A 69938-nucleotide genomic window follows, 5' to 3' on the forward strand; every position below is an offset into this window, starting at 1 on the left:
TCTACTTTCAAGTAACACTATACTGCCTCATGAGCATTGCAAGTTCTTTGTAATAACCAAGTACAGTTGATCCTTGAACAACATGGGTTTGAATTTCGTGGATCCACATACATGTAGAATTCACAAGATGTAAAATCCAAGTACTATGAAGGGACAACTTTTCATGTAGAGGGTTCTACAGGGCTGACTGTGGGACCTGAGTATGCCGGGATTTTGGTATATGTGCAGGGTCCTCAAATCAACTTCTGGTATATATCAAGGGGTGACCATATTGCTAATTCCTCCTTCTCATCCTTTGTATTATTGCTGTCATTCGTTTGACTTATACATAAGGTATAAACATTGAAGACATTGTTGCTATTATTATTTTGAATGAACATTTATCTGTTAAATCTTATTTCTTCTCTAATGTTTTTCCTTTCTTTATATAGATCTGAGTTTCTGACCGATATCATTTTCTTTCTCTGTGAAGAACTTCTTCTAACATTTCTTGCAAGGCAGGACTACTGGCAACAAATTCTATTAATTTTTGTTTTTCTTGAGAAAGTCTTTATTTATTTATTTATTTTTCACTTTTGAAGGATAATTTAGCAAGATATAGAATTGGGTGCTGGTGTTCCCTCACCAAGCAGTAAATATTTCCACTCCAGTCTTTTCTTGCTTACATGGTTTCTGCGAGAAAGTGAGATGTAACCCTTGTCTTTGCTCCACTATAGATAAGCTGTTTTTCCCCCATGGCATTTTTCAAGATGTTTTGTTCTCTGTCTTTCATTTTCCACAGTTTGAATATAATATACACAGGTGTCTTTTTATGCCTGACATTAATTTTTGGAAATTCTCAGTCATTACTGTCTCTGATAGTTTTTTTTGTTCCTTTCTCTATTTCTTCTTCTAGCATTCCCTTTACATAAGTTACATCTTTTCTAGTTGCCCCCACAGTTCTTGCATATTCTGTTCTTTTTTTCTCAGTCTTTTTTTCTTTTTGCTTTTCAGTTTTGAAAGAATTGAAAAAACAGTACTATTGACATATCTTTAAGCTCAGGTTCTAACGTCAGCTCTGTCTAGTCTACTAATGAGCCCACCAAAGGTGTTCATCGTTTCTGTTATAGTGTTTTTATCTCTAGCATTTTTTTTATTCTTAGGATTTCTGTCTTTCTGCTTTCATTACCCATCTGTTCTTGCATGTTGTCTACTTTGTTCATTTGTGCTCTTAGCATGTTAATCATGGTTGTTTTACATTCCTGATCTAATAATTCCAACATCTGTGTCTGAGGGTGGGTCTGGTACTTTCTCTGTCTTTTCAAACTGTGTTTTTTGCCTTTAAGTATGCTTTATAATTTTTAAAGTTGAAAATGGATGGGAGAAACTGATAAATAAGCTATTAATAATGTAGTGATGAGGTATGAGGTGAGAGGAGGTATTCTGTAGACCGACGCTTAGGAGTAGGTCTCAGTCTTTTAGTGAGCCGGTGCCTCTTGACTGTGAATTTCACAAGTGCTTTTTTCACCTCTTTAAGAAGAGACAGCATAGCTACAGGGAGCTGGAGTTGGGTATTTCCTTTCCCCAGGTAGACTAGGCTCTGAAAAAACCTCAGCAGGTTAGGCTGTGGTTAGTTTTTCCTGAGGGCAGACTGCCTTAAGAACAGAGTGCTTTGGCTGTTTCAGAATGGTTCTTTGTCTGCTCCCCCTACTGGAAGTATGAGATTTTTCTAACATTTTCTCTGTGAGGACCTGGTAGAGCCCCTGGAGGTAAAACTAAAAAAGTGTGCTCCTCTAAGACTGGGCTCCCCTGGAATTTTCAACACTCAAACTTACTCACACAGAGCCTCCGGCAATTTATCAATTACAGCGGAGGGTTTTCTACCCAAATTCTGGTTCCTGTGGAGATTTCTGCTCTGGTAAGTTGGGATTCTCTGTAATTGCCTCTTTAACTCTCCAGGTGGGGGGCAGTGGTTTGCCCTGTAACCTCAGTTCTCTGACAGATGAAGAAGAGTTGCTTCTTTTCGTTTGTTCAGTTTTTTACTTGTCAGAATGTAGTGATGACTTTCAACCTCCTGATGTGCCATACCCCAAACTAAAAGTCCCTCTGATCTCTCTTGCTCTTTAAGTTAGAGCTGAGGTTTTCTACCCTTTGTTTCCCCTCTTTGGTGATACCTGCTCCACTGAGCTCCCACGGATCACCATCAAAAGATCAATGGTCATTGTCACACAGACGTGCAAACGTCCTTCTCATGCTCCCATCTTGTTACAGATATATGAGTCTGCCATAATTCTGAGACGAAAATGACATATGCTCCCCTAAAATCTGAAGCTCAATCTGGGTCCAGCTGCGGAGGAGGAGTCATGTCTTCAGTTGGCAACAGTCCTGCCCATCATAGCTACTCTCAGGAGTTCCCGTCTGAAAAATAAGTTGTCCTTATCTTCTCTTGCAGTGTCCCTGAATGGCGTGTGACATATCCTCTGATGCAGTCTGCATGTCTGCACTGCTTTTCTCTGCTCTCTTTGCCTTCTTTTGTTCCACTGAATAAAGCAGATTGAGAATATGAACATTTTCGGTCAGATTGCATTGCTGACCATGTGCTGGTTTAGAAACATTCTCATCCCACAAACATTCCTCATCTTCAGGGAACTGCCCCTTTCTACACCGACAACTCACCATGCTCCACACCCTACTCTGTCAGTCAACATTGCATGATTCTGTAGGACACTCTGGCTGAACGATCACCAATGTTGTACAAACCCCAAAAGCTATTAGGACAATTTCCCAGTGTGCCAGGCAAAGTCTGTTCTCCCACCCAGCTGAAAAGCTCCAGGACAGCAGGCTGCTGACAGGGTGCCTCACCAGCCTTGAGTGAAGCCCAGACCCTTACCCAGCTCTGAGAGGCCAACTAGATGCCAGCTTGCTTGAGACTTGGAGCAGGCATTGCCATCCCAGTCACTTGTGAACAGGGTTGTTCAGAAAAAAAAGCATACTGTTAAATTTACATTTCAGATTAACAACAAAAAAAAAACATAGAGTAGGCATGTTCCACATGTCGCGCGGAACATACTTACACTAAGAAACTATTTATCGTTTATCTGAAATTCAGTCTGAACTGCACATCCTATATTTGTGTTTGCTAAATCTGGCAACCCTGTCTATAATGTCATTCTGCCTTTATCTGGAACCACAGACAAGAGCACAGGTCATTGGACTACTGCTTTGAATTTCTCCTGTAAGGTGCAGACAGCAGACAAGGACCAAGCTTAAGATCTTTCCTCCAAATCATCCCCCTTAACTAACCCATAGGCTGCTTAGAAGCTTTGCTCCATTTCTAAATACTTTTGAATTTTTGAGATATATTTTCTTACTGATTTCTAATTTAATATGCCATGATCATAGAACGTAGTCAATATGTTTTCAATATTTTGAAGTCATTTGGGACTGTTTTACGGCTTAGCATATCACTTATCTTTGTGAATGTCCTAAGTACACTTGAGAAGAATGTGGTTGTGGGTAGTGTTTTGTAGTACTTTGTATATTCTGAATACAATTTTGTATATATAAATGACATCTAGATATATACGAAATTTTCAAGGGCTGTGGCTTATTGTTTTGTTCTCTTCATGTTGTTTTATGAGCAAAATTTATCAATTTTTTAAGGTAAGCTTTTTTTTTAAATCCTGTTTAAGAAATCTTTGCCTACCCTCAGGCCATAAAGGTATCTTCTGTTTTCTTCTGAATAAATTATTGTTTTACTGTTCACTTATAGGACTATAATATAACTGAAATTGATTTTTGTCTGGGTATGAAGTAGAAATCACAATACATTTTCCCGTATAGGCAGCCAACTAACCCTGCACCATTTATTGAAAAGACTACCCTTTCTCTATCGCACTGTAATAGTACCTTTGTTGTAAATCAATTGAGTCAATATGTAGTTTGCGTCTAGATTTTATATACTATCTCATAGGTCCATTTGCCAATCATTTCCCCAGTACCACACTTTCTTAATTACTATAACTTTATAATAAGTTTCAGCATCTGGAACTGTAAGTCTTCCAAATTGGTTCATCTTTTTTTAAAAATTAAAATAATTTTAATTTAATTTTAAGGTCTGGGATACATGTGCAGAATCTGCAGGTTTGTTATATAGGTAAACATGTGCCATGGTGGTTTGCTGCATCTATCAACCCATCACCTAGGTTTTAAGCCCGCATGCATTAGCTGTTTATCCTGATGCTCTTCCTCCCTCCCAGCCCCTTTGACAGGCCCCAACCTGTGTTGTTTCCCTCCCTCTCTCCATGTTTTCTCACTGTTCAGCTCCCACTTTTAAGTGGGAAGATGTGGTATGCGCTTTTCTGTTCCTGCATTAGTTTGCTGAGGATAATAGCTTCCAGCTCCATCCATGTCCCTTCAAAGGACATGATTTCATTCCTTTTTATGGCTGCATAGTATTCTGTGGTGAATACATATCACTTTTTCTTTTACCAGTCTGTCATTGATGGGCATTTAGGTTGGTTTCGTGTCTTTGCTATTGGGAATAGAGCTGCAGTAAACATACATGTGCATGTATCTTTATAAGAGAATACTTTATATTCCTTTAGGTATATACCCAGTAATGAGATTCCTGGGTCAAGTGACATTTCTGGTTCTAGGTCGTTGAACACTCATCACATTGTCTTCCACAATGGTTAAACTAATTTACATTACCACCAACAGTGTAAAAGCTGTTCTATTTTTAAGGTTGTTTCAACTATTTTAGCTCCTTTTCATTTCCTGTCTTAGTTCGTTTTTTGCTGCTATCATGGAGTAGCTGTGACTGGGTAGTTTAAAAAAACAAAAATTCATTTCTCACAATTCTGGAGGCTGGAAAGTTTAGGATCAAGACACTAATAGGTCTGGTTGTCTGATGAGGGCTACATCCTCTGGAGGGAAGGAATGCTATCTCCTCACATGGCAGATGAGCAGAAAAGCAACCTAACTGAACCATATGTGAAGCCTCTAACCTCTTGAAGGTACCATTTCTTAATACCATTATACTGGCAACATCCAATTTTAGAGGTATCACATTCAAATCACAGCATTTCAATACAAATTTTAGAATAGATTTATCAACTTCCACAGAACATCTACTAAAATTTGATTGAAATTGCATTAAACCCATAGTTCAATTGGGAGATATTGATATATTTACAATATTAAGTTTTCTAATCCATGAAGATATTATATACCTTTGTTTATTAGGTCTTCTTTAATATTTTCAACAGGATCATTTTAGTTTTTTGTCTTATACAAAATAAAGATTGTCTTCAATGTTTGGTTAAGTTTATTTCTAGGTATTAGATTTTTTTTATGCTAGTAAAAATATCTTTCAAATTCCATTTCCTAATTGTTGTTTTCTAGTTACAAAAATATAATTGATTTTTGTATATTGATTTTCTGGTGACCTTGATAAATTCACTTATTAATTCTAGTAGTTTGCAGATTATTTTGATTTTCTATATACACAATTATGTCATATATGATCACTTGCAGTTTGCTTTCCTTCTGATCTTTAAGATGCTTATTTCTTTGTCTTACCTTATTGCAATGGCTAAGATCTCCAGTATAAAGTTGAATAATTGTGGTGATAATAGTTATCCTTATCCCCTTCTTGCTCAATGGAAAAGTTTCATTTACTATTAAGTATAATATTTTTTGTTTTTTTTTTGGTGGCCATTTAATTTATGTCCCTTTATTCTATTAATTTTGTGTATTACATGATTTTTAAAATGTTAAACCATCTTGACTGCACTGATGTTTGACTGCTAACAACTTCTAAGCAAGCCCCTTTCCTCCCTCTCCTATTATGCTCGTATCTTGAAAAACTGATAAGAAAACCCAGGTGTTCCTTCCTTTGGCACTGACAGCAACTTCCAACTTCAAACCACATTCAGGCCCCACCCCAACAACCATAAAAAAATGGATGCCATAAAAACCCTGCTCACCCAGACTACTTTTGGGACGGCTTGGAAGTCTTGCCTTGCTTTCCTCAGAGCGCCTTATTATCTGAGTTAAATACCTATTCATCCCCTCTTGGAGTGTGTGTGTGTGTATGTGTGTGTGTGTGTGTGTGCGCACACGTGTCTGTGTGTTTGTGACGTCATCAGTCTCAATAGCTACACAAAATTGTGGGTGGTTGTCCATCTTGCCTCTGGAAGGCGGTCATGATGATTGGCACTGTGATCCTGCTAGATGTCTGAGTGATGACTGCTCCCACCTTTCCTTTCTTGCTTTGGCTTGTAGTCTGGCTCTGCTGTCTGACTCTGGGCTGCTGCTTCTGACTAGTGGGCTCTTTGAGTTGTGCTGCTGCCTGCTGGCAAACTTGGACTTTGAGGTGTGTTGCTTTGCACTGCATTTGCTGAGTTCTGCTAAGCTTCTGTTATGGATTTAACTGACCCAAGTCAGATGTGTCAAAAATTGGCATTTAGGGAAAAGAAGTAAGGGGTTGGAACCCTCTTTGAGGATGCCCTGGGTCATATTCCTCAGCCCAGACCTATCTTTATGTCCCATATTGAATTGTGTTTCTTGATTCCAGCATAAACTGGGACTGATGCTAAGCTCAGGGCTCTTACCCCATGACTATTGGTTGTGTGTGTCAAGCAGGTGCTGGCCCTCATTCTGTGGAGTTCTCAGGGGAAAGACTAATATGTGGTCCCTTCAGGTGGTCACTCATGTGGAAGAAGAGCAGTTACTATGTGGCATGCTGAAGCCATGCTCCTAAAAACAGATGGCTTACTAGAGCCCTGTAAGATGCCTTGGCTGCTATTGCTGCTGTTGCTGCTGCTACCTATGGCTTTTTTACCAGAAAAGATCCTCATCTTCCATGTTACAGGGAAAAATGCATATGGCACAGCCTAAGGGTTAATTCAACTATTTCCATGGGGGAGGCTTCAAACCCTGACAATACAGATTTGAGGCTCTTTGGAGGAATGAATGGATAAATATGAGCAAAGACTCTCCTGCCAAATTATATTCAGAAACCACAAAAGAGAGAGAAAGAGAGACAGAGAGACAAAGACAGGGGGAGAGAGAGAGAGAGAGAGAGAGAGAGAGAGAGAGAGAGAGAGAGAAAGAGAGAGAGAGAAAGAGAGAGAGAGAAAGAGAGAGAGAGAGCGAGAGAGAGAGAGAAACCTGGAAACAGAGAGAAAAAACAAAAAATTAAAACACAGGTTCATAATTTGATGCAATAGAAATCCAAAACTCACTGAAGTAATTTATACACCTAAAAGATAAAAAGGTGTGCAGATTGCCTTGGTGTCTCCATCACATAAGTTCTGAATGTACTTTCACATCTGCTGAAATACAATAATTGTCAATTCTTCATGCTCTTAATCCGTACTGAAGCTCGAATTATACTTATACCTGAGGATCCTATTAAATTTAAACAAGGTACCCCTGTAATATCAGGGAAGTTATTAAACACACAATACAGAACAAACAGGTATGCCTCACTTTAATTAGCAAAACTACTGACTTGCTTAAATTTCCCATGATCATAGCATCCTCTAAAGTCTCCCACAGTGGGCATGGACAGTTTGACCTATAAGTCATAAATTAAAATTTAATCAAGTCCTTGTCATTTATAAATTGGTTTGACAAAATGGGACACCATAGGTCTCCCCAACCCCTAGTTAAAATAGTTAATATGCCCTAATGTAAATTAAAACAGGACCTGTTTTAACGAATCCCGTTAAATAGGATCTATTTAGAGAAGACTTGGTTATATCCGTTGTTTTTTTTTTTTTCCATCGACAACCTAATTTGGCCTATTTTTAAACTTGGGAAAAATGAATGATGCCTCATAGTGGATTACCACAACCAACAATGTCATGGTCACACCTACTAAGGCTCCATTCCCACTATTATGGAAATTATTGACTTATTCAATCAGTAGCTGGTAGATATTTTCTTCTTACAGATTTGGCTAATAGTATTCTGTTGAGTGCCCATTGCAACAGCCTCTCAGTCACAACTTACTTCCCCTCAAGGGAGCACGACACAGCTTTCCCAGATACTCAGGCAGTACCTCAGCATCCCTGCCATAGCATGCATTTTTTGCAGTTAAGTTCTTAACTGCATCTGACTTTCTCCTCCAGGAGCACAGATATAATTAACATTGATGAATCCTCCTCCAAAGAGATGCATTTGATACACTCATTCAGGGCATACAGATACCAAGGAGCTCAGGAAAAAAAGGATGTGCCATTGTCCCACAGGTCATGGAAAGTCCTGCCACCTCCATTAAATTTCAGAAATTATTTGGTAAACCAAGAGCTACTCCATCCCTGACACTGTCAAAAAACCAGCTATTGAGCATCTTAGCACCCACAATATTAAAATAGGCCCAACATCTTTTAGGTCTTTTGTGGTTCTGAAGACAACATATTCTTCATTTGCAAATGTTACTTAAGCCCATATATGCTGCTACTTGCAAATATCCCACCTTGCGTAGGTCCCTCTTCAACAAAAGGCTCTAAAATCTGTCTAAATTGCAGTACAATGCGCACTCCCATCATTAATGCCTCCAGAGACTCCATTGTAGAGACGCTACAATCTCTGTGCTCCTTGGAGCCCTGACAGTCACTTTCCCTTAAATGTTATCTCATGCTCCCTGTGGATCAACAAAAGAACCAATCACCTCTGGGTAGATTGAACCTCATGGTATCTGTAGGCTGATTGTGAACCTAGAAAAAACAATTCTGCATACCAGCTTATATTATAAAAGCATTTTATTGAACAGACTCTGGAGATAGTTAGAACCAGAACAGAATTTGGGATTGGGGTGGGGATTCTGTTTTGATGATTTAGATTTGGGAAAACTTTGGGTTCTCACATCATCAGGGACCATGCTGCAGGAAACCTAAAGGCTGATTTGAAGCAGAATATAGAATCTTGGCACGGGAGACCAGGGGCTGGGAATTGATCTCTCCTGGAAACCAAAGAATGTGGTTCTGTAATCGGCTTGGTCTAGACTACTCTCCAGAAAAAGGAAAAACATGGTTGGAGCAACAGCCTGGAAGAGGCAGTCTCCATGGGCCGGGTTGCTGCCCTGGGGAGGCAGTGACTTGCAGCAGGCTCTTAGCTCTTGAAGCTCTTCCGGGAGGAGGAGGTGGTGGAGACAAATTTGACGCTGGAGCCGCTACCCCCGCCACTGCCAAAGCCTGCCCCCATGCCTCGGCCGCTGCTTGCACTGAAGCCAGAGCCCCCCATGCTGAGCCCACTGCCTAGGCCAACACCCCCACTGCTGCTGGAGTAGTAGCTTGTACTGCCACCTCCAAGACCACCTCCAAGACCACCGCCCAGACCTCCACCGAGGCCGCCGCCAAGACCTCCACCAAGGCCACTGCCGCCGCCATATCCGGAGGAGACACTGCTTGTGACAACAGCTGCAGGGAAAGGAGAGAGGACTCGGTGAGACCATCTGCCAGGGTGATCCAGCATGGCCCACTTATTTGATCCTGCTGGTGTTGGAGCACTGTCCAGGGCCCCCTTTACAGAGTAGCCAGCAAGGCACAGAAGAACTGTCATTTAGTTAAGGTCCCTAAAAAAGTGGGTGAGCTCAAGAGGCAAGGTGCTAGGTACTTTGGGAATCCAGGTACTGCGGGGAGCTGGGTACTACTGGGAGCTAAGTACTGAGGGAGCTAGGTACTGAGGGGAGCTAGGTACTAAAGGGAGCTAGGTACTGAGGGAGCTAGGTACTGAGGTGAGCTAGGTACTGGGGGAAGCTAGGTACTAGGGGCAAGGCAAGGGACAGGGTCCAGATGTGTAGGATGCATGGTTTATCCTTGAAGAGATAAGGCATGAGCCACATTGCTTCCTGTTCCAATCTACCCTTCCCCTCCACCACCCACACCTTGCTGAGTGTATTATTATAAATAACCATATGCTGGGATGGGAAAGGTTTGGATATAGAAACAGCAGAATTCTGAGTAGGGCGTTAAATATATCCCGTATTGTTGTTATTGTTAATGTCTGTTCAAAGCTACTTACAGATGTTGACTGGTCCAACTCCTTCTCCACTAAGCCTGAAAGGGGAAAAATTGAATTCAGGGTTAACAGCTCCCAAAAAGACAGCATTAGTCTATGTAGCTAACTCCCATCCTCATGATTAGAGTTCAATCCGTAAGCCAGGCGTCTGTACGCCCAAAGGCTGCTTAAGTTAAAGGAAGGGAGAACTCTCCAGAGGGACTTTCCAATGAAGAGGGATTGATCTAGAAACAAGCTGTCAGGAAAAATTATAATTCACATTCTCCTCCACCCATTTTAAGGAAAGCACAAGAGATTGTGGGAAATATGACTACGTCAAAAGCAGTTTTTGCCTCGTAGAAGTTATATTCTGTGAGAGAACTTGGCGCAGACAGAAATTCCTCAAACAGAAAGTAGGCAATGGGCAGTGTTGAGGTCGAAGCAAACAAGAGTCTGACAACCCAAAGGGAGGTGAGTTTAACTCAGCTGGAGTAAACGTGAAAGGCCTCTTGAAGGAAGAGGTACTAGAGGACAGGGGTGGATGGAGATGGGCATGACGTGGATATTGAGGCTGAGAGAAGAACAGGGGCAAAAGCGGAAAAGGCACAAGGGTCAAGACATGTTTGCTGAGTTGCTCAGGTGCTTGAAGGACAGGCAGCACCCAGGTAGGGGAAAAGAGACCAGAAGAGTGAGTTGAGGTCAGCTATATGGCCATGAGTCAGACTGAAATAGTATTGATGATGTGTCGTCATCACGCGCAAGTCACCGATCACATGTATATGCGTTGCACACCCCACAGTGGAGCAACTTCGCTTTGTCAACTGAGGGCCATCTTGAGTTGATGCTGCCTGCTCACCTGCACTCCTCGCCCTCCAGCAGCTTGCGGTAGGTGGCGATCTCCACGTCCAGGGCCAGCTTGGTGTTCATGAGCTCCTGGTACTCGCGTAGCAGCCGGGCCATGTCCTGCTTGGCCTTCTGCAGGGCGTCCTCCAGCTCGGCCAGCTTGTTCCTGGCATCCTTGAGCGCCATCTCCCCACGCTGCTCAGCGTCCGCAATGGCGTTCTGCAGGTTGGCGCACTACAGATGGAAAGGAGGAGGGTGGGGGTGCTTGGGTAGCTGAGCTGGGCCTGAGGTGTCTCCTTCTGAGATTCTGGGTCAGGCAAACTAAACTATCGTGAACCCCAGAAAGAAACCAGAATGTTGGTCCTGGTCATCGTTGGTGGCGGGACATTGAAACACTGGTACTGGATCTAGCTGCGTGTGATCAGCGAAAGTATAACAAAATAAACAAAACAAAATAGGTGTCCCTTTCGGAGCTCAGGCCCCTTCCTTGCTCTCTTTCAACCTCAGCCTACCTGTTTCTTGACGTTGTCGATCTCAGCTCTCAGCCTCTGGATCATCCGGTTCATCTCAGAGATCTCATGTTTGGTGTTGCGGAGGTCATCGCCGTGCCGGCCAGCTGTCTGCTGCAGCTCCTCGTACTGATGCCACCAGAAAAAGAGAAGAGCTTCTGTTCATGTGAGAGTGGGAAGAACTTTCCCAAGTTCACAGGCAGTGAGGACTAAGAGGTAGCAAGTAGTCTGGGGTTAGTTCAGGCTCTCCCAAGGTGGAGCTAGTCTAGTGCCTGTGCTCTCCTGGAGACACTGGTGTGAGATTCAGAGTGAGATTCTTTTTCAGGTCCTTGGGTTTAGATGGAAAATGTCTACAGGGCCGTACCTATAAAGCATGCCAATGGGCCCCAGCAGGTTCCAGGAGCCACATCCTTAGTGTCATCATGGCCTAGAATCCCAGACATGGGTCTGTCCCCTCACCCAGGAGACAGTCACCAGAGCACCCACCTTGGTCTGGTACCAGGACTCAGCTTCGGTCCGGCTGCGGTTGGCAATCTCTTCATACTGGGCCTTGACCTCAGCGATGATGCTATCCAGGTCCAGGTTGCGGTTGTTGTCCATGGAGAGGACCACGGAGGTGTCAGAGACGTGCGTCTGCATCTGGGACAGCTCCTGCAGGGAGATTTGCAGTTGGTCATCTGGTTCTGTGTTATTTAATGTTCCGTTCCATTCAAATCTTCCACTCATTGGGATATGACAACTTGAGGGAAAAAACCCACCCATGTGAAAAATTTAGATACATTTCTTACCGCATCGAAGAACATCTTCATGAAGTTGATCTCATCCATCAGTGCGTCAACCTTGGCCTCCAGCTCCACCTTGTTCATGTAGGCAGCATCTACATCCTGGGGAAACGGAGATGGTTGGCACTGCACATGCTGTCACCCTGCTTAAGTGAGCTCCATGCTTAGAGAGCATAGCTACAAGCTGCCAGTTCTCTCCTACCCACACGCACCTTCTTCAGCATCACAAACTCATTCTCCGCAGTGGTACGCTTGTTGATTTCATCCTCATACCTGGTGGTGAAAAAGACGGGAAGTGTTTGTCAGAGGATGAGCAACAGGTAAGGGATCTTTATTACTCAGTCAACTGGGAGCCTGCTTTTGCAGTGGGAAGGGGCTTCTCACTTCTCACAGGCAGAGAGGGAGGGGTCACTAGTAGCATGGGCCTCTGGCCAAGGTCCTTCCCCATTAAAATGCTGCTTTCTCTGTAACTGCCTACCATCTAACACTTCTATTATTGCTGTAATTCAGTTGCTTTGAGCAGATTCCTGCAGAAAAGCTGTGCTGTTTCTCTCCAACTCCATTATCTAGTCAATTTCCTTAGTGTTCTTTATTGAGCTTTCAGAGCCTTTTTTAAAAAAGAAAAAAAAAAAAAAAAAAAAGAAAAGAAAAAGAAAAAAAGAAACAAAATTAAATCTAGCAGCCTCGTTGCTGGTTCATAAGACTAAGGAAATTATCTGAGCCACCAAGCTGGGTTGTGTCACCAGTTCCTGCTTTGAGACAAATCCATCCAAAGGCCCATGTATGAGCGAGGAAAGCCCCAGAGACCAAGCCCTTCCATGAGGGTAGATCTCACCAGGTAGTGCCAAGGGCACAGAGCATGTTGCTCTGGCTGGTGGCTAAGTTCCTTGCAGAGGGCCTGAGCCTGGGGCTGGAACTTTCTAAACATGAGCCTGGCTTGTGTATTTGTTTGCTTTTTTTTTAGTACTGTAGGTGTCCATGGAAGGTATATCTTCCCAGCCCCCGAGGAAGGCATGGTAGAAGACTGGTTATGAAGCCCGTCTAGTGCCAAGAGGACACCCCCTCCCCTGCGTCCAGTCCCCACCCCAACTCACTTGTTCTTGAAGTCCTCCACCAGGTCCTGCATGCCTCTCAGCTCCGAGTCCAGGCGGCCGCGTTCGCCGACGACGCTGTCCAGCTGCCTCCTGAGGTTGTTGATGTACTGTTCGAACAACGGCTCCAGGTTCTGCCTCACGGTCTTGGTGCCCTGCTCCTGCAGCAGGGTCCACTTGGTGTCCAGAACCTTGTTCTGCTGCTCCAGGAACCGTACCTGGAGGGGAGCAGAGTTTGAAGACAGAGAAACTTGAAATTCATGTTCTATGATCAGTTCACTAAGGTGCCTCCCACCTCATTCTGTCCCCCTAAACCTTTCCTGTGCACGGTGCCTGGCCCTGGGCCCCCGGAGGGGAGGTGCAGACTGAGGCACCCAATCTCACTTTTCCAGGGGAGACAGGACACCTATCCAGGGCACAGGGAGCACTAGGATGCTGCTTGGAGCGTGTCCCAGCTCAGTGGTGGCTGCAAAGGCACTCAGGCTGCCACCCATGCACTTGCCTACCTTCCGTGCAGTCCACCCCGTTATAAATGGCACGGAATTCATCTCTGTCCCACAGTTGTCAAGAGGCCCTTGTGAGCTAACCTTTGAATGGGAAGAAATAACCCTCCCTTCTAAGCTGCCAGTCTAACTCAGAAAATGTCCACAAGTCCAGGGCACAGAAACAAATAGAAACACAGAACTGTACAACTATAAAAGTATTTGCACAAAGCCAAAAGATCTTCCCTCTTCCTCTCTCTTTGGCATTTATTTCAGACTGACAGTGATTTTTAACAAAGGCTCACGGCTCACCTTGTCGATGAAGGAGGCGAACTTGTTGTTGAGGGTCTTGATCTGCTCGCGCTCCTCAGTCCTCACCCGCTGGATGGTGGGGTCGATTTGCAGGTTGAGGGGAGTCAGGAGACTCTGGTTGACGGTGACCTCTTGGATACCTCCAGGAGGGCAGACAGGAAAGCCAGGGCCACCGAAGCCACCTCCAAAGCCAGCTCCACCACCAAGCCCAAAGCCACCACCAGCTCCACCGCCGAAACCAAATCCACCACCGGCACCGCCTCCAAAGCCATAGCCGCCTCCAGCACCGGCACCAAATCGGTTCCTGAAGCTGCCACCGCTAGTGCTGATGGATATCCTCTTGGAGCCCCCCAGATTGTAGAGGCTCCGACTGCCATAGCCACCCGCTCCACCAGCACCCCCAAGGCTGACCCTACCAAAGCCACCACCACTGCCACCTCCGGACCGGGACACAGAGGTGAAACTGGTGCGGGAGACAGACGGGGTGATGGCAGAGGCGGTGCTGAAGCTACGACTGCCCCCACTCCGGAAGGACACACTTGACTGGCGAGACATGGTGGCTTGTTCCTGGTGGAGCAGGAGAACCCGGCACTGGTGAGTTGTGAGCTGCTAGAGAGAACAGAGCTCAGCAGGACGCAGAAGGTGGCTCTGTTACCCAAGAACCGAGATGCCCCCTTTTTATCCCCTTAAGAACTGGGCTGGGCGAGAGAGCTGTCGAGCTGTGAATGATTAAGTGGGCTGGGCATGCCTAGGGGGCAGCTGTGAGCTCACTCATCACACCTGCACAGTGGTGTGGGGTGCACACGCTTTCTTCCTGGCAGGCTGTGCTCAGTTAGAAATAACCTTGCCTTGCAGCACTGATCTCTTGGCAGCAAGTTGGCAAAGCTGCCAGCAAGTTTCTCTTCACCATACAGTCTGGGGGCTGTGAGCAGTCCAAGAGGGATGCCAGGAAGTGAAGGGGCATTGGCATGGCTGCCGTCCTGGGGATTCTTACAGTACCGGGGGTATTGATAACCATCCAGTACGTACACACTGAGCATCTGCCCTTCCAGCTTGGGGACGCTGTCCATCAGTGGGCGACAAACGATTCTCCACAGTGATCTGCTCTTACACTTTTCTAGGCATCAGGTTGCTGCAGGGTTTTCCCCTCTGGGAAAGGCAATCTGTAGCCTTATATCTTGGTTATGTGCTAGAGGGAAAATAAAGTTCCATCCTTTTCTGCGCAATTTCTTTCTTAGGGAAAGCACAGCTATCCCAGGGCCCGCTGGGCAGATCTGCCTGCAAGGTTCAGGCCCCAGAATGTGGGAAGCCCTCAGCACTCCTATAAAACACTTTGACCTCGTTAGGGCCAGGTTTATCATTCCATAGCTCCTCCTAACTCAGCATTTTCTCTGCCTTTTGACCTTTTCCTTGCTCTTTGACCTGGGAAAGACTATGAGGGGGCCTTAGCAAACCCAGGGATCCCATGCAATCCCTTAAAAAAGCCCTGAGACTCATGGGCTGCTGCATCTCTCTTCAGGGGGAGCTGCTCTGCCGGCTCCCCAGCCCCCCAGGTGTGTTCCAGCAAGCTCTATTCCACTAGGGAAGAAATGAGTCATCGTATGTGTTGATACAGGCTGAAGGCCGCCACAAACACATACCTGCAGGAGCTTCTAATCTCATCAGGAACATGTTGAGAGTCGGATGCCTGTTATAACGGCGAACCACCCTGTTCCGAGCAGCGGGACTTGCTCTGCTTTCTCTATGCTACAGCCCAAAGTCTCCTTCGGGGCCAAGGCAATGGAAAACGGGATTCAAAGTCTATAGATTGTCCTGCCAGAAAGGCTAGCTTGAGCAGGCCTGTGGGCCCAGGCAGCTGGCATGACAATCCGTCGGTTGTTTTAGGGAGGGCCCTGTGAGCTCCCCTCTGCAAAACTTGTCTGTGGGGTTGTGGCGCCAGGTGGAGGAAAGGGGGTTTCTCATGAAGTTTTAGCAGACCTCTGTTCTAAACCACACCCACTCTTTTTGGCAGCAGATCTGAGTGGGGCCACCTCTCTGCTGTCCCCCAGGTAGAAGCAGAGCTTTCAGCCAGGACAATGCTTGGGCCATTCAGAGCTGTGGGGACCCCAGTGGGCCAGAGCTGGAGGTAGGGATGCAGTGGGGATGGGTTCAAAGTTTCAGGGAGGAGGGGCTGTGTTCTCGAGAGTAGAAGAACAGGACCCAGCCCAGGCTCAGGAAACCCTTGCCAGGGCCTGTGGTTGGCCACAAGGAAGCCAAGGCTGTGGGAAAATGATTCCCTAGTGCTGAGGATCAGCAGAAACAGTGACTTCTCACCAGAGGGCTACGAAGAGAAAGCAGCTGATAGGTCAACCCCAGCAGGCAGACCCATGGCAGGAGCTGGTCTTACAGGTCTTGAGCAAAGAGGTTTGGGTGGCCTCCCTGGCTGGAGCATTTCGGAGACCGTCAGAGATGAATTGTGCTGAGTTCCTCATTTTCACACTTCGTTGCCATTGAGTGTCCTGGAGGCCTGAGACATACCAGGGGACCCTTGGCTCCTGATAGAACAGAACAGGTCCAAGCTTGAAGCAAGTGTCTGGGGACTTGTAGCGGGATGCTCCCTCTCCACTGGAAGATCGCTATCAGGGTACGTCCCCACCATCACACAAACTCACAGGTCCCAGGTACAGGCCTCACTGCCCTCGGGGAAGCCCCACCCCTCCTGAGACACTGGGACATTCTCTTCTCCCCATTCATTCTCCTCCCAGCTGTGTTGTGAAGAAAGAGGACTTGGCCGAGCAGGAATGTGTTCTGGCTAGTCTGAGGATTGCTAGGCTGTGCCAAACTCAGATCCATGTGCCAGGGCCAACGGTGAGTATGCGGCAAGTAACCGAGGCGGGGAGCGTGTAGGTGCTCCATGGGGGAAGAAGTGGCACCCTTCTGTCCCAGCTTCGTGGGAATCCTCCTGTGAGCAGGCAGGGCATCCCCTCCCTCAATGCCAGACCTGGGCAGGTATAAATGATGGAGCCGTTCCCGGTGGGGAGCCAAGCACCAACACCACTGCAGCTCGGGAGAGTCCCACCCCAGCCTGGAATTTCACTGTGGCAGGAAGGGAGGGATTGTTTTAAGCTCACCATGGAGCTTTTCTGCTGGGCACCCCACAGAGGCAGTTCCCAGGCTTGGTGGGACATGTTGCTCAGCTTCTCCTCTGGGTGCTGCTTTCCTCGTCAGCAGAAGACAGTGCAGGCCTGGCCCTGCTGCTCTCCCATCAGAGAAAGGACAGTAAGGCACCGCCCTGGCCTCCCTTGCAGAGCTGTGCAGGGAATAAACGACCCAGGCAGCGCTTCATACATGGAGAAGCCCTTCACAGGCATCAGAGAGGGGCTGGTGTCCGTTCATGGAACAAGAGTTAGGCAAATCCTGCCATCCCAGCCTGGGATTCCTTCTTGGAGCCTCCACTCCAATCTGTTTGGCTTTAGTAGGAGATACAGTTAATAGAGCATGTTAAACAGATCATGTTCAATAGAACAGCATTTGCATGTATCCTCTAGGTCTCACTCAACAGGGCAGTCTCCAAGGTTAGGGAATACCTCTGCAGGGCCCACACCCTCAGTCCAGCCTTGGACACTCGAAGTGGTCAGCAGATATTTGTTTTGATTGAATTAACAGACGGAAAATCCTTTTCCTCCACTCCTTCCCCAGATTGTTACGGAAAGTCCACAATGGCAAGAACTGCCATTACTTTTGCACCAACCTATATCTACATATTATACATCATAGTGTGTGTGTGTGTGTGTGTGTGTGTGTGTGTGTGTGTATTCACATATATTTGAATTCCACAGCCCTTTGCTGAGTCCCACAGTCCTGTCCACCTGCTTTGGTCTCTGGGTGACCCATGTCTATAGGACAAGTCTCTTGTCCCCTTCACACTGGGTGCTCTCTGTGTTTAGGATTTAGGATTTCATCCAGCGTTTAGGATTCTTTATTCCTTAGGCTTCTCTCCATTCCTTTTCTCCCCTCACCCTCCTCCTGAGGATGTTCTGCATCTGAGTCCACTAACAAGTAGCCTGCACATGCCACGTGCCACCCCAGCCCCCAAGCCCCTCCAGGAGAGAAAGAAAGCTTTAGTGGCCTCAACTTCGCAGCCCTTCCACCTCATGCTTGTTCAGCACAAAAAGTGGGAGCAATGGTTGAGGTATGAGTCACCCTATTCATCGGACTATGGTTGGCAGCCCCATCAGGGAGCCTGCAGCTAGATTCGAGGGACTGGGAAGGGCAGATGGAGCAGCCGGCCAGCCCCAGATAACTCTTCTCAAAGCCCTAGTCTTGGGGGGATTTAAGGGAAGAATTTTCCTGCCTCCACTCAAAGACAGCGAAATCTTGCTCCTATCCTAACTCTGGGTCCTAGCTCTGGACCTAGCTAGATTCTCAGGATCACAGGGCCTGGGGATTAGTGGCCACTCTCAGGATCTGCAGAGCTGGACACACTGCCCCTTCCCGCATATAGCCCAGTGTCTCTAGGACTTTCAGACCTCAGTCTGAAAACCGGCCTAGGTAGCAATGCAGATGTCCGGAAGTAATGCCACCGCCCAGCCTTGGCTCAGAGGGACTTTGGAGGTGGTTCCCTGGTGCCATTACTGAGGTCATAGTGACCCCCTGGAGTTAAGTTTTTCTGGTGCATGGGCCTTGCCCAAATCGTGGGTCATAATATAGGTACAAAAGCATGTGGCTTCACTTGGGACCATGTCTTGGTTCTGATCCAGCCCTTGAATGGTTCTGGGACCCTGAACAAGTTGCCCGAACTTTCGCTGCATAGTTTTGCCCTGTAGAGCTGGGAGAGAAGGGAGGGGCCTAGGCTCCTTGGAGGGGCCATGCAAGCTGGAATTTTAATTTTGAGCTGGCTGGGGCTGAGCACGAAGGGAGGGGCAGGCCTGCAGGGGGCTGTAGGGAGCAGCCTTGGCCCCCATCCCTTAGATTCGGCAGCCGATTGGCCCTGGCAGGAGAGGGTGCAGAGCAGAGCCCTCCGCTTCCCTCCAGCAGGCCCCTGCAAGTCTGAGGAATGTTCTTCCCTTGTTTGAAGGGTGTTTTGCTCATGGCATACCAAACTCTTTGAAAATCCCCTTTGGTTGATTGAAACTATGGGCTGGAAATCAACAAATACTTTAATTAGTCAGAGGGACTAAAAAAGGATATACAGCAAAATCCTCTGTGCTTCGCTTTCTCACAGAGGGTGGTTTTATTTTTTAAATAAACACATACATAGGCATGACCATGTGCCAGGTGCTGCCCTCCACGTTTCACACATACGAATCTGAAACTGGAGCATGCCAAGAAGGGCTCTTCACACTTCCTCAGCTTTGGCCATCTAATGTAGGCATGAGTGTGGCCCGGACTCTGGGGATTTGCTGCCTCCCTCTCAGTGGAGAGGCAGAGACACGACTCATTTACATCAGCGTGGATCCCTGCAGGATCAGAGGTGCAGAAGGAAGCTTACTGACATCCCTAACTCACCCCCTGTTCCTTTTCTCCCTGCTACTTTCTGTTCTCTCACCAGTAGCCACAGCTGGGAACCGGAAGACAGAGGAGACACTGCAGCTGCCCCCTCTCCAAGTTTGTGTTTGGCTCAGGGCTTCCTCGTCCTGGAAGGGAGGGCAAGAGCTGGGGACAGAGGCTTATTCCATCTGGCTTCCCCTTCTGCTTTGGGTGAGCACTGATCATAGGTAGGGGGCAGACAGGCTGAGTCAGGTGAGTTCTGATCATGGGCCAGGGGCAGGTGGGGTGAGTCAGGACAGAGGGTGACAGTACGGTCGGGGAGAAAAGAAAGTAAATGACGGCATTGAGGCTGGAGCTGCTGCCTCTCCCAGGGCCACCCTCAGGAAACGTGCTTGGCATTTGCACGGTCCTCAAGGCCAGGGGACACCTTGCTGGCCCCAGTGCCCCCTCTGCACACTCGCAGCTTCCGTCTTCACGTCCTGTGGGCGCATGTGACCACTGACCTGCTCACCATCCACTTGGCCCAACGATCACTGTCGAGGGTTTGTGAAAACAGATAAAGGCTTCTGCCAAGGGAGACTCGGCATGAAAAGCAACTGAGAAAAGCGAGTGTGCAGGAGCGTTCAGTGCACACCAGTCATTGAATCAGGTCCTATTCCACATGTGTGACTTGGCCAAGGTGGGGACCATGCCCTGGACTTCTGGGCTCTGGTTGTGTGACCCTGTGTCCCTCCCCATTTCCTCTCTCAGACTCCAGGACTGTGGACTGGGCTGGTCTCCTCTCGGATCTCCTTGCCAGACCCAGGATGGTGGCCCACACCACTTGACGGTGACGGTGGCCATGCAAAGTCTGGGTTAGGGAAGCTGGGCTGATTTGGTTTCAGAGAAAACTCATTCCCCACAGTGATCCATCCATAGAGGAACAGGCTGAGTTCAGGGAGGTGGAGCCTAATGCCAAGCCCTCGGCAAGGTGAGCTGAGAGCCAAGCCTAGGCCCTGCTCCTGTCCCACGCACCACTGTCGCCCTGCGTTGCCCACCTGGGCCACAGCAAGTGTCTACTTGTGTCTCCTCCAAAGCTGCGTGTCTCGGTCCCCTTCAGAGAGCCATGTCTCGAGGGCTGTGTGCATGCCAGGGCTGACGGGGTGAATGCGGTTTTCCTGCTCCCCACCCCTCCCCTGTCCAGAGCCCTGAGAACCAGTGCTGGTCTGGGTCTTTCTAGGAAGCAGACTGGCCTTCAAGCCTAAGTCAGCACAGAAGGCTGTTCCTCCAAGGCATTTGCCTGCTCTAGGCCGTGAGGTCCTGCCAGGCTGCAGACGCGGATCACCCCGACTCCACTGGCTGATAGCAGGAGTGAGAACTCACACATGACTCCCTCTGCCCATGCCCAGAGCTCCACAGTGCTTGGCTGGGTCTCCAGCAAACCCACATCCTCTGAAACAGCTGTCAAGGACTCCCACTGTTCCTTGCTCATTCACAAGTCCCTGGTACCCAGGGCTTTTCAGCCTCACCTCCACTGTCCAGCCAGGTGGATCCCTTCACATCCTCAACCCCGTGCCTGCTGGTTCCCGATGTAATGCTGAGGGGCAATGCTCAGTGCTGGCTCTGCCTGCTCCCTCTCTCCCCAGACCGTGCCTCCCCACCCCTATCCTCTCTGGCACAAAACATGAAACAAGGACCCAGATGTCTTCTCTGGTAGTCTCTTGCAAATGGTCGGGGGGCGGGGGTAGGTGGGGACGTGGAGATATAGCTGATGATTTCTAGACAGTTTGTCTCTCTCATGTTCTGGACTGTTGTGATCTTCAAAAAGCTCAGAGCGTGAGATGAGCCTGTGCCCCTGATGTGCTCTGTGGCTTGATGAAAGATGACGGCAGTCACCACACTTGGATGGCATGGACTGTGAGCCAGGCACGGTTCTGGATGTATCAGCTCATTACTCCTCACGGCCTTGTGGGGTGGGTCTATTATGATCCCTGTTTTACAGATGAGGAAACTGATGCGCAGAGAGGGTAAGCAACCGGTAAGTGACAGGGCCTAGGTATGAGCCCAGGCAAGGGGGTCTCCAGAAGCCCTTGTTGTCACTGTGGGCACTCAGATTTTCAGAGCAGGACTTGTGATGTGGCTCTGAAGAGATAACTTCAGCAGAGGCCTCCATCTCTGGATAGCCCGTGACGGCAGCAGAGAAAGAGGGCCTCAGATGCCACTCAGCAGTCAGTGGACTTCAACACCTTCCAGCAACCCCAAGAGAGAAGGACCTCTATCTTGGAGTATAGACAAGGGAGGGGCCCTTGGAGACCCTCTCCCTTTTCTGGACTGCCAGAACCCAGGGCAGGGTCCTAAGACTCTGGGGCAAGACGTGGGGAATTGGGGTTCCCTATAAAATCCTCTGCAGTATCCTCAAGGGTGAAGCTTGGAGATACACTGACACCCATCTCCCTTCTACCCTGACACCAGGCCCAGGGCAAAGCCCAGATGCCTCCTGGAGCAGTCATTCCAGATGGCCGGGACGTGGCTGACAACTGCTGCTACCTCCTAATACCTCAGGAGTAGCCTGGTGTCTTGGCTCAACCTTCAGCGATTCCCTCCATTCCTCACCTCTCCAAACTTCACAACCACTCACGGCCAAGACACTCAAACAGAGCCCTGCCACACTTTGTTCAGGATGAGCAGAGGCCACAAACAGGAGGGTACGACACAGGGTTACCGAGCCTGGGTGTGATTTGGCATTTTGGATTCTTTGGGATGGGCCAAACCACCCTGTGGCCTCATCGAGACCAACCAGCTCCTTGCATGAGGCTGTCCCACTTAGAAAAGAAATTAGTGCCATTCACTGAGAAAGGCAGCCTCGTTGCTTTTGGCGATGCTGGACCTGATTCCTCCAGCCCTTCTTTGAAATGAATGGATACTGAGTGCTTACTGTATGCCGGACATTGTGTCGAAATGTAGCCTGCATTATCTTACTTACTATTCAGGTTATCTACAGGTGATCAGCACCAGTATTTTCCCATTTTCTGAACCTCAAAAAGGAACGTTTCTTACCTAAACTCACACAGATAATACTTGTCAAAACTGGAATTTGACCCCAGGTCTGGCTGCTCCTAGAGCTTATGCTCTCAATCAGCACATAAGTGGAGGTGCTGAGGGGACCCTGAGGAGCCAGTACACCTGTAATGGATATCAGCAGCCCATATGCTGAAGCCACGCACACAAACATGCCACTTCAACAAAATGGTATGCTTCTCGGCAAACCAGCTTTGGCACAGATCTGCCACCACCTCCTCCTAACCAGATGACCATCTCTAAGCCCCAAGCCCCTACCCAGGAAGAAATTCCAGGGGTGCTACTAGGGTCATCAATGTCAGAATGCCCCCTGCAAGATGGAGCTGTGAGCTCTCTGGATCTATGAGGCCCAAATGCTCTCCGCCTACCCATCAGCCTTCCCAGGCAGGGCCGTGCCAAGGAGTGAACAAAAGCTCCATTCACCATGACCCTCTCCCCGCCCCCACCATGCCCTGCTTCCCTCCTCAACCACCTGCCCCAGGAGTCCCAACCGGTTTCTCAGTCTGCTCTGAGGGCTTGACCCAGCCATCAGCCTCCTCATCCCCAGGCCATCCTGGGAGGGAGGGCCTCAGTGTCCGGGGCTGGGGAGACACTCAGCAGCCACTGACACTGCACAGCAGATGCCATGACCTGTCCAGGCCTCTCGGGCAGCTGACTGGGGCATCCCCGAGGGCTGGGCCCCCTCACTGTGGCATCAGCCATGGCCTCCTGCAGGTTGGCACGCCGCCCTCAGCAAAGAACAATAGCACGTTATGGTCTGCAAGTCCTCAGGTACAACATGGCTCCATTGTTCTGAGTCTGGAAAATGATCTCACACTTACCCTAAGAACCAAGGTTAGCCCAGTCCTTTGGTGAAGCAGGGCTCTCCTTTGCCCAGGAATGCACAGTAGCTTCCTATTGGCCTTACCCTCAACAACTCGTTCTTCTGGGTCTCCCTTCCTCACCATTCCTCCATCATCTATGGTAGGCAGGATAATGTCCTCCAAAAGTGTCCCTATCTTAATCCCCGGAAACTGTAAATCTATTATGTTACATGGCAAAGGGAAATTAAGGCTGAAGATAGTGTGAAGGTTGCTAACCAGCCGACCTTAAAACAGGGAGATTATTCTCAATTATCTGGGTGGACCTAACATAATCCCAAGGGCCCTTAAATATGGAAGAGGGAAGCAGGAGACTGGAGTGACGCCGTCTGGGGTGAACTTGACCCTCTGTTGCTGGCTTTGATGAAGGGAGGTGGGCCATGAGCCAGGGAATGTGGGCAACTTCTAGAAGCTGGACATGCAGGGAAGCAGACTCTACCCCAGGGTCTCCAGGGGAAGTCAGCACTGCCACCTTGATTTGGGCCCAGAGAGATTCTGACCTCCAGATCCATGACATCTTAACTCTATGCCATCTTACCGAGTTTATGGTAACTTTATGACAGAAAGAACAAGAAACCATCTCTAGACCCACCATCTCTATCTAGATTAGACACACCATCTCTATCTAGATTAGACACACCATCTCTATCTAGATTAGACACACCGTCTCTGTCTAGATTAGACACACCATCCCTGTCTAGATAAGACACACCATCTCTATATGGATTAGGTACACCATCTCTATCTAGATTAGATACACCGTCTCTAGATTAGATACACTGTCCTTGTCTAGATTAGACACACCATCTCTATATGGATTAGACACACCATCTATATCTAGATTAGACACACTGTCTCTATCTAGATTAGACAAACCATCTCTAGATTAGACACATCGTCTCTATCTAGATTCTGCTTTGGCCAAAGGAGGCTTCCCTTTCTCCTCCAGACTCTGGAGACCCTCTTCCAACTTCACGATCTCCTCCTCTGCCCCTGCCTCCCAGCCCTGCCTGCCCTTTCTTCATCCTGAATTCTGCTCCTGGAGGCTCCCTCCAAAAGTTGGCCTCCTCCTGGGGACTTTTCACCTCATTGACTTGCCCACCCCACAGACCTTGCCAAGCAGCATGGTGTAGCTGTGGGCTTTGGACTAGGTCTGTGGAACAAGTGAGCAGGCTGCCTTCAGCATCCGCCGGGATCCCCTGCAGGATGTGTGCTTTACTGCCCCAGCATCTCTATGTTTTTGAGGGTTTTGTCCCCCGGGCTCAGATTGAGAGCTCGCTGTGGACTGGGTCCCTGAGTCCACCTTCCCAAGTACCGACCTTCCCTCCTCACCCCTCCACATTTCCTTGCCCCAAGGCTCAGCAGGAGCTGTGCCCTATGCTGACTGCCAGGTTGGGGCTCAGCAGGAGGTGTGCCCTGTGCCGACTGCCAGGCTCAGGTGCTCCCTCTCTGGCTGAGGGGAGGAAGAACTGGGGCTGGAATTAGATCCACCCTAATGCCTCAAACCCATGCCAGCTCCACCCAGGGGTCTGGTGGAGCACATCCCTCTTTCCAGCTTTATCCTGGTTTGTTTCCCAGCAGCTCTGTGGTCTCATTTCCCGAGCGGCTGGCTCCGCCCATTGCTGCTTTTGTCCACTTTTGGTTCCTCCCCTGTTGCTGGCTGCTAGCTATAGGCTCTCACTCTGGAGAGGCCAAGGAAGGCAAGACAGCAACTTGCAGGGAAGAGTCTGGCGGTGAGGCATGTGTCTGTCCTATCCTATGACACCATAACTGGCATCTCTCTGAGGTTGTTGCCTTGGCAGACAAATGCAGACATTTCCTGAGCAGCCAGCTCCTGTGGGGATGCAGTGGAAACCAGCCAGATGTCCCAGAGGGCTCAGCCTGAAAGAAATGGGCTCTGTCCATCTTCCCAAGGCCCCGTAGCCTTCTTGGTTGGCAGAGAACTGTGGCACCCTCTGTGTAGAATCCTGACAGAAGCTACTCACTGAGGAGAAGAGGGCATACCGGATAGGTTGATCTCATCATGACCTCAGCAGGGAGCCCAACTTAGAGACCATGTCTTTGATCTGAAAATAGCTTTGGGCCGCTTGGGAATTCTGCCCTGCACTTTACCCTAACCCTTAGGAGGGTTCCCACAGCCTGTACCCTCTCCACTCCCCTCCAGGGAATGAGCATGGCGGGTCCCGCTGCTGGGGGACAGCCCTAGATGAAAGTGGAAGGGACAGAGTAGAGGAGACCTTGAGTTTCCTCCTGAGGAAGCCAACCAAACATGGGAGCTCTAACCTCCAATCCTGCGGTTCACATTACCAAACTGAGCCCCACCTTGTGAGTCAGTGGGGCAGGTGCCTCCAAAGGCCTTTAGCTCCCTCAGTTACCTGCCTGGGTCAGGTTCCGGGGCCCAGCTTGGCCTAGGGCTAGGCAGCAGGTTGGCCCCTGGCTTCCGTCTGGCCTGCTCGGGTCCAGCCTGCATCTGTTTTCCATGGACAAGAATCCTAAGATGGCTGAGGCAGGCTCTGTTTCCAAAACCCTCCTGAGGGCTTAGGCCAGGAGCACATCGATCAGGCTTCAGAGTCCGCACTCTCTGTTCCCATTCACCTTGCCCTGAAGCAGAATTGGCCTTCGACCAGCCTGGAAAGCGTCTCTCATCAGGCACGTGGCTGGGCCCTAAGTGACACTGGCTGCCTGGTCGCAGATGTCCTCCTCCACCTGCCTCTCCAAGCACAGTGGCTGTGTCTCCCTTCCACCTCCTAAGCGCTAGCAAAACGGAGCTCGCCACGCACGCGCCAGACCCACAGTGCAGCTGCCGGCAGTTCTCACGGCCAGCATGTTCTTCTTCCTCACTGTGAGCTGAAATCTGCCTCCCTCCAACATCCACTGCCACGTTGTGGTTCTGCTCCGTGGAGTGTCACAGAAGGGGATCAGACCCTCTTCCTCTTTAACAAACATTTCTACGTTTGCGGGCATTTCTCGGTCTCCCTCCTCCAACTCCAAGAACACTGACTCCCAGGGAGAAGCCGTGGTTAAATCCCAGGCTGCCTGCACTGGCAGCTTCCCGACCCAGCTACTCGCAGCCCTCAGCAATGTCTGCAGCCCTTGCCACCAATGCAAGCCCAGTCTGGGACGGCTGGCCTCTCCAGCGGTGCCCTGTCAGCCCTCTTTCACATTTACACGACTCGAGTATTTCTCAAACTACAGTCATTTAAGGGCCACGATCAGAAGTGTACCTGTATCCACGAACCACCTGTACTGTTATTTTCTTTCTTATGTATCTTGTTTAACTTGCTTACATCTTTACCTAGTATATTTATTTGATAAGGAAATGCTGTTAACTACGGACTTACGTATCTTCTAATATACATCAAAATCGTTCCATGACCATAACACAGGCCGTGCCATGCCACCTGAAGTGCTTCTGTGTGCCCGCAGAGGCACGCCCTTTCTGCCCAGGGAGGTCAGCTTTGCGGTATCTGTACTCCCTCTGCCCCTCCTCAAGCCCTGGTCCCCTAGACTCCTCTAACATAGCTCTGGGCTCCTCCTTTGAGTAAGCAGTTTCAGGGATAGGCCTGGTCCCCGTTCATTCTCCAGCCTGGAAGGCCAGGCCTTTCCCTCACTCTCTATTCTCAGTTCTCTTCTCCCGCTGCACAAGAAACCCCCCTCTGCAGCATGTAGGAGAGGGCTAGGTTTCGGGGCCAGAGCCCACACCTGGGCTTCCTCAAACCTCTGAGTGTCCGGCTGTACGCCGGGATGAATACACACACCTGACTCAGAGTCAGGGCGGCGTGGGGCAGTGGCGGTAATTATACCATCGAGAGGCTGGAAACCACAAATGAGTGCTTGGAACGTCATACTGCAGTCCTTAGAGGGTGAGAAAGGTGAGTGTGGCAAACGGCAGCTTCTGACCAGGCCGTCCAAACAACAGGGGCTGTGGGAGGTTCAGCCCAGGTGTGTTGGGGCAGGGGGAGGGGGCTGAGGTGCTCCGCTCTACCCCACCCCACCTGTGACAGGTGATGCCTAGAGAGATGCTGGGAACCACTCTCGCCGCCCTCTGGCAAGATCTGGGGCAAATACCTGAAAAGTTTCTCACCTTGACACACTTGGCTCCTCCCTGGGTCACTGGGTGCCTTGCTTGGTTTTGACCATCTCTGGCAGTTCCTACCCAGTCCCAAGGGCTGACTCCAGCTCCATCCTTTTCCCTCCCAGACCTTTATTGCTGGTCCCACACAGAGTCCTCCCCTTCTCTGGAAGCCCTAAGGGCCCTTGCGACTCCAAGACTTGGTTCTGTGTCTTCAGGTGCCAGATCTGGAACATAAGAGGGAGACTGCAAAATTTCTCTCTCCCTAGGTAGGAGAGCATATGGCCGGCCACTTCACCCTGGTGACCCTAAGCATGTTTCATAGTCTCCCTGGCCCTAAATTTCCTTGTTTATATAAATGGGGGTGCGGGACTAATAGGATTGTTGAGGATTTAATAAGGAAACATCCTTAAAGAACCTAGCTCATGGCCTGACACACAGGAAGCCCTAATGAACCATAGCAATGATCACTATTCCCACCTTCAAGGTTCATCTCTGTGTTTACTTCCCATTCTCATCTCCTTGATGGGCCCTGCACCTCCCCTTCCTATCCCGTGGTCCTGTCCTTTGACACCCGAAGCTTGGTCTGGGTGCCTGGTTCTTCCCCAGTTGGTGTCCCAAGTGTGGGTGCTGTCTCCAAAGCTGCCTTAGACTTGGTCAATAGATGCCCTCGCCCTGGGCCTTCCAGCTGCCCTTGTTCTACAGAGTGAGGAGTCTGCAGGGCCGCAAGGGCATGCTCATGGGGGCCACAGTCCCCTTCTCGACCTACTCAGCTACCTAAAACCCAGAACTCCCTCCCCAGTGACTCCCAGCACACACTCAGGCCTGTCCTCTGGAGAGCAGACTGCCCGACGCTGGGCACACCTCCAGGCTGTCCGCAGATTGTGGTTGTGTAGGGGAGGGGACAAAGCCAGGGGCAGGAAGAGAAAGGGGCAGACTGCAGGTGGGCAGCCAGGAATCCTCTCCATGCTGCCACATTCCAGAGTCCTGGAATTCTGATGAGTCCAAAAACAGAGACTCCATCTGAGCCTGGCCTACTGGGTCCGTCTGTGGGAGACGCAAACCTCCCAGGCCACTGGCCTGGAGACATTGTGGAAGTGGAGCCTTTTGTCTCGGTGCGTGGAGGGAATAGGGCTGCCTGGGCCCCCAACCTGCCGACTTGTTCTGCTTGGCACCAGGCCAGCTGGGCTAAGGGCTGAGAGGCAAAGAGGAAGCTGCTGGGGCCTCCAGACAGCAGATGCAAAGCAGAGGCGCCTCAACGCCTAGACCTTTCTCAGGGACCAATGTAAGCAAATCGCTTTATCAGCTTTCCCAGTTTTTATGTTTTCCTTAGGCATTTTCATAGAATTTGCCCCATGTTCCATGCCATTTTCTCAGGACAACCTTTTGAGTATCCTGGACCCGATGATCTTCATAGAAGGAGAAAAATTTTAGTTTTGGTTTCATCCATGATTATCCTAGACCCAAACATTCAGAAATAATTTGTTCTCTGGAATAGCCCCCCAAAGGTGTGAGTTTGGGCTTAAAAAAGCACACATTGCCTATATCCTTATCTATATGTAGTCATGCGGACCCGGTCCTGCCACCTGCTGGCTGCATCACTTTAGGCAAGTTATTTAACCTCTCTAAGCCTCAGGTTCCCTGTCTGTAAACCGAAGCCCTGGCCTGGTAGATCTCCAGATAAACTCTAAGATCACTCCCACCCCTAAAACTCTGGTACTTGCCCCCTTCACTCTTCCTTCCTTATCTTGCAATCGTCCCAGGGGTCTCATCTTCCCAAAGCATCTTTCATGTTTCTGCCCCTTTTACCTTCACAGTTCCTGACATTGGAGGAGGCAGTGTTTTAAAGCCCAGCTCAGGGTGGGCGTGGTGGTTCATGCCTGTAATCCCAGTACTTTGGGAGGCTGAGGCGGGCAGATCACCAGGTCAGGAGATCAAGACCATCCTGGCCAACATGGTGAAACCTTGTCTCTACTAGAAATACAAAAAAAAAAAAAAAAAAAAAAATTGCCAGGTGTGGTGGCACACACCTGTAGTCCCAGCTACTCACGAGGTTGAGGCAGGAGAACTGCTTGAACTCAGGAAGCAGAGGTTGCAATGAACCAAGATTGCGCCACTACACTACAACCTGGGTGACAGAGCAAGATTCTGTCTCAAAAAATAAAAAATAGAAATAAAAATAAAGCCCAGCTCAAATGCCCTTTTATCCAGAAAACTCACTCACTGCATTGGAAAACCCACCGTGGAGGCCGGAAGGACCTGAGGGTTCACCCAGCTCAACCCTCTTATTTAACAGGCAGGGAAACTGAGTGCAAATGAGGAGGTGACTTAGAGACAGAGCCAGGTCTGTAAATTAACCTTGCCACGTCTGGGATCTACAACCCTCAGGGCCACCGTTATAACTTGCATGTATTATTGTTACTGTAATCATCTGTGCCTCCTTAAGATCTCAAGACCTCCAAGTGCCAGAATCACATTGTGTTCATTACGTATCCACCCTGTCCTGCGCCAACCCTCTAGCATCATCCCTGCACCAGATGATACCTCAATAAATGTCTACTAAATTTCACTAGACATAAATCCCAGCTTGATCCTTACCAAAAAAAAACTCATGTCTCATTTGAAGACCTCCATGTGTTCTTATATCTGACTACCGTTGTGGTAGAGCAGACTGAAAGGGTTTGCAAAAGCCAGTTGTTAAATTTTCAAGAATGTTGTGAGCTGTTATCAAACATAGCCATAATTCAAATTAAATTAGGTAAAATTATAGTTAAATACATTGCATTAAAAACAAAGGGAAGAAATGCTTAAAACTCATCATTTTCTAATTTTATTATACTATGATCTAATATACTAATATACTATGATCTAATATACTAATAATCTAATATACTATGATCTAATATACTAATATCTAATATACTATGATCTTGTGGTTGTTTACCTTTATTGAATCTGTATGCAGAAATCCCACACCACAGTGTGCTATGATACATCTCTTTCCAGCCTGTAATCAGTGACATCATGTTGGTAGCTTAAAATCACTATTGTGGGAGAATTTACATCAAGTGAATTGGCAAGCACTACAGATCTGAGCTTGATTGATTATTTCGTTGATCACCTGGAGCTGCACAGTCTAACACAGCTGCCACTAGCTCCTTGTGGCTGAGCACTTGAAACGTGGCTAGTCCCAGCTTAGATATGTCATACGTATGGGACATTGAAGATTCAGGATGGGAAAAAAGAATGTAAAATATATCATCAAAAAATGTTTATTCATTACATATTGAAATAATAGCATTTTCTATATATTATGTCAAATATAATATATTAGAATTAATTTCATCTATTTCTTTTCTTTTTTATTTTTATTTTTTGAGACGAAGTGTCTCTCTGTCACCCAGCCTGGAGTGCAGTGACGCGATCTCGGCTCACTGGGACCTCTCCCTCCTGGGTTCAAGCAATACTCCTGCCTCAGCCTCCTGAGTAGCTGGGATTACAGGTGCCCACCACCACGCCCGGCTAATTTTTGTACTCTTAGTAGAAACAGGGTTTTGCCATGTTGGCCAGGCTGGTCTTGAACTCCTGATCTCAGGTGATCTGCCCGCCCCGGTCTCCCAAAGTGCTAGAATTACAGGCATCTGCCACTGCGCCCAGCCTCATCTATTTCTTTAATAGCTACTAGCAGATTTGACTAGCAGATTTTAAATAATATCTGTGGCTTTTGTGTCACTTCTACTGGACAGCTCTGGTCTAAATTTAATAAAGTGATGGAGAAAATGTTTGTAATGTAGATTAAAATTAAAAGGACATTGTGCCCATTGCTAATAACATTAGCAATTACAAAAATACAAAATAATCTCCCGGTATTTAAAAACCATGATTTGATTCAGCAAAGAAGTCACTCACATCACTGAGGAGAAGTGAAGTTCCAGCACTCATCTTCACTGTTTCACATTCATCTTAACTGTGAAGGCGAACACAGGAGCTAATACTCACGTGGGAGCTATACTGGTTTGTTAGTTGCAGCCACAGGCCAGCCATGGGTATGACGCCCCTCTCTTCCCGTTTGGCTGGATTCCAAGACCATCAAAGATCTATTCAAACAAACAAAAACAAGTGTTTGGCAAAAACCAACCGAAAGCATCCTGTGAGGGTCACTTGGCTTTATCAAGTTTATAATAAACAGTATTGTAAATTTTATTATTATTTATGATTGTATGCGACATAGCTAATACAGCAGTAAAACTTGTGGTAAACTTATGACAGAAATAAACACCCATTTGCAAGTACACATATTTGTATACATACACATCTATGCATTTTTTTCAAGAGACCTGGTTGTTAGGCCCAGCAGCACACCTTAGGTACCAGCACACCTCTTTCTCTCCACCCCTCCCACTACCTGTGTGCCCATTGCACAGGCCCTGTCCTTTGCGGCAGTGACAGGCTGTCTCTTCCCTTCCTTCCCTTTCCAAATCCGCAGGGCCTCCAGAGGTGTGGACTAGAGGTCCGTCTGCCTCCTCTTCCCCTCCTCCCTTTGTTCCACTTGGAACATCTTTTTTAGTCTATTCTCTCCACTGTCCTGCCTCCCATCCCAGTTTGTAAGCAGGTGCCCTGGATAGTCAACCCCGGTGCCACAGAGATGTCATTTCCCAGGCTGGCACTCGGCCTCAGCCCTGCCTGCCTGCTCGTGGCCTCCGGTACTGGCTGCTGACAGCCCTGGCCCTTGAGGATGTCAGGTGGTGACTTGGTCTCCCCCTGCCTGCTGGTCTTTCCTAACCCCATCAAAGATAGCTCTGAAGCAAGACCAAGGGGTAGCCACATCACAGAGAGGGGAGTCTGTGCTGGTGAGTGTGTCCAAGGCATTGCGGACACAGCTCTGCGGCTCTGTAGGTTTCTTGTAATCACCATCATTGCAAACACCTTGTGCAGCCTGTAGCAATTCTGTCACAAACACCGCACACAAAGAACAGTATACCACCCAGGCTGTACCCACCAGGAACCTCCAGGATGCAGGGGGCACATTGACTGAGACTTCCAAAGGGTGAGGAGAGGGCACTTGGGGGTAGAAGTAGCAATCCTGGCTGGGCGCGGTGGCTCACACTTGTAATTCCAGGAGTTCCAGACAAGCCTGTCCAACATGATGAAACCCTGTTTTAAAAATTTTAAAAAATCCAAAAATTAGCCAGGTGTGGTGGCACATGCTTGTAGTCCCAGCTACTCAGGAAGCTGATGCGGGAGAATTGCTTGAACCCAGAGGCAGAGGTCGCAGTGAGCCAAGATTGTGCCACTGCACTCCAGCCTGGGAGTCAAGAGCGAGACTGTTTCAAACAAACAAAAAAGTGGCAATCCTGTTTAAAGTAAATCATGAATTTAGGAGCAAGGCATGGCCTTAGAAGGAGACTCCAAGAGTTCAGTTCAGGCAGAAGTACCGGGGGAAGTTCCGCTGCAGCGGGGCGAGATGGAGAAAGAAGTTATGGACTCTGAAGCTCTGATTAGTCCCCTGGAAGAGGCAACATTTCAGAAACACGGTCTAAAACACACTGGTCTGGAGCACAAGATGAAGGAGCAGGAGACAAGTACTCCTGCTGCTGGGAAATCGATTGAGGACTAGAGTACCCAGTGAACCCCTAAAGATTACCCACGGTTTCTTGGGTAGGTATTATTATATCTAATAATAGTAATAATTTATTATTATAGCTAATATTGAGCTCTTACTATGGGCTTGGGACTTTTTATGGCATTGTGGTTATTTCTATTTTTTTTTTAAATTATACTTTAAGTTCTGGGGTTCGTGTGCAGATTATGCAGGATTGTTACATAGGTATACACATGCCATGGTGGTTTGCTGCATTCATTCCCCCGTCATCTACGTTAGGTATTTCTCCTAATGTGGTCCCTCCCCAATTCCCCTGCCCCCTGCTATCCCTCTCCTAGCCGCCCCCAACCCCCAGCAGGCCCTGGTGTGTGACGTTCTCTTTCCTGTGTCCATGTGTTCTCATTGTTCAACAGCCACTTATGAGTGAGAACATGCAATGTTTGTTTTTTTGTTCTTGTGTCAGTTTGCTGAGAATGATGGTTTCCAGCTTCATTCATGTCCCTGCAAAGGGCACGATCTCATCCTTTTTTATAACTGCATAGTATTCCATGGTGTATGTGTGCCACATTTTCTTTATCCAGTCTATCATTGATGGGCATTTGGGTTGGTTCCAAGTCTTTGCTATTGTAAACAGTGCCACAGTGAGCATATGTGTGCATGTGTCTTTATAACAGAACAATTTATCATCCTTTGAGTATATACCCAGTAATGGGATTGCTGGGTCAAATGATATTTCTATTTCTAGTTCCTTAAGGAATCGCCATACTGTCTTCCACAATGGTTGAACTAATTTACACTCCCACCAACAGTGTAAAAGCGTTGCTATTTCTTTACATCCTCTCCAGCATCTGTTGTCTCCAGATTGTTTAATGATCGCCATTCTAACTGGCATGAGATGGTATCTCAATGTGGTTTTGATTTGCATTTCTCTAATGACCAGTGATGATAAGCATTTTTTCATATGTTTGTTGGCTGCATAAATGTCTTCTTTTGAAAAGTGTCTGTTCACATCCTTCACCTACTTTTTGATGGGGTTGTTTGTTTTTTTCTTGTAAATTTGTTTAAGTTCTTTCTGGATTCTGGAAATTAGCCCTTTGTCAGATGGGTAGATTGCAAAAATTTTTTTCCATTCTGTTGGTTGTCAGTTCACTCTCTTGAAAGTTTATTTTGCTGTGCAGAAGCTCTTTAATTTAATTAGATCCCATTTGTCAATTTTGGCTTTTGTTGCCATTGCTTTTGGTGTTTTCGTCATGAAGTCCTTGCCTATGGCTATGTCCTGAATTGTATTCTCTAGGTTTTCTTCTAGGGTTTTTATGGTGTTAGGTCTTATGTTTAAATCTTTGATGTTTAAATCTTTAATCCATCTAGAGTTAATTTTTGTATAAGGTGTAAGGAAGGAGTCCAGATTCAGCTTTCTGCACATGGCTAGCCAGTTTCCCCAACACCGTTTATTAAACAGGGAATCCTTTCCCCATTGCTTTTTTTTTGTCAGGTTTGTCAAAGATTGGATGGTTGTGGATGTGTGGCATTACTTCTGAGGCCTCTGTTCTGTTCCATTGGTCTATATCTCTGTTTTGTTGATTACTGTAGTGTTGTAGTATAGTTTGAAGTCAGGTAGCGTGATGCCTCTAGCTTTGTTCTTTTTGGTTATGATTGTCTTGGCTATGCAGGCTCTTTTTTGGTTCTATATGAAGTTTAAGGTGTTTTTTTCCAGTTTGGTGAAGAAAGTCAATGGTAGCTTGATGAGGATAGCATTGAATCTATAAATTACTTTGGGCAGTATGGCCATTTTCACAATACTGATTCTTCCTAACATGAGCATGGAATGTTTTTCCATCTGTTTTTGTCCTCTCTTATCCCTTGAGCAGTGGTTTATAGTTCTCCTTGAAGAAGTCTTTCGTGTCTCTTGTCAGTTGTAGTCCTAGGTATTTTATTCTCTTTGTAGCAATTGTGAATGGGAGTTTGCTCATGATTTGACTCTCTGTTTGTCTGTTATTGGTGTTTAGAAATGCTTGTGATTTTTGCACATTGATTTTGTATCCTGAGACTTTGCTGAAGTTGCTTATCAGTTTAAGAAGATTTTGAGCTGAGACGATGGGGTCTTCTAAATATACAATCATGTCATCTGCAATTAGAGACAATTTGACTTCCTCTTTTCCTAATTGAATACCTTTCTTTCTTTCTTTCTGTTTTTTTCTTGCGGAATTGCTCTGGCCAGAACTTCTAATACTATGTTGAATAGGAGTGGTGAGAGAGGGCAACCTTGTCTTGTGCCAGTTTTCCAAGGGAATGCTTCCAGTTTTTGCCCATTCAGTATGATATTGGTTGTGGGTTTGTCATAAATAGCTTTTGTTATTTTGAGATACATTCACTGAGATCTAGTTTAATGAGAGTTTTTAGCATAAAGGGCTATTGCATTTTGTCAAAGGCCTTCTCTGCATCTATTGAAATAATCATGTGGTTTTCATCTTTGGTTTTGTTTATGCAGCGGATTACATTTATAGATTTGCATATGTTGAACCAACCTTGCATCCCCGGGATGGAGCCTACTTGATCATGATGGATAAGCTTTTTGATGTGCTCTTGGATTCAGTTTGCCAGTTTTTTATTGAAGGTTTTCACATCAATGTTCATCATGGATATTGGCCTGAAATTTTCTTTTTCAGTTGTGTCTCTTCCAGGTTTTGATATCAGGATGATTTGGGCCTCATAAAATGATTTAGGGAGGATTCCCTCTTTTTGTATTGTTTGGAATAGTTTCAGAATGAATGGTACCAGCTCCTCTTTGTATATAGAATTTTGGCTCTGAACCCGTCTGGTCCTGGGCTTTTTTGGTTTAGTAGGCTATTAATTGCTGCCTCGACTTCAGACCTTGTTATTGGTCTACTCAGGGATTCAGCTTCTTCCTGGTTTAGTCTTGGGGTGTGGTGTAAGCGTCCAGGAATTTATCCATTTCTTTTAGATTTACTGGTTTACGTGCATAGAGGTGTTCATAGTAATCTCTGATGATAATTTGTATTTCTGTGGAAACAGTGGTGATAACCCCTTTATCATTTTTTATTGCATCTATTCAATTCTTCTCTCTTTTCTTTTTTATTAGTCTGGTTAGCAGTCTACCTGTTTAGTTGATCTTTTCAAAAAACCAGCTCCTGGATTCATTGATTTTTTTGAAGGGATTTTTGGTGTCTCCATCTTCTTCAGTTCTGCTCTGATCTTAGTTATTTCTTGTCTTCTGCTAGTTTTTGAATTTGCTTGATCTTGCTCCTCTAGTTCCCTTTTAATTGTGAAGTTAGGGTATCAATTTTATATCTTTCCTCCCTTCTCATGTGGTCATTTAGTGCTATAATCTTTCCTCTAGACATTACTTTAAATGTGTTCCAGAGATTCTGGTACGTTGTGTCTTCATTCTCATTGTTGTGAGTCTAATGGGCTTCCCTTTGTGGGTAACCCAAACTTTCTCTCTGGCTACTCTTAGCATTTTTTCCTTCATTTCAACCCTGGTGAATCTGATGATTATGTGCCTTGGGGTTGCTCTTCTTGAGGAGTATCTTTGCAGTGTTCTCTGTGTTTTCTGTTTTGATTGTTGACCCATCTTGCTAGGTTGGGAAAGTTCTCCTGGATAATATCCAGAAGAGTGTTTTCCAGCTTGGATTCATTCTTCCCATTACATTCTGGTACACCGATCAAACGTAGATTTGGTCTTTTCACATAATCCCATATTTCATGGAGGCTTTGTTCATTTATTTTCACTGTTTTATCTCTAATATTGCTTTCTCGTTTTATTTCATTGAGTTGATCTTCAATCTCTGATATCCTTTCTTCTGCTTGATCGATTCAGCTATTGAAACTTGTGTATGCTTCAAAAGTTCTCATGCTGTGTTTTTCAGCTCCATCAAGTCATTTATGTTCTTCTCTATGTTGGTTATTCTAGTTAGCATTTTGTCTAACTTTTTTCAACGTTCTTAGTTTCTTTGCATTGGATTAGAACATGCTCCTTTAGCTCAGAGGAATTTGTTATTACCCACCTTCTGTAGCCTCCTTCTGTCAATTCATCATACTCATTCTCCGTCCAGTTTTGTACCCTTGCTGGTGAGGAGTTGTGATCTCTTGGAGAAGAAGAGGCATTCTGGTTTTCGGTGATTTCAGCCTTTTTGCACTGGTTTCTTTTCATCTTCATGGATTTATCTATCTTTGGTCTTTGAAGCTGCTGACTTTTGGATGAGGTCTCTGAGTGAGTGTCCTTTCTGTTAATGTTGAAGCTATTTCTTTCTGTTTTTTAGTTTTCCTTCTAACAGTCAGGTCCCTCTGCTGCAGGACTGCTGGAGGTCCACTCCAGACCCTGCCTCCCTGGGAATCACCCACAGGGGCTATAGAATAGCAAGGGTTGCTGCCTGTTCCTTCCTCTGGTAGCTTTGTCCCAGAAGGGTACCTGCTGGATGTCAGCCAGAGCTCTCCTGTATGAGGTGTCTCTTAGGATATATGGGGTCAGGGAGCCACTTGAGGAGGCATTCTTTCCTTTATCAGAGCTCAAGTTGCTCCCTTCAGAGCTGCTGGGCAGGGACATTTAAGTCTACTGAAGTGGAACTCACAACCACCCCTTTTCCCAGGTGTTCTCTCTCGGGAAGGTGGGGCTTTATTTATAAGTCCCTGACAGGCTGCTGGCCTTTTTCAGAGATGCCCTGCCCAGCAAGGAGGGAGACTAGGGGCTTGGGATTTTATGTCTCAACCAAAACAATGCAAAGAAGTAGTTATTATTATTTTTACTGTTATTGTTATTATTATCCTCACTTCTACAGAAGAGAAAAGAGACACAAAAAGATTAAAGAACTTGCTGAATGTGGCAGCTTTGCTGGAGGCTGGACCCAGAACCAAGCCCCTCATCCCTGTGAGATATCACTCCTGCAGGATGGTCCTCATACTCATCATTGCCATCCTTGTTCCTGACAGGCAGGAGCTCCTGGTATTGTTTTGCATGCTCCCCTTCTCCATCCCTTCTGCTGATTTTCTGAACATTGTGCAGTGGGCAGTGTGGTCATATTCCCATCCTGGAGATGAGGACCCTGAGGTCTGAAGAGGTGGCATGGTAAATGCCGAGACAGGTTGCAGGTTTGATGTGTTTCTCAGTAATCTGAAGCAATTGAGAAAAGTACATGCAATGCAGTAAGTCTTTCATGGGGCTAGCTTGATTCCATCTAAAGGGCTGAGCTTAGTCTGAGAAAATGTCCTTTCTACTGTTAAATTGTCCTTTTCTTTTATGAAATGATGAAGATAGTGGGTGATGATTGTTGCGCTCTTTTCTTTTCTTTTTTTAAAATATACTTTATTGCACTTTAGGTTCTGGGGTACATGTGCAGAACATGCAGGATCGTTGCATAGGTATATACATGGCAATGTGGTTTGCTGCCTCCATCCCCCCGTTACCTATATCTGGCATTTCTCCCCATGTTATCCCTCCCCAACCTCCCTACCCGCTGCTGTCCCTCCCCTATTCCCCGCCATCAGATCCCAGGGTATTCCCCGCCATCAGATCCCAGGGTGTGATGCTCCCCTCCCTGTGTCCATGTGTTCTCATTGTTCAACACTTGCTTATGAGGAAGAGCATGCAGTGTTTGATTTTATGTTCTTGTGTCAGTTTGCTGAGAATGATGGTTTCCAGATTAATCCATGTCCCTACAAAGGACACAAACTCATCATTTTTTATGGCTGCAGAGTAGTCCATGCTGTGTATGTGCCACATTTTCCTTGTCCAGTCTATCATCGATGGGCATTTGGGTTGGTTCCAGGTCTTTGCTATTGTAAACAGTGCTGCAATGAACATTCGTGTGCATGTGTCTTTATAATAGAACAATTTATAATCCTTTGGATATATGCCCAGTAATGGGATTGCTGGATCAAATGGAATTTCTATTTCTAGGTCCTTGAGGAATTGCCACACTGTCTTCCACAATGGTTGAACTAATTTGCTCTCCCACCAGCAGTGTAGAAGTGTTCCTATTTCTCCACATCCTCTCCAGCATCTGTTGTCTCCAGATTTTTTAATGATCGCCATTCTAACTGGCATGAGATGGTATCTCAATGTGGTTTTGATTTACATTTCTCTAATGACTAGTGATGATGTGCATTTTTTCATGTTTGTTGGCTGCATAAATGTCTTCTTTTGAAAAGTGTCTGTTGATGTCCTTTGCCCACTTTTGAATGTTTTTTTTTTTTTCTTGTAAATCTGGTGTAGTTCTTTGTAGATTCTGGAAATTAGCCCTTTTTCAGATGGGTAGATTGCAAAAAATTTTTCCCATTCTGTTGGTTGCTTGTTCACTTGAATGATTGTTTCTTTTGCTACACAGAAGCTCTGGAGTTTAATTAGATCCCATTGTTGCATTCTTAATGTCCAATTTTGGCAAAATAAAAGACTGTTTCCTCTGGTGCTCCAAATTAGCCCCAGCAGCTGATGTGAAATGCTGCTTGATGATGGGGCACTCCTAGCATCTGACTTCAGTGGTCTGGAGCCTCTGGGGCTGGCTCAGGACTCCCTCACTACACATCTCTTCTAGCCAAAGCATTTACCCAGGGACACCCATGATACTCACAAACACGAAGGATGCTCAAAGGTGGTGGCCCTGCCGCCGCCCACTGAGTTGGGAAAATGCCTTCCATTGCCCCTGACCATGGATTAAGGGGTCTCAGATCCAGAGAACCCTGAGTCTGGGCTGGACTTGCCTGCAAGGATGTGCAGAGGAAATGTCCCAGCCTTCCTGGCTTCAGAGGCTGCAGTGTCTCCACCAACTCTCTTTTCCAAACCTGCCTCTGGGACCCAAAGACATCAGACTTTGTCTGATGGAATATGACAGAAGTGCCAACAGAAAATGGGCAGGGAGCCTGCAGGGCATCAGGGGAGGGTGGAAAGGTACAGCCGCTGGAGAGGCAGGGGCACACAGTTCCCGTCCTGGGAGGTAAGGCTGTGGTATGGAAAGAGTATGGGCTATGGAGAGACAGACCTCACTGGATCCTGGCTCTGTAGCCTGGGGTTAGTATGCCTCTGCCTTGGGAATAATAACACCCACCTCAGAAGAATGATGTAGGAGCCGTGCCCAGCCTCCAGAGCCTAGCCCATGGAAGGTGATCCATAAACATCAGCTTCCATTTCCCCTGCCTGGTACTCTGGGCCTGAAGTACAGGACAGGCCATGGAGGCGAGGCTCCGTAGATGGAGGGAAGGAGCCGAGCAGCAGCCAAGGCTGGGAGGCCTCTGACACCTTGGTAGGACCCCCAGGTGCCACAGGAAACCCGCTGCTCTCCTCAGCCCCAGAGGTGTCCTGAGGGTACCAACCTCCATGTCTACAGCTGGCTTGACCCCCAGCAGCCTCTGGTAGTGCCCCCACTGAGCTGCTTTGTCTGGCTTGGCCTGCTGTAGGAACCCTCCAGCGTGCCCCAAGGACCAGCGCCCGTCAGTGTCTGCAGGGACAGCCTGGAGCCATTGCCTCACAGGGAGGGGAGATAGGCCATCAGCCTGTGCTGAGTGTGAATGGGCACCAAGCACCTTCACGAAGGTGAAGGCAATCCAGTCTCTGGTCACTGGCACTGGGAGAGATGCCAGAAAGGACCAGTAAGTCCTTTCCATGGGAGTAAGTAGAAGAGAGAAGGGCTTTCTCCCAAGCGGCACTTGTCAAACATCACAGACCTTCTCTCCTCCGCTCCCGCAGTCCTTCAACCACAGTCCCCTCTACCATCAGATGCCTTCCTGGCCCCGCCCTGGCCCTGTAGCCCCGCCCCAGGCTCCCTCTTGCACAAAGCACTCCTGCTTAGTGAAGCTGCCCAGTTGCTTATAGTGCTGTCTTGGGCCAGTCTCTGTCTCCAGCCCAAGAGATGCCCCAGCATCTCCATCTCACCTTGGGATTGACCCACTGACATTCTTGTTCCTGCTGGTAAAATAAATGGAGCAATTCCTGCTATATAGTGCAGAGGCCACCCCGCATCAGGATACCACGGCCTTGTGAAGGGTCCATGCAGCAGTCCTCTTCCACATTGACCCTGTGATGGCCTCTTCTTGGAAACTTCCAGATAGGAGAAGCAGGCAGCTAACAGCACTGCCAAGGATGAACCTCTGTCCAGACTTGTGAGCCAGAGCCCTGCACCCACTCTCCTCCCCTCAGCCCCCTAAAAGGCAAACAATACACAGGGTGTCCTTGAGGTCTAGCCCAGGGTGGCTGTAGATAGGCTGGGGGCCTGATCCTCAATTTTTTCATCTGTATAATGGCTGTAACAAGAGTCCTTCACTGCCAGCACTGTTCTTAGTTAATGTGTATGAAAATGCTTTGTAAACTGTAAAGCAACAGGTAGGCACCCATCAGAAGAAAAATATACACTCTCTCTTCCTCCACTGGTGACCGTGGCAGACATTACGACCGATCAAACCATTATTTCCCTCTGTATCTGAACAGAACCACAGTGTCCCCCAAATCACAGTTTAGGCTGATGGTTCTCAGCTCTGGCTGCTCATTAGAACCCCTTTGCTGACTTTCAGAAGATACCAGTTAATGCTTAGGCCCTACTTCCTGCACTTAATTGGTTTGGAGTAGAGGCTTAGACATCAGTATTTTTCTAAGTTCCTGGATTATTTTTCAGCCTGTGTAAAGAACTGCTACTCTTGGCAGCCATGACCAAATTACCATGTAGAGTCACATGATGGCCACCTTGCCTGCTAGTCATTGTCATTATTTCCTTTCCCCAGAGCCCTCACTTGCTTCCAAAATTGTCCATCAAGCCCTGCCCTCTCATGCTGGAACCTATCAAGCTGATAGCTCAGGCCACTGCCATGGGCCAGTGCTGGGTTTCTGAGTCTCCTGCAGGAGGCTCCAGTCTCCAGCACTTTGTTTTGTGGCTTTAGAAAACAGAACCCAGAATAACCTTGTCCACTCAGGAGAACTGTGAGCCCTGGGGCATAAAGGGAGTTCTTCCCTCCCTCCGTAAATCTGTGTGATAAACCAGCAGCATCTAGAGAAGACTCCACCTCCACATTTGAGAATCTAGCCATTTCTTTTAGCCTCTCAACTGGAAAGTTCTTTCTGCTATCCAACCTCAGTCCTTACTGTTGCGAAGGCAGGAGGCTAGCAAAGGCAGCAGGTGTGCATGGTTCCTGCACTGAGGAAATGGCAATGTCTGTGCCCAGTACTGAACACACACACACACACACACACACACACACACACACACACTTCACCTTATCAACCAAGGGAGGAAATGTGTTGTTGAGTCTTGTTCCACTCACCCACCTGCTAGATGGCAATGCTGACAGGTTGATGACAGCCAGGAGTCTCTGGCTCCGACTACCTCCTGGGTGGGGGCTTTTGAGCCTTGCCTTAAGCCCCAGTCCCTACTCTAAATGTCCTAGATGTCAACCCAGACCATCCGTCCCTTCCTCTGGACACTGTGTCTTCCTTAGCCATCACACTTGCCCTTTTTGACCCAAACCCTGATCCTCTGATCCCCCTCCAGCCCAGCCCCATCCTCCCTTCTCCTCTGTGAAACTGAAACCCTCTTCCTTCCCCCAAACAATGCCAGTAGTGTGGCTACTCTGAGACTAGATCGCTGCTCAGTCACTGCAAAGATGTTGGCTTCCCACCTGCCTGCAAATGCCCTACGCCTCCTATGCCTCCCCTGCCAGCCACAGAGGACACAGAACTGGCCTGGGGCATCTGTCTGTTCACTCTCCTTACAATCCTCATGAGACAGGACTGGCCACAGTGGTTCTGGAAGGTGGGACAGGACTATGTCTGGGACAGTGCCAACTGCACAGTTACTGAAATTGATAGCCCACCCCCGACCCTTGGCGGGACCCCCAGCTCACTCCTCCCTACTCCAGCCCCAACTTCCAAGACTTGTTACTTACCTTTCCATCAGAGAGGCCCAGAGTGTAGGACTCCCACCTGCTGACCCCCCAGGAGGCCAGGCCTCTGAGCAGTGAGGAAGCGCAAATACCTGTGCACCAAGCCCAACTTGTGAAGAGGAAAGGTGCAGTCCCAGAAACAGGCAGGGTCAGGTCAGGAACACGACCATTTCTGTCACTGGACACAGTGTGCGTGTGTCTGTCTGCTGAAGCCTGCAGCCAATACACGCACCTGCTTTCTGGGCTTCTCCTTTCCTCCCTCCCCACCCCTCCTCCCAGACTCTGCTCCACACCCCATTTGCCTCCTGAAAATTTAACACAGATGTATAGGCTGCATGGGCAGTGCACAATGATGTACGTGTGTGTGTGTGTGTGTGTGTGTGTGTGTGTGTCTGTGTGTGTCTGTGTGTGCGCTTCGTGTGTTCATGAATGTGTATGGTGCATGCTCAAGTGAGTGAATTGAGGTACATCTGCGTACTTTGAATACTCAGAGACCAGGCCATCAGATTGTGCTATTTATTGAGGATACAACAGAGGAAGGCTGTTAAGAATGAAGGAAAAGTGAACAGTGCATGCTCTTCTCTGCTTCTGGGTACAGGTGGAGAAAAAGGCCTTGAATTGCACTTGGTCCCACTCAGATCTGAGACTGAGCTGGACGTGGGGGTGGGGACTGAGCCAGTCTCGGTTGTTGGTCCTTCCGTCCTTCTTTTCTTGAACACAGAGCCAGCTCCCAGCATAGACAGGAGCTGTGCTAGGCCCCAGTGGGTGCAGGGTCTTGGTGGGAGACCCAAGGAGCTCAGCAGAATAGTTAGCAACTGAGCCAGAGGCGGGGCAGAGGAGGAAAGCTGGGAGCCGGGGCCTGGGCTGGTGGTGTAGCCAGGGGACCACAGCCAAGGAGTGAATAGGGAGTGTACAGGGAGGAATCTCACCAAGCTTGGTCATCCAGGCCTTCCCAGGCTCGGGAAGACACAGGAAGACACAGGCTGGGAGAAGTGGGTGGCCAAGGCCAGTGCCAGGTGTACAGGAGCAGGACCAGCAGGGTGCAGATGGAGCTGATTGTGGGCTGTGGGAAGTACAGTGTGGGAGCCGGAGCCGGGTCACGGGACTAGGCGGGGCCGAGGCATAACTCTTTACCGACTGGCTTTCTTGGAGGGGGCGCTCAGGCTGGAACCCTTCCCCAGGGTGTCTTTGTAATCATTGGTACTGCCCCAGCTCCTGCCCTCCCCGCCTCGCACGCTGCACACTCCAGAGATGCAGCTGCTGCTGTTGGCCACGTAGCCGCCGCTGACCGTGCTGGGCCGGAAGCCATAGCCACTGCCGCCGCTGGTGCTGCTGATGATGGCTGCAGAGGGAGCCGAGGCCAACACCCGCTCAGGCAGAGAGCTGGGGAGGCCTCCTTTCCTCAGGCAGACGGGGCTCTTTTTGGAGTAGTTGAGGGGGGAGGCGCACGACCGCTCCCTCCCCCCGGGGAGAATATACCAAAGACAGCTTCCCTCATGCTCTGTCCTTGGCTTGCTTGGCTTATACCCAATCTGGCTGAGTCGTGCTCCATTAATGCCCAGAAGCCCAACTCCTTTGTCCAGGTACCAATAACCCCACCTGTCCTCCTGAATACCCACCCACTGCCCTTTCTATTAGCCTTTGTGCTAAACTTCCCAGCCTCCAGCCTCTCCCTCCTGCTAGCTGTCCCACAGCAGGCATCTTTCGGAAGCTCTGGTTTAACTCTTTTGGTCCTGCTAAGCAATGCAGTGATCTGATACTGCCAGCTGGACCCCTGAGACCCCTCATTCTCTCATTCCCTCAGCCCTCCCTAGTTCCCAAGCCCAGGTCTGATTGCAGTTTGCAAACCGGGCTCCCTAGGCCTCACACAGACCCATGCATCACTTTTCTGCAACATGATCTTTGTTTCCCCATGACAATAGCTTTCCCTTGCTGCCGTCCCTGGGAACAGAAACTCAGAGGGATAAAGATGAAGGAGGCCTGGGCTGGGAGTCAGGAGAGCCGATTCTGGCCATGGCTCTGCTGCCTGGCTTTGTGATCTCAGGAAACCATTTCCCTTTCTGGTTCTTAGATCCCTCATCTACACACATAGGGTGTCACTAAGGTCCTTTCCAGTCTGCATTTTCAAATTTTAGGTCAAAGTATACAAATACTTACAGATGCTGACAGGGGAGGGAAATTCTCCTGACATCCTGTTTAAGGAGAGAAATCAAATAAGAGAGAGGTCATCCAGCTCACAGTCTCTTCAAAGTTTCTGCCACCATCCGCCTGATGTGGGTTTTTGAACCCAGCAGGCACCTGTGCAAATCCCAGAGTTTCTTTGCTGCAAGCAGAGCCTGAGAAGTTTTGGAGGCCACCCTTGAATCTTTGGGGTAACCAGACAACAACCCTGGTCAAACAATAGTTTACAAGATGTGCACACGTGGGGACAGTGCAGCTGCCTCCCACACACCAACCTGCCCATCCCTGCAGAGCCCTGGGGAAGCAGGGGTGGCTGCCCTGGCACACCTCCGACAAGCCCATGTTGTACATGGACACATCAGGAGGAGTGAACAAGAATGCCTAATAGAGTAATGGGGTTTTGCGGGGAGCAGAGCAGTGGATGTTTCCAGCATGCCCAGGAAGAATGAGTGAATCTGCAGAGCATATGACATCTCACAGTGCCTGCCATGTAGCAAGCTCTCACCGTCTGTCATGAGTGGATATTCCTGTTCACTCCCGGCAGTATTATTAACTACTGTCACTGTTTCTATCCTCACCACCTCATCACTCTCTAAGAACTCGTCTCTTCTGGATTATGTTAGGTTTTCTCCTGTGGGTCTTCCCTAACCCCCGGGGCCCTCCTGCCTGGGAACACCCCGCCCACCTGCACTCCTCGCTCTCCAGCAGTTTGCGGTAGGTGGCGATCTCCATGTCCAGGGCCAGCTTCAGGCTCATGAGCTCCTGGTACTCGCGCAGCATCCGCGCCAGCTCCTCCTTGGCCTGGTGCAGGGCGCCCTCCAGCTCGTCCAGCTTGGCCCGGGCGTCCTTCAGGGCGCTGTCCCCCCGCTGCTCGGAGTCGGCGATGGCCGTCTCCAGGTTGGAAGCCTAAGGAAGGAATTGGTGAAGTTGGAAAGCTGGGAGGAGCCACTGCGGCCATCCACATCCAAATCCCTCTGGGTCCTTAGAGCGGGGCAGAGTGGCCCACCCACACCCTACACACCACCACACTTCTCTTGCAGCCGGAGTTCCTTCTGGGGCTGGCGTGTCCCTCCTTAGCTCTAGCCCCATTCTGTGTTAGATGTGTGGGTGATGGAAACGACTCAGCCCTGCCCTTCTGAACGCCACTTTAGTTCAGTGTAAAGACATGTATTCAGCCATACTGTGCCAAGGGCACAAAATGAGTGGCAGCAAGATTGGCTTTCTGCTCCTGAGCCATAGGTCTGGGAGGAGAGATGGTTGAATATGCTGCGGCAGGTGCAAGGGCAGCAGCCGCCCAGGAGAGTGACACCACAGATGAGGGGGACAGGGAAGGACACACCCCGGGCGCAACTGTTATTTGGTAAGCACTTAGTGTATGCCAACACCAGCTCAATACTGCACATACTGTTGACATAACTTAACTCATTTAGTCCTTGAAGCACCCTGTGAAGTGAGCAGAAGTCACCTGTCCAAGGTCACAAAGCAACTGTTGAAGCCCATGGGAGAACAGAAGGAGCACTGGGCTAGGACATCAGAGACCTTGGTCCAGATCACCGCTTACCAGCTGTGAACCCCCTTATCCTCTCTGAGCCTCAGTTTCCTCATCTATATCAACAAGGAGGGCAGCTGTTGCCTCTCAGGGTGTTGGTGAGGATGACGTGTGACAGGACAGTAGGCGCTGCTGCCATTGTTGTCATATGTGTACGTGTGTCTCACCTACAAGCCGAGGTTGCCCCCTATATTCCTGGGAGCAGCCCCTCGTCAATCCTTAACAAGGCACCTTAATAGGTGCTCCCTGAGTCCATGTCTCCATCTCAATCATGAACTCCACAGATACGTATCAAGCTGTGACTGTGCCAGGCACTGTGCTAGATGCTGGGGAAACAGGGCACAAAGCAGCCAGCTGCCTGCCTCTTTTCAGTCTGGCGGGGCTGGGGAAACAGGCAGTGTCAGTACTAGCAGAAAGTGTGACGAGTACAAGGAAGCACAGGTGCCAGGAGGGCACCTCACTGGGGGGAGGTCCTAGCCCAGTGCCGAGGAGGCTTCCTGGGGAGGGGCTTCGAGCCCAAGGTCCTTGGAGTGAGTAGGAGATGAATAGCCCCCAGGGATGTCCTGCTCCAGGCGTTTGAGGCAGTGACCTCATTGGCCTCCACTCTTCTCCCAGGCAGTGATCTGGGAGGCCGATGTTCTCAGCAGCTCATCTCCCCCACACTCATGCTCCCTTGCACTTGACCACAGGCCAAGGCCAGGCCAAGGCCAAGGCGCCCTCACCTGCTTCTTCACGTTCTCGATCTCTGAGCGGATTCTCTGGATGAGCCGAGTGAGCTCCGAGATTTCATTCTTGGTGTTTTTGAGGTCATCCCCATGCCGGCCAGCCGCCAGCTGCAGCTCCTGGAACTGGGGACCCCAAAGCACAGAGCTATGAGCGTGTTATGGAGTGCACGTATCTCGAGGGCAGAGCACAACAGACTTACCGGGACGCTGCCTCTATTCTGGGTGCAGTCGGGCCCCATCTGCTGCCCGCTGGTGTCACCCTCCCTGGCCCAGCCTCAGCCCAGCTCACCTTGGTCTGGTACAGGGCCTCGGCCTCGGCCTTGCTCTTCAGGGCGATCTCCTCGTACTGGGCGCGGACCTCGTCGATGATGCTGTCCAGATCTAGGTTCCGGTTGTTGTCCATGGACAGGATGACGGACATGTCGCTGATGTGGGACTGGATCTGAGCGATCTCCTGCAGGGAACACAGGGATGGTCTCTTGGCTCAACCACCGTTGGAGCCCAATCACTTCCCCGACACAAGATGAGCAAATGCCGGTGATGCCAGCTTAGAGGCTGGAACCCGGGGCTTTTGCCTTCCAGAGCTGTTTGCTTTGGGGCAAAGCAAGTCCCCTGCTGGGCCCAGACAGATTCCCATTGCCATAGCAAGAGCCTAGCCCATTCCCTTTCTGCTTGGAGGGCAGAGACTGGGGCTGATGTGAGAGATGGATGGCTAACTGAGGGGTCTCACTGAGGGCTGGGGCCTCCATGTCTCTGACAGCCCCTAGAATAGAGTTTAACCCATTAGCCTCTCCCAGATGAATGGAGTGGACAGATAGACTTACGGCTTCAAAGAGACACCTGAAGAACTTGATCTCCTGGTCCATGGATTCCACCTTGGCCTGCAGCTCCACCTTATTGGCGTAAGCCGCGTCCACATCCTGAAAGACGCCAGTACCATCCTCTGTCATGGCTGGTACAGCCAAGAAACCAGCACCCATCCCTGCCTGGGTTCCTTGTGTGGGGAAGGAGTCACCCACTTCTCTTCACTTTGCTATGGGAAAGGAGATAAAGGAGCAAAGGCCCGGTCCACTTCACCCCGAGAATCTGTTCCTACAGCAAGAAGGAAGTGCCTGTGGTGTCTGTGCTGGGTCCCGGGGCTGCAGGGGAGACCCTCTGTGGTGTCCTCTGTTATGATTCTTCTCCGTGTTCAAACCACAGCCGCACTGGACACGCAGTCAGGTGTCCTCTCACCAGCACCCTCCCTGCCTTTTCCTTCCTTTTCCCGGATTGTCTCTCATCAAGCTTTTCTCTGCCTTCGCCTCACTATTCTTGAATCGGTTCGCCTCGGGGGTCTAGCAGAGCGCCTTGGCAGGCTCCGCTCCCTCAGGTCCCAGGCCAGCCCCAGACTCAAGGCCCGCCTTCCCCTCACCTTCTTGAGCAGCACAAACTCGTTCTCCGCCGCTGTCCGCTTGTTGATTTCCTCCTCATACCTGTGGGAATGCGAGGGCTTGGCAGTTAACACCTTTCACTGAAAGCCCTTCCTTGCACAGGAAAGAGCCTGAGCAATGAGCAGTGCGCCCATCAGAAGATGCGGGTGCTGGGGGCCACAGAGTACTGGGCAGCGGTGAGTGGCGGAGGCTTCCTGGAGGAGGGAACAGGCTAACCAGTAAGAAATGAGACTGTTGAAGATCTAGCTTGGCAAACGAGGAAGGAGCACATGAAGCGAATGCCCTCTGGGACTCTCAGAGGAAGCAAGAGAGTGAACCCGCTCTCCCCAAATCTGAGTACAGCTTTGCAAATGACCAGCTGCTCCAATCTGTGTTTCCTCAGTGACCCCTGAGAGCAGTCTTGGAACCAGATGCACCTAACCGTCCTCTTACATGAGAGAAGAACATGAGGGGGTTTCCCCAGGCATCCCCTAAACCCAGAGCCAGAGATCACCCTCTGTCCACTGCCCAGCTCACCAGGCATTTGTCCTAAGAGTCGGGCCAGAGGCTGGAGGAACAGAGAGCAAGTTCCAGAGTGTGGTTGGGGTGATTCTGCTTGGTATGACCATGAACAATGCCCCCCACCGACCTCCAAAACGTTGAAGCTGGGTGACTGCCAGGGGTCCCTCGGAGGGGCAGGGCAGTTGTCCAGCTAGCAGGGGGCTCCTCCTGCTCACCTCTTCTTGTAGTCCTCCACCACTTCGCGCACGCTCCTCAGCTCCGAGTCCAGCCTCACCCTGTCCCCGGACAGCGTCTCCAGCTGCTTCCGCAGGTTGCTGATGTAGCCCTCGAGGATGGGTTCCAGGTTGTTCTTGCAGTTGTTCAGGTCCAGCTGCTGCAGCAGCTCCCACTTGGTCTCCAGCACCTGGTTCTGCTGCTCCAGGAACCGCACCTGGAACCCAAATCCCGGAAACTGCTGAACCCCCGCAGCAATAGTCACACGCGTCTCTCACAGGGCACTGTGCAAAGCCTCTACCTGCATTTTCTCCTCACTAGAGCAGAATGAGGTGGGAAAATCATTACTCTCTGTGGTGGAGAGAAAATGGAGACACAGAGCAGCTTAGCCTCTTTCCAAGGCCCAACAGTTTAAGAATCAGTGGAACCCGGAACTGAACCTAGACACGTGTCCCTGTAACCCATGCATCCAATCACCCAGCACCCACCATGGCCGACCAGCTCAGGGCATGGGTGTAAACGAAAATACCAGCAGAGAAGCCAAGATGGGTCCATCATTTTGGACAGTCGACCATCCTGAAGAACAAAGTCTGCTCTTCATTTCCGGGCATATCAGAGCTCGGTAAGCCTTGGCCCAAGGACTTCTAGGTATTTTAAATGCCTGCAGCAGGCCCCAGCTTTATCATTGCTTATAGCTTCTCCTCTCCCTCCTTGGTCCTGCTCCCCAGAACCATCTTCTCTACAACAAGCAAGGTACATGGAGCATGATGGACAGATGGAGCTCCTGGTCGCATTGCAGCCCCTCACTGAGCCAGGAAACTGACCAGGAGATCTCCATACACACGTCTTGTTCGGTTTGTGGGGGCACAGTTTTTAAAATGTTACTTCCCTTAATCTACATGAGCACAGCTACTGCTTGAATAAGGTTGTCTTCCCCCAAATCAGAAACACAAGACATGGGAAAACTACCCAGGATTCGGTGTCAGGATAGACGTATCCCCTGAAAATTTGTCTCTAGACCATCATCCAACATTTGGTCTGGTTTAACCAATGCTGAATTTTTCACATGATCTACGAGGCTGAGCATTAACCACAGACTAAACCCTGCATCTGAGACAGACACCACAATACACATCTGCACTACTGAACACATCTGGGTTGCCAAAAGGATTTACCTGTCTTCCCTGGCTGCCTGAGGTTAAGGGACTGAGCTTCTCAGGAGACTGACTGAAATGATTTGGGAACTGTCCAAGCCTTTCAGCCTCCTTTCCCTCCCTCTGGGCAGGACCATCTTTATAAACAAGATGCAACTGTCCTCATGTTCATCTTTCTTCCCATATCTCCAGACTTTATCCCTGTGTAGGCTCTGACCAGCTGAGCCAAGAATCAGTCCACTTCCATCCCCCATACCCCACTTCAGAACACTTTGATCTTCCAGATATGAAAAGACTTAGAAGCGTAAGAAGCCACAGAGCCAGTCCTAGCCCCTGAGGCTGATCCCAAGGCAGCAGGGACTCCTCTAGACAGGAAGCCTGAGCTGCAGGAGCTGGCTAAGCTCTGATGGCCAGATGACCGTCTCGACCATAGGCTTTGTCCTGGGTGGACCCGCCCTTGGTGCCTGACTATCACAGAGCCAACACAGCCCTCCAGCCTCCTCCTCTGCGTCTGGAGGCAAGAGGCTGAGGGTCCAGCCTCACCAAAAGGAGACTTGACCCGAAGGAGGTACAGAGAAGACAAATGGCCTTGGGAATGGCATTTACCTCCATGCCTTCAGTGACTCATAAAATAGGGGTAATCATTTCTTCTCTGCCAGAAGTTGGGGGCCTATCTGGACTGTGTTATCTCATCAGGTCTCTAGACACCTTTGATTCCTCCCCCAAGCATCCCTCCCCCACCTTCCGGAGATAAGAAATGAGAGTCACAATCGTGATCATTTTTGGAGTATTTAGTGTGTGCCAGGCTGGTGACAAGATCTCCACCTGCATTTTCTTTTATAAACCTGACAACAACCCCAAGACATAGGTAATTATCTCCATTTTAGAGATGAGGAAATGTAGGTGCAGACAGGCAAATAACCTTCCCAGAGCCACGTAACTGGCCAGCGGCGACTCAAGAGGACAGTGGAGTCCCCTTCCCTGGCACCCTCTTCTGCCTCTCGAGAAAGTCCTTAACCGACTGGAGCAAATGCCCATGGCAGACATCCATGAACCAGAGGGCTTGGAGCGGCCCCTCCCTGAGGCTCCTGATCTGCAGGGCAAATAACTAGTGATCAGGACAGCATCCCATGGGAGGAGGATAGCCTTCCCTGCTTGCTCTGGGCCAGAATCTCTCACACAGGCCTTTTCTTCACACGGCCTGCATACTCTTCAGGCCTAACAATGGCACCAAGCTAGTCCTCAAGAGGAAGGACCACATCTCTTGCTGGGAGCCCTGAGAAGCCTCTGCCAGGAGAAATTGACCTGCCTCTGTTTTCTTTCTGGAAAGACAACACAGAGAACCTTATGCAGGTCACCCTGATGATGGGATGTACCTCCCTTGTCCACAGTAAAGGTCTCCTCACATCTAGCCTCAACCTCTCCTACTGTAACAAAATCTTATGTTCCAAGAAAAGAAGAGGAAGGCTGCCTGCAGCTTCCTCAGGTCCTAGCAGACCCACCTTGTCGATGAAGGAGGCAAACTTGTTGTTCAGCGCCTTGATCTGTTCTCGCTCCTGAGCGCGCACTTTCTGGATCTCGGGGTCCAGCTCCACGTTGAGCGGAGCCAAGAGGCTCTCATTGACAGTGACCTGGTGGATGCCTCCAGGTGGGCATACAGTTGGGCACACAGGCCCCAGGCCCACACTGCCAAACATGCTGCCAGCAAAGCCGCTGGCCCGGCCCCGGCCAAATCCATAGCCTCCACTCTTCCCACTGCCACTAGCCACATTGAAAGAGATGCTCCGGGCACCCCCCAGGCTGTAGAGGCTCCGGCTGCCAAAGCCCCCACTGAGCCCTTTGCCTCCTGCCCGGAAGGAGGATGAGCTGCCCCCCGAGAGCACAGCCGAGCAGCCGCTGAAGCCCCCCTTGGTAGCAGCTCCTGACTTGCAGGTGAATTGGCGGCTCATGGTGCTGGTGGAGACAAAGCTCAGATGCAGAAGGGAGGAAGGCAAAATCCCACAAAGGTTCTGCTGGTTGCAGTGAGGACTGGCAGGTGCCTTTATATGTGCTTGGCACTGGGGCTTGTGGATGGGCAGTCAAGAGCTTAATTTGTGGGTTTGGTTTGCCTGGGAGCAAGAAGTCATTTTCTCTATGCTGAGCCAGAGATCAAGCCCTCCCCACCTCTGAAACAACATGAAACCTTCAAATTGCTGGGTAATTTGAAGCTTTGCTCACGTAATTTGGGTCTTATCTAATTAACCTGCTGTTATAAGGTAATTTGCCCCAGGCCCCAGCCTCTCCAGGGGGATGTCACTGGCTCTGCACCATCCTTATCCTGATTAATCTTCTCTGGTTGTTGGCTTCCTCCTGGGGATGCAGCAGGTGAAGACAAGATGGACTTTCCTGGACAGTGCAGGTAGAGTACCTGGGCCTCCAACCTCTGTTCTCCTGCTTCCTAGAAAGGGACTGATGGTTGGGCGTCGCCCCTCCCCAGGCCTCCTGGAAACATAACCCATAGAAGGCAGCTGCTCTCACTCATGGGGTGTGAGGGGTGGAGTCACCCTCTCCCCTCATGGATGAGACAGGAGCAGCCCAGGCCAGAGCCAACCATGGGCACGTGGGCACTCCATGCTTTTGCAAGTCCTCTGGGGACCTGGCTGTCCTCCCTTCAGTCCTCTCAAACACCCATAATAAAGCAGGCTGGAGGCTGCACTGGGGACAAGCCCTTCAAACACAGGAGAGAACGAGGAAGAGAAATGGAGGATGGAGTTGGGGCAGGTGGCTGAGAAATTCGGGGACTCCAGTGGAAGGAGGTACAGAAAGGACCAAGAGAGAGGCTCGCCCATGGCCCGGAGGGTTATGGAGATTCCTGGGTGGTCCACTCCATCATTTCTGTCTCTCCCCCAATGTGTATCTGCTAATAAGACTAGGAACAACTCGAAGACAGTCATCATCTTTTTAGAGTTCGAATAAGCTGTTACCAACATGAAACTTAACTCCTATTGCATGTCTCCCAGCCCAAGTGGGCCAAGAACCAGGCTGGCTGGGGCCCTCCCCAGGAGTGCAGGCCTCTGTGTAGACTCAGGCTAGAAAGACCCAATGGGGGTGACCCAGTAAGCACGATGTCATTCTACTCCAAACAGTCCTTTGATGCCAGCCCCAGAGACTCTGCCTGCGTCCCCTGCATCCTGGCCACTGGCTCCTTATTCAGCCCAAGGCAGCTCTGTCCCTGGAGATCACCCTCGCCCAGAGATCCCTGCTGGAGCCCCGTGGGGGAGCTGCAGTGCTCGGCTGGGTGAGGCACAGGAGGGAGGAAAATCTGGAGACAGGCTGGTTTGGGGCTCTCTCTCACATTGTTTAGGGGAAGAGCCTGGACTCCAGTCCCTCCCCATCCTCTGCGTTCCTTCCTCTACTCTTGCCCCTGCCATTTTGTCTTCTTCGTTCTTACTGAAACCACCAGATGTTTCTCCCCCTCTTTTTCTCACCTTCTCTCTCCATCCCTCCTCATCCCTCTCCTCCATCTTCCCTCCATCCTTCCCTCTCAGCCTTTCACCGTGTCTTGTTCTGTCACTTACCCATCCTGCTCTCCTCCAGAGGTCTTCCTCCACCCACACAGCCCAGATCTGAGCTCTCCTCACCTCCCTCGGCTCTGACACATCCTTAGCATGTGCTGGAGGGGCTGTGACTCTGTGACAGCTCCCATGGGGCCCCTCTGAAGCCATGTCGCATGTCATCTTGGTTTTTCTTTGTAAGGCTAGTAGAGTCTTCTCCAGATTAGAGACCACCTAGTGTACTCTGAGATGGAGCACGGACCCGCTCTTAGGGTCCTGCAGATGTCCCCAAGCATGGAAATAAAGGAAAACCTTGAGTTCCTTCAAGGGGAATTCTGGTCACCTTGCTAGCCTGGAGAAATAAATAAGCAGTTTGACAAGCAAGAAGGTAACAGTAGCCTAAAACAATAGCCAAGAAAGCTAGAATCATGGGGTGTTTGGTTCCCCTCCAGAAACTCAAGATAGCATCTTAACATATGTCCCTGAGTTGTTTGCCAGAAACCCAAACCATACCAGAAGGGATGCCTGGGCGTATAGACCTCAGATAAAGGGACTGAACACTGACCACCGCTCTTTGTTCGAAATTTCTTCCAAAGGGGCCTGGAGAATGTCACACTCACAACCCAGAGCTAACATTATTTTCTGCTGACCCCAAATTTTTAAACAAAGCTTCTCTTCCTTAACCAATTGCAAATCAGAAAAATCTTTGAATCTATTTATGAGCTGTAAGTTCCCGCTTTAAAACATCCTGACCAAACACGGCATGTTCTCACTCATAGTAGGACTTGAAGAGTGAGAAATGTATGGACACAGGGAGGGGAACGACACACACCAGGGCCTGTTTTGGGGTGAGGGGTGAGGGGAGAGAACTTAGAGAATGGGCGAATAGGTGCTGCAGACCACTATGGCACAAGTATACGTCTGGAACAAGCCTGCATGTTCTGTACATGTATCCCATTTTTTAAAGAAGAAATAAAGAGAGAGAGAGAGAGAAAAAAAAAAGACATCCTGCCCTTTTAGGCCAAAGTCAACATGTAGCCTTCATGTATTGAGTTTTGCCTATAACTTCTGCTCTGCTGAAATTTATCCTGCCTTTAAAACCTCCAATATTTAAGCCATGGGGAAAGTTAGGAATTCAGTATTAGCTGCCTGGTCCTTCTTGCTTGGTGCCCCGCAAATAAACACCTTCCTTGGCCGGGTGCAGTGGCTCACATCTATAATCCCAGCACTTTGGGAGGCCAAGGCGGGCAGATCATCTGAGGTCAGGAGTTCGAGACCAGCCTGACCAACATGAAGAAACCCTGTCTCTACTAAAAAAAAAACCACAAAATTACCCAGGCGTGGTGACAGATGCCTGTAATCCCAGCTACTTGGGACGCTGAGGCAGAAGAATTGCTTGAACCTGGGAGGCAGAGGTTGTGGTGAGCCAAGATTGTGCCATCGCACTCCAGGCTGGGCAACAAGAGCAAAACTCCATCTAAAAAAAAAAAAAAAAAGCACCTTCTACTGCTGCAAACCTCGGTGTAGTTATCTGGTATTACTGGGCCAGGCAAGTGGACTCCAATTTGGTTCTATAACTTCTGCGTCTCTCCCGCCCTTCCTTTCTTCCTTTGGTGGATTTCTGCTGAGTGCCTGCTGTATGCCTGTGCCATGCTCAGCGCTGGGGACACAGGAGTTGGTGGTGCACACTGAAGATTTGAAGGTTTTCTAGAGCTCTTGCGTGTGGCCCTTCACCTCTGACTGCTGGCTTCATTTCTCGACATGCATGGCAGAGCCCTCGCCCGGCCTTCAATGACCCTGGTGCTGCCGCTGCAGCCACCCCGACCCATCTCACAACCTCCTTCCTTGCTGCTCCATGCCCCAGTCAAGGATATCTGACCCAATGGCCCGATCTTCAACTACCTCCAAAAGTTTGCCAAGCTATTCTTACTCATCCTGGAACCCCTTCTCTCCCCATCTCCTCTGACCCCAATCCCACTGCTCTTCTGAACTTCTGCTGAAAACCCTGGAATTTGCAGTCGCCCCTCCCCAGAATCCCTACTCCTCTGTCCATGGAAACCCATGTGCAGATTGCTGTTTCCTAGGCCTAGGGACGGGTCCTGGGGAGGGTCCCATGTCCCCAGGCAACGCTTCCCTCTGTGCCTTCCGTCAGAGCCCAGGACCAGCCTCTGAACACCCACCTCTCAGGTGTGGGAGAACCAATGAATAGCCCCTTGTTGGAGAAGCAACACAAAGAGCAGAGTGGGGCATCTTTAGGGAGCTTACAGGCCTGTGTCCACCTGGAGTGACCCCAGGTTGGCGCCCAGGCTGTAGGGATCTGAACTCCATGCCGCCACCCAGTAGCACAGCTTGCTTGGTCTCTCTAAGCCTCAACTTCCCCAGCTGTAAATGGGATAATAAACTCCTGGTGGGATAGTTGTGATGACGACACGTGTTAGCCCATATAGAGTACCTACTTTATAAAACACATACTTAATGTCCAATAAATATTAACGACTAAAAGCAGAGAGCACAGTAGAACTGGCGAATCGGCCTGTCCTCTCCTCTTTTCTCTCCTCTGGACCAGTATATTTCCATACAGTGTCATCTGATGTTGGATGTGACTATAAAACCAGGAGCCAGGAGGAAGGAGTAGGGTTCCTAGAGGCTCCAGGAAAGGAGTGGGGTTCCTACAGGCCCCAGGCCCAAAGAATCTGTCGACTCAGACCCTCGTTGATATTGGAAAATTTACCATTAAAAATAAAAATAGTAGACTGGGTGTGGTGGCTCATGCCTACAATCTCATCACTTTGGGAGGCTGAGACAGGTGGATCATTTGAGGTCAGGAGTTCAAGACCAGACTGGACAACATGGCAAAACCCCATCTCTACTAAAAATACAAAAAAATTAGCCAGGCGTGGCGGCATGAGTCTGTAGTCCCAGTTACTTGGGAGGCTAAGACACGAGAATCACTTGAACCTGGGAGGCGGAGAGTGCAGTGAGCTGAGATCACACCACTGCACTTCAGCCTGGGTGACAGAGTGAGATTCTGTCTCAATAAATAAATAAATAAATAAATAGCCTAGGCACAGTGACTCACACCTGTAATCCCAGCACTTTGGGAGGTCAAGGCGGGTGGATCACCTGAGGTCAGGAGTTCGAGACCAGCCAGGCCAACATGGCAAAACCCCCATCTCTACAAAGAATACAAAAATTAGCCAGACATGGTGACACGTGCCTATAATCCCAGCTACTCAGGAGGCTGAGGCAGGAGAATCACTTGAACCCAGGAGGCAGAGGTTGCAGTGAGCTGAGATCATGCCATTGCACTCCAGCCTCTGTGACGGTGAGACTCCGTCTCAAAAAAAATAAAAAATAAAAATAACAGCCACAATGTAGTAAATGCTAGCCAAGTACAAAACTTAGTAGGAAGCACTTTACAAACATTATCTCAGATCCTTTGGTATTGATCTTCTTATCAAATATTTATTGAGCACCTACCAAGTGCTAAGGGGGCCATACAAAGTTTCCTGCCCTCAAAGGATTTAGTCTCTGGTTCCCTCCAAATGCAGGCACCCCTGGGAGAAGCAGCTCATCAAGCTATTAAGAAGTCGTTAACACCTTAGCATGAATCAGATACCGGCCATTAGCCGTGAAACACCCAGTGTTGTTGATGAGGCTGGTGATAGAGGCGGAAGGAGAGCTCTGGACCTCCCACAGGAAGGGAGGCCCTAGGTGGGGCTCCTGGGGTGCCTGTGCTTTTCTGGAGGGAAAAGAAGGATAGACTGAAGAAAACCAGGACAGTGCCACAGCTCACCAAGGGGACAAAACTCCCAACCCCCCAACCCCGATTTAACTGAGAGCTGGGAAGATATAGGGCTGGGAGGAGCCACCACCCCTGTTATGGGAACCCCTTGGCCTGGTTGGGAGGCAGGATGTGAGCTGCCCATCTGGCTGTCTTTCTTTCATGCCCTCCATGGAAGGGGGGTCAGCTTTCCACATGACAATTGAATTCTGAGCGAAGCTTGGCCGGGCATGGACGTCTCCAGGCCAGTTATAGCCATCTGTGAACCAGTCGGGGGAATGTGTCAGATTAGAGGATCAAACCCCCAAGATACCAGGAACATCTGGCTCGGACATTCAAGAAAGAATTAAATGGCTTGCTACGTTACATTTGTGTGGCTCTTGGTTTTATAGCCACATGTTTTATTTGGCTTACATGTATAATCTGTAACTGTCTTTGTATTGTTGTTTCTGTGTCTGTGATGATGACCAGTTTGACACATTTGTGTGTGACCCCCATGGCTCTAATTTGTATCTTGCTCTCTCCTCTCAGCACTCTTGGGTCTAATAAGTCTGGAGAGAGAAGGCCTCCAAGAGCAAGGCAAGAAAACTGAGTACAATATAAGAGGGTAGTTGCCGGGTGAGAGGAAAGGGGAATGCAGAGACGTGGGGACACTAAATCCACAAGGGCTGCCTGGAGGATGGAGTTTGGATCCCAGTCTCTTCAGGGAAGAAGGCTTGGATGGACAGGCACGGAGGAACGAGGAAAACTCTCCTGGGTGGCAGGAGGCAGGGTTTTTGAGAGGAAGAGACCCCCTAGGCTGAAGCAATCATGAATAAAGGATGACTTTAGGTGGGGAAACTCTAGATGTCAGGCTGTGCACATGATGGCGTGAGTGATGGGAAGCCATTGAGGGCTGCTGAGCCACAGAGGGCCTGAGCAATCCATGTTTGAGGCAGCAGAATTCAGGTGCTATGTGGGCAGGCTTGGTGGGGGTGGAGAGAGGCTGGAGGCACTGAGAGAGGGGCAGGTGGTTCTCTGAGCAAATAATTGTCCCCAAAATTAGAGAGAATGAGCTGAGCTATTTGGATGACATCAGCCCAGGCCCTGCCAGCCCTCCTCAACAGGTAAACCCAGGAAATAGCATGTCATCTATGGATCCCCCAGAGGTCCCCCTCCTGGTACCCCCACATCCTCCAATGGTTTTAGATCGGCAGGGTGTTTAGCCCGAGCCAGCTGATGGAGCACAGTCCCTGGGGCCTGGTTAAAACCCACTGCTCATCGGGGTGGTGGGGGGAGGACAGCTGGTCAGCATTTTTGCAGGTGCCAAGGCCAAGGGTGTGCCCATCCCAGAGGAGCTGGGATATAAAGCACAGGAGGGCTGTCCTGCCAGTCACAGCTCCACTCCCATTCTGCCATATTTCTGACAGAGGGGTGTCATCTGGGGCTGCCCCTCTCCTCATCTCCTCCTCACTCAGCTCCGTGGCGGCTGGGAGCACCTCCTTTGAGCTGTGCTCCAGCCCCATTCCAAGCCTCTGATGAAGTGCCTGGACTTGAGACCCTGAAGACCCGGGTCCCAGTCTCGCCTTGGTCACCCAGAAGCCGTGTGACTATGGGCAGGTCTCCTACCTTCCTAAGCCTCTGTTTCCACATCTCTGAAAAAGGGGGCATCAACACCTGCTCCACCTACTCCCCAGGGTGGTTGGGAGGCACCTGGTAAATAAGCATAATAATGACTATGATAATGATAGTAGTGGGTAACACATATACAATGTGAATGCTGTGAGGCATTGCTTTAAGACCTTCACATGTGTTAATTCATTTAATTCTCACAACAGCCCTATGAGATAGGTACCATTATTGTCCCCACTTTACAGATGAAGATGCTGAGGCACAGGAAGTTAAGCAGCTTACTCAAGGTTGCACAGCTAGAGGGTAGCTCAACCAGGATTTTTTGGGCGAGGGGAAAGAGTCTCACTCTGTTGTCCAGGCTGGAGTGCAGTGGCACAATCTCAGTTCACTGCAACCTCCACCTCCCAGGTTTAAGTGATTCTCCTGCCTCAGCCTCCCGAACAGCTGAGACTACAGGTGTGTGCCACCACACCCAGTTAATTTTTCTACTTTTAGTAGAGACAGGGTTTCACCATGTTGGCCAGGCTGGTCTCGAACTTTTGACCTCAAGTGATTTGCACTCCTTGGCCTCCCAAAGTGCTGGGATTACAGGCAGGAACCACCGAGTCCAGCCCTCAACCAGAATTTGAGCCAGGGTTCAAACCCAGGCTGGCTGCAGTCTGTGCCCTTAGCCCTCACATCATCCTGGCTTTCTCAAGTGTAAGTGTCTGGTGCCGCTGTGTCCTATTCCCAGGTGAGCATGCCCACCTCTAACCCCCACCAGCTGTGGTCTCTGCTCTCTTCTGTCCCTTCGACACCCGAACCACAGTGAAAAGTTGAGCTCATCACTTTCTATCCTAAATGTTCCCTCCCATCCCATGAGTGCCCATGCCCCCACTCACCCAGGGGCTCTCCACCCTCAGGAAGACATCTGCAGTCTCTTGAGCCAGTTGCTCTGCATCTATCATCACAGCATGGCCCAGGCTGCCCCTCATCCTCTCCCCTCTGGAATTCTGGCAGCCACCTCTTAGGTGGCCCTCCCACCAGCCCACCCTACAAGCCCACAGTTTCCAGGATCAACATTTCACACACTCCTGTCCTCCTGTCACAACCCTCCGGCCAGCCACATCTGACCCCTCAGTCCCCTTTTCAGCCTTCTTTGCTCTTTTGAAGAAAATAGATGTGATGTCAGGACCCAGGTGAGGACAGGGTGGGGATGCTTGTGAGGCTCTGACGTGTTTCTTACAGACAGCTTCCTTTTTCCTGACGTCATGCTCTGGGCTATTCTCCCAGCCTCCTGCCTACCAAGGTTGGCTTGTCTTATTTTTAAAGACACAGCTCCTCCAAGAAACCTCCTGTATTGCCCTGGTTTCCACCCCTTCCCTGTCACGGTCAGGCTGCACCTTTCTCCTGCTGCTCGGGTTCTGAACACATCCCCCCACCCTAAAATGACCAAAGGCTCCAGGGCTTGATGCATGAACTGTGAGCATTGCATGTCTTACCAGCTGACAGACATGTTCCAAGGCATGTCAGAAGATGTGTGTGCGCATCTGTATGTAGGTGGCTGGGAGCAGAACAGGTGTCCAGCCATTATGAACACGGCTATCCTGGTTGTCCATGGCTGACACCTCTGACTGGTTAGTGCCTCATTGTACCAGCTGTTAAATGTTTTTAGCATCTTTCATAGACATCAGCCTGTGAGCCTACAGGCTCATGTCTGTGCATGCGTACATGGGTTTCTGATGACAGTCCACCTGATAATGGGTCTCATCTCCTGTTAGCTATTGCTTTCAGACCTCTGAGTCTTCATTCTTCTCCATTAGTGGTTCGGAGCAATGCGGTGACTCTCAGCTGGTGACCAAGTGAGGGATTCAAATTCATTCCTTCATCCATTCATTCAACATCTCTGAGACCATGAAAGCAGAAGTCATGACAGCTTAGACCTGAAAGGACATTCCTTCCCTGAGGCAGGAGGATGGCCAAGGTGACTTTTCAAGGTCACAGGAATCCATTTCAATATGACTTTCTCTATCAATGAGCACAGATTGCTCAGTTAAAGCCTCCTGCCACACCGAGTTTGGAACCTAGAGAGAATGTTTAGAAAAATCAGAAAATGAGAAAGTCAGAGGCAGAGGGAGAGGCACAGGAAGAAGCTGCAGGAAAGGGCAGATGAGGTTCCAGGAAACAGTGCACAGACACTGATTGCTGTCTTCTTTTGCATTCAGTGATTCATTCAATACTGGCTAAGCAGACTCTCTGTGCCAGGCATTTGCCACATACAGGGATAGAAGAAGACACCAGCCTGCCTTTGAGGACTTCTCAGTCCAGCAGATAGATCTGCCATTGCTGAGTCTTATAGCTTTCATTAAATTCCAGGCAGAGAGAAGGTTACAGTGGCAACTGGGTTTTGTGCTCCCTTGCACTAATGAAGCAAGATGGAGTGAGTCTGGGAACGTAAGCAACATTTTGAGTGTCCACTTAAAATCTTAATCCAAGTCGCTGTGCAGAGGGCACAACCCTGGCAAAGAAAAGAAATATTGCAGTTTTTTGGCCTGGGATACTTCAACTCAACAGGTATCAGCAAGGGCTATGAGAGCCACTTGAGGCCACTGAGTGGCTCTTCATGACCAAAGTCTGAGACTCAGGTGGTTAGTTATGCAAGCACTTAATTAGCTGAGAGAGAGAGAGCCGGCGGTTGCCCTCAGCTGAGTGGTGGCCAAGTGTCCAGAGACATGGTCAGCTGTTGGCCATGAGAAGTCCAGCTCCCCCAGGCTTGCCTTGGCCAGTCAATAGACGGTAAGTGCTGTCTGTCCCCTGCTGGCCCTGGACAACTATGTCTTTATGCCAGGTTGCTATTTGCCATGTGGTAGGGAAGGCTGAGAACAAAGTCCAGGGGTACGGTTTCTTTGGCCTTTTCTCTGCTACGCTCCCAAATTTTATTTTTTACTGGGGTGAGATTCACGTAACATAAAATTAACTATTGAAAGTGAACGATTTCGTGGCATTTAGCATATTCACAGCGTTGTACAACTATAACATCTATCTAGTTCTAAAACATTGTCATCACCCAAAAAGAAAACCCTGTACCCACTAGCAACCACCCCCATCCCTGCTTCCCCGACTCTGGCAACCACCAATTCACATTCTGTCTGTATGGATTTACCTATTCGAGACTTTCCATATAAATGGAATTATATAATGTGTGGTTTTTTGTTTGGCTTCTTTGCCTTAGCATAATATTTTTGAGACTCATCCACATTGTAGCATATATCAATAAGTCATTTCTTTTTATGGCTGAATGATATTCCATTGAAAGTATATACCACAATTTTTTTTCCATTCATTGATGGACCTTTGCTGTTTCCCTGTTTAGCTATGGTGAATAGTGCTGCCGTGAACATGTGTGCACACATGTTTGTCTGAGCACCGTGTTTTATTTTTATTTATTTATTTTTGACAGGCTCTGGCTCTGCCACCCAGGCTGGAGTGCAGTGGCATAAGCAGGCTCACTGCAGCCTTGAACTCCTGGGTCCAAGTGATCCTCCCAGCTCAGCTTCCCAAGTAGTTAGGACCATAGGTATGCATCACCATACCTGGCTTTTCTCTCTCTCTCTCTTTAAGGGACAGGGTCTCCCTATCTCCCTTGCCCTGGGTTGCCCAAGGGCAACCTCCCTTGTCTAGGTTGGTCTCAAACTGCTGGGTTGAAGCGATCCTCCAGCCTCTGCTTCCCAAAATGCTGAGATTACAGACATGAGCCACGGGGCTCGGCCATGTTTTCAATTATCTTGGCTTTATATCTAGGAGTGGAATTGCTGGGTCCTATGGCAATTCTGTTTAACTCTTTAAGGAATTGCCAAACTTCTCCACAGCAGCTGAACCAGTTTAACTTCCCAACAGCAATGTGTGAATGTTCACAGTTCTCCACAACCTCACCAGCATTTATTATTTTCTGTTATTTTTATTATAAATCATCCTAGTGCGTGTAAATTGGTACCTAGTTACGGTTTTGGTTTACATTTCCCTGATGACTAATCATGATGAGCATCTTCTCCGGGGCTTCTTGGCCACTGTGTATCTTCTAAAGAAAGTTTATTAAAATTACTTGCTCATTTTTAACTGGGATGTTTGTTTTTTTATTGTTGAGTTTCAAGAGTATTTTATATATTCTGGATACTGGACCCTTATCAGCTATATGATTTTCCAGTATTTACTTGATAATGTCCCTTACTGTAAAAAAAGGTTTTTAACTTTGAGGAAGTCCAATTTATTTAGTTTCTCATGTGTTGCTTATGCTTTGGGTGTCATAGCTAAGAATCCCTTGCCAAACCAGGGTCACAAATATTTCCCTCCACATTTTTTTCTAAGAGTCTGATGGTGTTAGCTCTCATATTTAGGTTGTTGATTCATTTTGATTAATTTTTGTGTGTGGTATAAAATAGAGATCCAGCATTCTTTGGCATGTGGATACCTAACTTTCGTAGCACCATTTATTGAAGAAACTATTCTTTTCCCTATTAAATGGTACTGATACCCATGTCAAAATGGCCATAGCTGTAAATAATTGAAATTAATAATCGCCTCTGGTCCTGCCTCTATGATGTCTCCTCTTGGGCTCCAGCAGACTCTCTAACTGATTCTGAAAGCAAAAGCATAGTCACTCCTGTGTACCTCTCAGCATCTTCATAACCCCAGGTGACAGCAAATCTCTCCATTTCACAGGTGGATAAGCTGCAGCCAGGGAGGCTGCTCCTTCTGCCCACCTCAGCCCCGCCCTCCCATCAGAGGACACATTGTATCTCATCTGCTTAACCTTTCATCCCTGCATCCAGAGCCCCGTACACGTGCGGGCATCACAGCCCAACAACACCAGCACAGATGTGCCCAGCAGTCAGGGGCATGCTGCACAGCAGCCTTGAGAGAGGTGATTTCACGGAGGCTCACGTATTAATATTTCTCCAAAGGTTATTTCAGGTTGTGGGTCCCATTCCCTCTCTCACCTCAGCCCCTCTTACTGGGTCCCTCACTGGGAATGTGGTCTTTTGGGAAAGACAGAACATCAATGCTAGGAAACAGCCTTAAGGGTATCTGGTCCAAAGGCTCTTAACCTGGGGTGCATGACCCAGAGAATCCATGGATGGGCTGTGGTGATCTGTGAACCTCTGGAAGTACGGTTGGCTCTGTCCATATTTCAGGGGAAAGATCAGTGGCTTTTATCAGCTCTCAAAAGTTTCATGACTTACAAGGTTAAGAGCCACTGGGCATAACAGGTGACTAGTTAGTGGTAGAGCTGGAATGGAGCCCCCCACAACTCCCAGGGCACTAGTTCAGTACCACAGTGGTGGCAGTGGTGACATCAGAGGGAGACATTTGGGCATAATGCCCAACACACTCCTGGCATCTTGTGTTTCCCACGGTTTATTGCACCCTTGCACACAGAGAAGAGGGCCTCCTTAATACATGAGAGGCACAGTGAGGCGAATGGAGGGTCACTACTTAGGCCAGAGGCCCCGTCCTCCTGAGGCCCGGCCCTATTATCCTGAAGCCTGTAGAGGTGAGCACCCTTTTCGGCACAACTGTGACACAAGAGCAATTGGAAAGCTGCTTAGATGGCTAGACTCTGCCAGCCACAGCTGAGGGACTTGGAAATCCACCCAGCCCCACTAAAGAGTAAGCATCTCTAATCCAAAAGTCTGAAATCTAAAGTCCTCCAAAACTTTTGGAGCACCAACATAACACTACAAGTGGAAAATTCCATGCCTGATCTCATGTGATGGGTCATAGTCAAAACACAGTCAAAACTTTGTTTTATGCACAAAAAGTATTTAAAATTTGTATAAAATTATCTTTAGTCTACGCGTAAGGTATATATGAAATATAAACGAATTTCATGTTTAGATTTGGGTTCCATCCCCAAAATATCTCATTATGCACATGCAAATATTTCAAAATCCAAAATCAGAAATGCTTCTAGTCCCAAGCATTTTGGATAAGGTATACTCAGTCTGTACTGACTTTGGAAAATCGGAGATCTCCCACTCCCTGCTAAATAAGCACATAAAAGTCTATGTTCAAACCTACCGTGATGCTGTGATTTAAATTCTCTCTCCAGAAGCCATCTTTCTGGTTATCTGATTAAACTCTCCTCCTCCAGGAAGGCTTCCTTGCTTAGCCTCTCCATTCTGGTCACTTCTCAGTGTTGCTGCCCTAGGCTGCCCTTGCCTGATTTGCATGAGTGTGTGCCTGCCTCTTCCAGCAGCCTGAGACTGCTTCCAGGGCAGCTTTATCTGGGTTGGCCCGCAGCTTCCCAGCAAGAGTCCTGCACACTTGCAGGGGCGAAATGGAGAGTGCCACATCATCACTAGAGGATGGAACATTCAGAGAAATTGACAGACCGACAGAAGTGTACCTCTGACACCATTCAAGGACAGTTTATTGAATATAGAGCAGAAATTCAGAGTCTTTAATCCAAGCAAAAGAGAAACTAGTTGCCACCATTCTTAGGAATATTTACACCCTGAGCCACAATGTCCAGAATAGGCAGTACCACCCAGCGACAAAAGAGCAAGCTCCGCTCACTGAGCTCAGCTCATGGCACCAGAAATTGAGAGTCAGAGGCCACGTAGGACACAGCCCCAGTGAGAGGGCTGAAGACAAATCACAGACCCAGAGTCCTGACAAAAGGTAATGTAATTACGCTGCCCTCATCAAAAAGAACGGTGACTTCGACAGTCTCTTTGTTCAAGAGGCAGTGACATGCCACGGAAAGAGCATAGACCGTGGAGTCGGCCAGGCCTGACTCTGGTGCATAGGTGGGGACTGGGGCCGGTTCTGCAGGCTCTTGGGATCAGGTTCCCAGTCTGCTCCCAGGATGCTGATCACATCTTCTTTGCAGGACTGGATGAGAATTAGAGGCAATGCATGAAGGATACCTGGCATCTAGCAGGTGCTTGGCAAATGATGGTAGCTACTGCTGATAATGAAGGAGGTGGGTAGGTGAAACAGACTGGCAGAGAATCCCTACTTCTCCTTCACTTGGCTTTGCAGAGATGGGTACAGCTGCTGGTCTGCAAATGTATACACGGTGTCCTAAGTATTAGCGTCATCCTGCAAAGTCGTTTCTGGTGGAGTGAGTAAAGGCTGTCTAACTTCTCACCACCTGGTTGCAGGTCTCGTGTTCACCCCGCCATGCTGGCAGGGGATGTAAAACCTCTCAGACAACAGCTAACTTGGCCTAAGCGCAGAAGAAACTAGCCCCTCCCCTGTCCTCTCTTGCTCCTACCCTCTCTCTAGGGATGGTCGCAGCTTCCTTAGGGCCAAGAAGGTTATAATGGCTTGTGCCTCCAAAGCCTCCTGGCAGCCAAAGGCAGCAAGGAAAATGAGAAGTCATAAGTCAACATGGGACCTAAGGAAACAGGCCAGGTGACCCCATCAATCAGAGCTTGAAAGTCAAAAGCTAAGCCATGATGCAGACAGTTGAGTATACTACAGACAGTTTTAAGATTCAGGGGCTGAGGATTCAGGTGTGGCAGACACCTTTGTGGGGTGGTAAAGTCACCTCTTCTTCCAGGTGCTGAAGTAGGTGAGGCCATGGGTCTAGCGGGTGGTTTTCCTGGCAGGGGTGCTGGCTGGGGTGCTCTTGCCCTGGGAGTCCTTGAGGTCTCCCCCTCGCACCCCTTTGGTCTTGGTCTGCCCACTCCGGGTGCTGCCAGAGCTGCCTGCCACAGCACTGGTCCTGAGGTCAGCACCTGCAGAGCTCGGGTGGTGGTAGCTGTAGCTGCTGCTGCTGATGATGGCTGAGGACGAGGGACCGAGAGCAGGGGAGAGGACCAGTGTCAATCAGCAGATAACAACAATGGTAACAGCTGCCCCCAAAGGCTTCTCAACAACAACACCCTATTTAATCTGCAGAATGACCCTTAGTAGTCCAGAAGCACTACGGAGATGAATTGAGAGACTCTTATGAGGCAGACTTGGTGTGAGGTGAAGATCCCATAGGATAGAAACAGTCCATGACCTCTTGGAAATTCTAGGAAAATCCACATCCCCAACCCTTTCTCCAAATGACAAGACTCCAGGGGAGAGACAGGAAAGGAAAAGGGTTGGCATGACCTCAGTCACCATTTCATAGGGTGAAAAGGGGTACTTTTCTTTGAAGCCCAAGAACCTTCACTTCCCAGGGTCCCTAGCTTTCCCAACCCAATGTGTCTCTCAAGAATACTCACAGATGCTCACAGAGGATGGATTCTCGCCAGACATCCTGTAAGATGGAAAGTCAGAGGAAGATAAAAACTCAGTGTCCAGATTCCGCTAACCCTTAATGGGCTCCTGCTTTTCTATGTGCATCATTTAAACTCATAACAACTTACGAGACTGACACTATCACCTTCATCTTACAGATGAGAAAACAAGAGGCCTGGAGATATTAGATGATTTATGGGAACCACACCGCTAGCTTGAGGTCAAGCCGATAATTCGCCCCAGGTCTGTGTGAGCCCCCAGTTCTCTTCACAGCAGCACACGGCAACCTACGGATCACATCTGACTTTCCCTTGCAGGAAGCTGCCTCTGAGTCCAGGAAATCGCCACATCCCTTGCTTGTATTGGCGCTAACCCTGTTGTTCTCCATGTGGCCCCTCAGCCAGACAGGAGCCACCCCCAGCCCCTTCTCACCCTTTCCCCTCCGCCCCGCCCACCTGCACTCCTCGCCCTCCAGCAGTTTGCGGTAGGTGGCGATCTCCACGTCCAGGGCCAGCTTCAGGCTCATGAGCTCCTGGTACTCGCGAAGCATCCGCGCCAGCTCCTCCTTAGCCTGGTGCAGGGCGCCCTCCAGCTCGTCCAGCTTGGCCCGGGCGTCCTTCAGGGCACAGTCCCCCCGCTGCTCGGCGTCGGCAATGGTTGTTTCCAGGCTGGCGCACTGAATGGCAAAGACCAAAGAGACCATCGGAATAGAAAATGACGTTTGGATCATACCGGTTAAGTGGAACAACACCCTCATTTTGTAGATGGGGCCCTAGGTGACAAGGAGTAAAAGCAGCAAAGCCAATACCAGAACTTGGTCTCTTCAATTTTCTATTGCAGAGGAATATTCAAAGTGTCGTCACATGGAGCTGTGAAGTGGTGCATTTCAGGAGGTCGGGAAGAAATGTCATGTTTGAAAAGTTAGGTAGTGCCTGAGGCTGGAGGCCATCAGCATCTACAGATTCAAAACGCTCCAGGTCCAGGAAAATCATGCCCGATCCCCCAGCTAGGATGGCCCCGAGGATGAGACAGTATGCCAAGATCCCACTGCGATCAGATTCCTGCTGCAGGATCTCTCCCTGGTGGGATCCTTCCGATCTGTTAGCATCCAGATGAGTGTTTCTGGACTCCAGCACTCTGTGGGGCAGGTCTGTCTGAACTCTCCCACATCTAGCCTTCCCTTAGAGCAGGAAGTAAGGCCCTAAATTATAGGCACAACCTCAGAAGCTGGACTCTGATGAAGCTGGGTGCATTGTGATGCCTGGTGCTAACAGAGCAGGAGGAACTGTGCTCGTGGAATTTGTGAACTGGCCAGATGCAGAGTGGCAGAGCTGTCCCTGTGTTACCCCGCAGAGCATGGAGGGTTGTAGGGGCACCGGAAGGAGAACAGGCTGAGATCTTTCTGCTGGGCAATTCTATCACTAGCAGAGTGGACCTCTTTCTCAAAGAGGTCACAGAAGGATCCTGGAGCCTCCAAAATCATCTCCCCACTGACGCAGTGTTTAAGATTTGCTGCTGTCAGGTAAGACAGCCCTGCCCACTGACTAGCGTGGAAGTAGCACCGTGGCACAGGGCAAGGGAACCCCAGAGAGCTTCATCAGCGGCTGTGTCCCTCGGTTGCCAGACCATGCCCCTCTGCGGGCAGGAACCTGGTGTTGCTACAGAGGCACCTGATGCCTACCCCCTGTGCCCGACATATGCTCTGTGTCTAGTGGGAGGAGGAAGTAGAGGGTCTGCCCTCATAGGGGACACCCGAAGGGGACATGGGGCAGTTTTGTTAGACACAGAAAAAGTCTGCAGAAGACAAACCTGCGTTCTAATCCCAGCTCCATTTATTGCCAGCTGGGGACCCTGGGCAAGTCTATTCCTCTTTCCAGTCCAGTTGCATTATCTGCAAACTGGGGAGTCAGAGAAACAGGCTTGAGGCTCCTCCCAGTTCTGGTGGGGTGCCAACTCTGATGGCAGGTGACTGAGGCAGGGTGGGAAAGGGGCACTGTGGGTGGCCCAGGCACTCCTCAGCCCAGCAGGGGAGATTTCCTTATTCCTAAAGGGCAGGCCCCATTTTCACATCCCAGAGCCTTCTCCATGGGGC

The 69938-nt window shown here is 49.1% G+C and overlaps 3 protein-coding genes across 5 annotated transcripts in view; all 3 read right to left on the reverse strand.

The window, feature by feature from the left end:
• Nucleotides 1-8735: 8735 nt before the first annotated feature.
• KRT5 (keratin 5) lies at nucleotides 8736-14681 on the reverse strand. The gene is made up of 9 exons (XM_010349847.3): nucleotides 14010-14681; nucleotides 13219-13433; nucleotides 12337-12397; nucleotides 12131-12226; nucleotides 11829-11993; nucleotides 11346-11471; nucleotides 10847-11067; nucleotides 10015-10049; nucleotides 8736-9410 (listed from the first exon to the last, which is right to left on the reverse strand). Exons 1-9 carry the CDS (start codon nucleotides 14562-14564, stop codon nucleotides 9103-9105), a joined length of 1782 nt encoding a protein of 593 aa, XP_010348149.3. The 5' UTR covers nucleotides 14565-14681; the 3' UTR covers nucleotides 8736-9102.
• Nucleotides 14682-43450: 28769 nt separating this feature from the next.
• KRT71 (keratin 71) lies at nucleotides 43451-52733 on the reverse strand. Its single transcript, XM_074402663.1, has 9 exons — nucleotides 52204-52733; nucleotides 49550-49764; nucleotides 48815-48875; nucleotides 48228-48323; nucleotides 47693-47857; nucleotides 47401-47526; nucleotides 45815-46035; nucleotides 45106-45140; nucleotides 43451-44290 (listed from the first exon to the last, which is right to left on the reverse strand). Exons 1-9 carry the CDS (start codon nucleotides 52648-52650, stop codon nucleotides 44079-44081), a joined length of 1578 nt encoding a protein of 525 aa, XP_074258764.1. The 5' UTR covers nucleotides 52651-52733; the 3' UTR covers nucleotides 43451-44078.
• Nucleotides 52734-66012: 13279 nt separating this feature from the next.
• Nucleotides 66013-69938, reverse strand: part of KRT74 (keratin 74) — a 7882-nt gene continuing 3956 nt past the window's right edge. Inside the window, exons 7-10 of one of the 3 annotated variants that reach the window (XM_010349848.3) lie at nucleotides 68302-68522; nucleotides 67831-67865; nucleotides 67164-67401; nucleotides 66018-66672 (exon numbers count right to left, since the gene is read on the reverse strand). In XM_010349848.3, the coding sequence (XP_010348150.2) occupies nucleotides 67202-67401; nucleotides 67831-67865; nucleotides 68302-68522 (456 nt within the window). In that variant the 3' untranslated portion in view covers nucleotides 66018-66672; nucleotides 67164-67201. Of the gene's footprint in view, nucleotides 67402-67830; nucleotides 67866-68301; nucleotides 68523-69938 lie in introns of all 3 variants that reach the window. The other 2 variants (XM_003939196.4, XM_074402664.1) reach the window with 2 other exon arrangements.

This window comes from Saimiri boliviensis, chromosome 7 (genome assembly GCF_048565385.1).
Source record: "Saimiri boliviensis isolate mSaiBol1 chromosome 7, mSaiBol1.pri, whole genome shotgun sequence".
NCBI lineage: Eukaryota > Metazoa > Chordata > Mammalia > Primates > Cebidae > Saimiri > Saimiri boliviensis.

Bases quoted from the DNA above. Each gene is read 5' to 3' on its own strand.
- KRT5 (XM_010349847.3), bottom strand. From the start codon at position 14,564: ATGTCTCGCCAGTCAAGTGTGTCCTTCCGGAGTGGGGGCAGTCGTAGC. The intron at 10,050-10,846 runs GTGAGCAGGCAG...TTCCCCTTTCAG, and splicing joins CTGGAGGGCGAGGAGTGCAG to GCTTAGTGGAGAAGGAGTTG. The intron at 9,411-10,014 runs GTAAGTAGCTTT...CTTTCCCTGCAG, and splicing joins AGTTGGACCAGTCAACATCT to CTGTTGTCACAAGCAGTGTC.
- KRT71 (XM_074402663.1), bottom strand. From the start codon at position 52,650: ATGAGCCGCCAATTCACCTGCAAGTCAGGAGCTGCTACCAAGGGGGGC. The intron at 45,141-45,814 runs GTGGGCGGGGTG...CTCCTTAAACAG, and splicing joins CTGGAGAGCGAGGAGTGCAG to GATGTCAGGAGAATTTCCCT. The intron at 44,291-45,105 runs GTAAGTATTTGT...CTCCCTCTGCAG, and splicing joins TCCCTCCCCTGTCAGCATCT to CCATCATCAGCAGCACCAGC.